General features: G+C 40.8%; 1 protein-coding gene across 2 annotated transcripts; it reads right to left on the bottom strand.

Moving 5' to 3' along the window:
• Positions 1–17495: 17495 nt before the first annotated feature.
• Positions 17496–54121, bottom strand: RAB11FIP2 (RAB11 family interacting protein 2). Of its 2 annotated transcripts, XM_019459579.2 has the most exons (5): positions 53374–54057; positions 47237–47679; positions 46012–46480; positions 24145–24190; positions 17496–18292 (listed from the first exon to the last, which is right to left on the bottom strand). In XM_019459579.2, exons 1-5 carry the CDS (start codon positions 53724–53726, stop codon positions 18065–18067), a joined length of 1539 nt encoding a protein of 512 aa, XP_019315124.2. In that variant the 5' UTR covers positions 53727–54057; the 3' UTR covers positions 17496–18064. The 2 variants fall into 2 exon arrangements, with proteins under 2 accessions (XP_019315124.2, XP_019315125.2); XM_019459580.2 differs by lacking the exons at positions 17496–18292; positions 24145–24190 and adding an exon at positions 44702–45302 and having other exon boundaries at positions 53374–54121.
• Positions 54122–72089: the final 17968 nt, after the last annotated feature.

A 72089-nucleotide genomic window follows, 5' to 3' on the forward strand; every position in this document is an offset into this window, starting at 1 on the left:
CAGAGGGGCTCCTCTGGGATTCAGATCAAGGAGGACGATACCTGGGTGTTGATGCACAGCCGTGCCTCCCCCCACGCTCCCGTCTTGGAGCGTCACCCGGTTCCTTTTATATTAGCCTCACCCTGGGTTCTGATCAGGGTTGGCTGTTCAAAACTGAGCTACCAGAATCATGAAAAGCACAAAGGCCCCTCCGTGTTTAAAAGGAGTTTTCTAGAATCTATACAGGGGAAGCACGTAAAACCCCAAAACCACCGTATTGCATCGTCAAGGAGCTTTAGGGCTGGAGGAGGCTGTACAGGTCATGAAACCCACCAGCCCCTCCAACCCCCTTCCTCGGTTTACAGCAAAGGGGAAACAGACTCAAACCAGTTTGGTAACTTGAACAAAATTACAAAGCTCGTCACTGACTAGGTCAGGGCCAGATACTCACGTTTTCAGGTTCTCCAGCTTTACTAGTCTCTGTTTCTCAAACGTTGGAAACTTTAAGGAAGAATACCCAAGAGTCAGGAGAAGAAGTGCCAATGCCAACAGGCTACCTGTATTTTGTGTATGGTGCTAACTTGGGGAAGTACTTAACGAAGGCTGCATCTACGTTGCAGATAGTATGTTCCAGCCTGCGGTGTGACTGTCCCTCGGTACCCACACTTTGCCATTTCTCGTCTCCACAGATTTTACACTCCAGTCGCTGTACTAATAGGTCCAACACATTGGACGGATCGCAGCTCAAACCTGGGAAAGCCAGAAAAGAACTTACCCACGATTTGCTTCCTGACGTAGGTGTATGAAAATCATTAAATTGGCCTCAACTGTTTTAAGATTTATTTGCTTTTGGCGTTATTTGGGAGGTCTTGGGGATTCCAGGAGAATGATAGGAAAGGTTTGGGGCATTAAATTTCAAAGGGCGAGACGGAAAAGGTCAAACGAGGGTGAGGAGGGGCGACAGGGCCCCCAGGAAGGAAGAGACGGACGGCACGTTTCTTGCCACACAGGCTACTGACAAGTGGTAACACACCCCCCAGACATGCCCCGGCTCCAGAAAACAGATGCTGATGATTGAAAACACCTACCGGGGCACCCATGTTTGGAACCTGGGTCTGGAAAGGCATGGGGCCGTCTCCGCCGGGCCTTCCTGGTTTTGGAAAAGGCCAACAGCAATTTACATCGTGACTATGAACTGGGCACCTGGGGAAGCCCCAGCCCCAGCCCTGGGGCAGGGAGGGCAGGAAAGGCCAGTGATGCTGACAAGAAATTCATGACAGCCCCAGAGGGGAAAAAGGAAAGAAAAAAAAAAACCCACCCAAAGAGGCCCAGGAAGGAAGGCTTTGCCAGGTGGCAACACTTCAGTTTAATTAGACAAAGGCTTCAGGGGTGGGGGTGGGGGGGTGAGGTCTGAAAGCAGAGACACCTGGGGAGCGAGAGGAAAAGGGGGGTCGGGGCAAAGGTTGAGAAAAACAAGCCACCTGGGACCCTGATGGAAACACTCCCCGCGGCGGGAGAAGGTGTAAGGAGGCCGGTCAAGGAGGCTGCCCGGGGGTCAGCCTGCTGCTCGTGAAAAGAGGTCAAATGAACCAGGACAAAGTGAAAACACTGATAGGGACCTTTACCAAGCGAACGTCCTCCCCCTCGGGAAATAGCGGTAACTGTCAAATCCGGAGGGATGGCAGAAAGTAAAGAATCTAAGCTAAAAAAAAAATCTTTCTTCTTCTTTTTCATTATTTTATGCTTATGCTATCTGATACTCCTAAAATTAGATACTATTATTACTATTTAATACTGAGCGATATGACTAAACTTTTAATTTTAGTACTCTTTACCATCATGTTATTGGGTTTTGCTGTAGGTATTTCTCTACCAACAGTATGATTTTATGAGTCCAATCAGATTTCCCCCCCCCTCCATTTTTTTCATTTGAACGTTTCAAACTTCCTTAAAAGAGTTACAAGAAAGATACACTCTGCACCCATATAGCTTTTGTCTCAATTTATAAATTGTTGCCATTTTGCTACATTTGCTTTAGTTTTCTGGCTGCGTGCTTTTTCCTGAGCCTGTTTTGAAGTAAATGGCAAACACCAAAATGTTTCCATCCCAAATACTTTAATAGCCCCTTACCTAATAAGAAGGCCATTCTATTACTTAACCATCAACATACCTGAGAAAATTAACATTAATTTTACTTAATAATAGTTCATATTCAATTTTCTCGTATGTTCCCCAAATATATATTTTTTTTGCCTTTTTTTTCCTAATCCAGACCCAATATCTGTGCAATAGATTTGGTCATGTCTCACAAAACTATTTTAACCTGAAGCAACACTTTTTTTGTTTATTGTTTTTCATGACATTTAGGATTTCAAAGATAACTGCTTAGAATGTACTACTCCTGGATTTATCTGATTATTTTCTCATAACTAGATTAAGATTAAATACCTTTGGCAAGAACACTCCATAGGAGATAGCTGTTTTTCCCAGAAGGAAAGCACGTCTGAACTACATCTCACCTATATAACAGCAAACGTTCTCATCAGAGAGGCATTAAGCCTGATCATTTGTTTACAGTTTACTTTGATGTCACGGTTTCTCCCGTAAAAGATTTACAACAAATGTCTTGGTCACAAACCGGATCCTTAAATAGTTATTAAGCACGCAGATATGTACTGAACTCTGAATTTGGTGCTAAGATTCCAGGCAAAAAAAAAAAAAAGCAATCCGGTAAAGAAACTGAATTCTAGAACTTCGCCATCCAACTCCTACAGAAAATTTAAAGAGAAATTCCTAGACTGATATCTGCCGGAAATCTATGGTAAGAAACATGATGGGCAGTGCCTTCCCTGTGGCTCCCCAGCGGAGGCAGCGTCAGCCCTCATGGGGAGCCTGGGTCACAGGGATTCTGTGCTCTAAGGGGAAGGGCCCCATGTGTTGTGGATACCAGATGTGAGAATAGGGAAAGCTGACAGTTTTGGAAATGGAGGAGCCTGACTCTTGTTCTTGGCCAGATGGAGAACCACTCACCTCAGCAGGGCAGTGGTTTCCTTGAGGCTCTCCGCATGATACGTTCCAAATACAGACACCCCAAATTCTACAGAGTGGCTGAAGTCTATAATCAGATAATGGTGAAAGATTCATGAAATTGATCAAAAGATGTATCTTATTTAATTCTGAAGTTGGCACCTGGATATGATGAAAAATTAACACAGACCAAAAGACATTACGAAAAGTTAATCTGTCTCCTTATGCAAATACCCAGTCCTATTCTGCATAAATGACCACCATCTCATATATTCCTTGAGGAATGTTCCTGCAAACACACATACCCGTACATATTTTAATAGGAAAATTACTGGGAGCTCTCTATACTTTTCTGTTGCCTCTCCCTTTACCCCTAACAATGTGCCTTGAATATTTCGGCATATCAGCTTATGTACAGATTTCCTGCTTTTTACTTGCTGCGTAGTACTCCATTAGATACCAAAAATGTTTGGCTGGTGGCCGATTTTCCGGTTTTATGTGATCATCAACAGTGCTGCCAGTCAGCATTCCAGCAAGCGCTTGTTTGTAGATGTTCCAGAACATTTGTAAGATAAATTCCTAGAAAAAAAGTTAACTGGATCAAAAAAGTTATGCATTGAAGATATTAACAGATATGGTGAAACTGTCCTCCGAAGAGCTCGTCTCAAGTTTTGCTGCAAATGACCTCTCCTGGAAAGCTTGTGCATTAACACCGCCAAGTAATCTGCTAGGTGAAATACGGCACCTTCTTTGTTTTTTCTAATTTGCAGATGTTTATAAGGATATTTGGGTTTCTTCTTCTGCCTGTTTGTCTTCTGAATATTTTCCTAATGGTTTACCTTTATCTTACAGGTATGCGGTGGCTCTTTATATAATAGAAAAGTTAGACCTTTTTGTCATGTGTGAGGCAATCTTTCCCCATTTTACCATTTGCCCTTTGACTTTACTTACGGTATTTTGTTGTTGTTCAAATGTTTTAAAAGGCTCATGTAGTCAAATATATCTATCTTTTCCTTTATAGGATTCAGGCTTTGTGATTTGAAAGAAAGACCTTCTCTGCTCTGACATTGTTAAGAAACAAAACAAAAACAGAACAAAAGCTTCCACACTTTTTTGGTACTTTTCACTATCTATGTTTAAATATTTAAACCATAGAGAATTTATTTTGGTATAAAAAGTGAGGTTTGGATTTGAATTTGTATTTTTTCCAGATGGCGTTCAGTTGCCGTAAGTCTATTTATTGATCGGCTCATCTTTTTCCCATTGCTTTGATGCTTGGTTTTCATCTTTTGAAAAAGGTAATTACTCTCAATAAAAAGGCTAAATCAGACATCATTAGATCCTGAGTATGAAAATTTTTCAGTTAGTTTATTCAGTCTAGAAGCTACTGAAAAGAATGTCTGTTATATACAACTCTTAATCCATTGGGCAGTTTGGTACTTATTTTTTCTGCAAAGCAAAGAAATCATGTGTCATAAATGTTGGTGAAGTTTTCCTAAATAAAACAGACTTTCTTCATCTTTCGTTTCTAAATGATATGTTTGCAGTTCTGAGTGGAGAATGATAATGAGTTTTCTGCAACGCAGAAAAGGATAACAATAGTCCATTTACATCATTACTTCTAATTATTTGAGAATTGTCTGTATACTGGAGACAATTTAGTCTTTCTTTCTTTCTTTCTTTCTTTCTTTCTTTCTTTCTTTCTTTCTTTCTTTCTAATCTGGTTTGGAAACATCTCCCAGGTTTCGACTACATTTTTTCAAAATTAAACTTCATGAATTAACTAAGAGACTCATGGAAGCATTGCATATGAGCTCATCATTACTTCTTTGTGATACTGGATACATCTATCATTAACTATTGTCTCGTCTTGGTATCATCAGATGACATAAATTTCTACCGTCATAAAAAGATAACACCTAACTGGTTATGGAGTAGACCCTAAAAGACTCAAAAATGCCCTTTAAAAATGGGGTGGGGGGCGCCTGTGTGGCTCAGTCAGTTGAGTGTCCGACTTCGGCTCAGGTCATGATCTCACAGTTCATGAGTTCGAGCCCTATGTCGGGCTCTCTGCTGACAGCTCGGAGCCTGGCGCCCGCTTCAGATTCTGTGTCTCCCTCTCTTTCTGCCCCTCCCAGCTTACACTCTGTCTCTCTCTTTCAAAAATAAACGTTAAAAAAAAATTTTTTTTAAATGGGATGGGATGAGGGAGCAGGGACTTCCTGAACCCTTGGTAGACATCACTGATTGATTACAGCACTATTTGTCTATCATGTTCAACTCTGTATCATTTGTGTTTAGAACAGTGCTTTGCACAGAGCAGGTGTTTAATTTGTTGAGTGGAAGGAAGGAGGATAGGTGGACATAGGTTCCGATCAATGGATGATGGGAGAGCCCAGATGAGGCTTTACCAATGTCCATGACATAGCAGTAACTGTTCATTGATCAATTAACACTCGAGGGGAAACCTATTTACCATGCTGCACTGAGGTTTTCTTCTGGACTCATTTTTCCTGACTCTTCAATGAAAGACATGTACATTCAATAAAACACTTGAGTCAGAAAAGCCTATCTTGCTTAGTGTCCTCAGCAAGATGCTTTATTTATTTTTTGCATCATGATACAATTACGTAAACTGTTTTTATATCTAGAATTTCCATAAGACTCCTGAACAAAAGTGGACCCATGTACTCTCTGTTTCAATTAGGGACCACTCCAGGTTTCTTTCTTTCTCATTAATTACAAATACAAGCCATATTAGGATGGGAGCTCCTCCCTTCATCAAGGACAATGGAAAGTGTTTTTATAATAACCATGGTTGCAATATTTTAAAGTGCAGATAATTAAAATCTCAGCATGCTACCACATACAACAAAAAAAGTAAAACCTTACATCCTATTTCAAAGAACCAGCTACTGAGCCCCACCCTCCCCTCCCTTCTCTAACAGGCATCCGGGAAGGACCTGGAACGTGATGTGTGGTGGGAAAGCAAAGGTGAGCAGCTATTTTGTTCCGTTCAGCTTGCATACAGATGAGCAGGGCACGTAGACAAGGAAACAAGAATCCACAAAAAGTTATGGCAAACCCTCACTAAAGTAGTGAATGAAGGAGTTGATTAAGCACGCTTATTAAATTTTGACGGGCTGCCTATAATTCGAGATGAATTTATTTCTGCGTCCTGCCCGTTTCCCCAGGCAATGCGTTGCTACCTGTTGTTTCTCCTCTAGACCCAACTCCCACTGCCTGTAAAAAACCCTTATGTTCATCCATTTCAAAGCGTGTGTGTGTGGGGGGGTGGGCTCCCTTATAAGATAAAATCACTATTTATAATAGATATTCGTAACGACTGTATGAATCTTGGTTAAAAAACCTTGCTCACTCATTCAGCAATCATTTATCGAGTCCCAACTATATAGCGGGCATGGTGCTAGTTATCCATCCATGCTACGGTGTCATCCGAGACTCAGCTCTTTGCCAGGAATTCTTTGTGTCTTTTGGGGATATTAAAAAAAATATATAACTACTAGACTCAAAAGAAGGACAAATGAATGTGTAGGGTGGGGGTTTGCTGGAGGTTGGCAGAGACCAGACGGGGCAATTTGTATGGAGGGAAGTCAGTGCGATCGGAAGAAATGTATTCCTACGATGGAAATGTATTCATGGTAACTCATTTCACAAAACAGGTGGTTTACAAACATCCACACGATTCAAATGATGAAAGTAAACGAGTCAGGAGAAAGAAATAGCGTCTACAAATCATAAAAGTAGGAGTAAATTTATCATTGAGAAAGGCAGACCAAGGGGCACCTGAGCGGCTCTGAGAGTAGGTTAAGCATCTGACTCGATCTCAGCTCGGATCTTGATCTCAGGGTCATGAGTTCGGGCCCTGCACTGGAGGTGAAGCCTACTTAAAAAAACAAAACACAAAAATGCATACTAAGATTTGTTTAGTTACTAGGGAATGCCAAACACTAGTGATTGCCAGACTGAAAAATAACTTAGGTGGAATCTGTTCAACTCGATGATTCACTACGCAAATAGGAAGAACTCAGTGCAGAGAGAATTAAAAGGCATTTATGAAGTGATTGGCCAGTTTGTGGGAATCCGCAGATAAGAAAGTCCCAAACTACTTTAGGTGGATAATAATATATGCCTAGGGAGTCTGTAATAATGTTGAAAGAGTAAGGATCAGACAAAAGGTTGAAATAATATGTTAATGTCCCATAATAGTGAGATATTTGCAATAGTGAAATCAGAAATTAAGGTGTGGTCCATTGCTGTGGTTTTAGTCTGGCTTTTTTTTTTAAGGTGTATTTATTTATTTTTGAGAGAGAGAGTAGGGGACGTAACTAGGGGAGGGGCCGAGAGGGAGGGAGACACAGAATCCGAAGCAGGTTCCAGGCTCTGAGCTGTCAGCACAGAGCCCGACATGGGGCTCGAACTCACCAACTGTGAGATCATGACCTGAGCTGAAGTCGGATGCTTAACCGACTGAGCCACCCAGGTGCCCCTTAATCTGGCTTCTGACAGGAGATACGCTTTGGGAGTTTGCAGGACACCCACGAGTGAGGTCACTCCTGTCGCTGTGAGACCAGCAAATAACAGACACTAAAAAATAGGTTGAATTCCAAGGGAGCCTGGTTTAGGCATCAAAACACAAGAGTTGAAAGCCGTCGGAGAAGGCCCCACTGGAGAATGAATACCAGGATTAAGATTTATAATCAGTGAAACATTCCCTAAGTCTGGTGGGAACTAAGTTTTGTCCCATGGATACAGCATTCTGGCACATTCTTAGAGGAGGCATCATGATAGGTGTCTAGGCCACAGCTCCTCAAGTGGTGCGACCCCGAAGTAACAACAAGCCTCCCAGGAATGCACAAGTCTCCCTGGAATCTCTCGTGACTAAAATAACATGTGGGTCGTGGAAGAATCCGGGTGCCTCCACGCAGCTGAGTGACTTAGGAAACCTCCGTTTTCAGTCCTTCACACGAGGTCCCTTGCTCTGGGGGACCCACCCATGGTACCAACCTGCCCCAGTCCTCCATCAATTCGGAGAAAAGAAATAAACAAATGGCCTCAACTCCGAAGAGATTAAAGACCTAGGATTCCATAATGGAGTCACCGCAGCCAGCTCAGTGTTTCTAAGACTGCCAAATTAAACCCGATGCTCCCCCCAAGCCCTTCCTCCAAGGATGACCCTGAGACACCCAAGCCGTCCCTGTCACAGCCTCCCGACCTGGCCCGCTGCCCAACACGGTCCGCTGTCCATGGATCCCGTGCGGCTGTTACCATCTCTCTGCGAGCCCTCCTCTCACTTAACGGAGAGCTCATATAAGCACAGTTCCAATTAGTATGAATTCCAGTGTTTTCATTTAAAATCTATTCGCTTAAAGTCAAAATGACATCTTAATGCCACTCAGCAGAGCAATTTGCCCAGAATAAGAAGTGAGCTGCTTTTTTGGAAAGACTTACTGCTAGATTTCAGTCCACTTTTTTTTTTTTTTTAATTAAAATACATGGATTGTCTTCACCAACTCTTCCTGAATATTTCATGTGTTTTGTGCTTTACTTGCTGTACATATCTTCACAGCATGCATATTATTCAAATATTCCGAACAGATGGTCTCAAGTGCTACATATTATATAGCATTAAGTGAATAGCTTGGTAAACAAATGAGTCAAGGATTAAAATATTTTACAGCTTATAAATCATGAAAGATGTTCAATAACAGTACATTAATAAAAAAAAAATCTTTAAATGTAAACATAAAAACATTTAATGCCGCTATTGGATCAGTCAACTGTTTATGACAAATGAATTACTTTTTTTTTTATTTAAAAAAATTTTTTTAAATGTTTTATTTATTTTTGAGACAGAGAGAGAGCATGAGCAGGGGAGGGGCAGAGAGAGAGCGAGACACAGAATCCGAAGCAGGCTCCAGGCTCCAAGCTGTCAGCACAGAGCCCGCCGCGGGGCTCGAACCCACGAACCACGAGATCGCGACCTGAGCCGAAGTCGGACGCTTAACCGACTGAGCCACCCAGGCACCCTGACAAATGAATTACTTCTTAAAAGAGGTGGTCGTCCCGTAGGGTCTCAGATTGTAACCTAAACTAATCTGAGGCTGGCAACCAGTTTACCTGCGGGCCTGGCTCACTCTGGCCTGCACCCAACTTTGGTGGCTTCCTCTGCCATTTTCCTCTCATTAACCCCTCCTTCACAGCGAGGAAAGGAAAGGAGATAGGTAAGCCGATTTTGGTACTCTGTAGACTAACTTGAGCAGAATTTTGCTGAAAGAGGTTCAAGCTACAGGGTCACGGTGAGGATTCTGAACTGGCCGTGACTTTATGCCCTTGTGCTCTTAGTTCTCCTTCCACAACTCGCCAAGTTTGGCACCGATGTCTCCACGGGGGGAGCTTGCAAAAACTAAACCCCAACCCCAACAACTTTTGCCAGTGTTCAGATGTCTCTGAATCCATTTTCCACTGTTAATGTTCTAGCCATTTTTCCACCAAGGGATAAAAACCCATAGACTCTCCCTACATTAGATGCTCTCTCTCCTACCACCCTTATTTTAAATCATGTTGCTTAAATTTAATGCATGATGGCCTTTTCCTAATCACTTGGTGTTTCTAATAATTGATGCAGGATCCTACAAGACTTTTTAAACTTCATTCTACATTTCCCTGGAAATGAGAGAAGTCAACCCAGTTTTAATTGTGAAAATAATATACGCTTTCACAACTATTTGACAAAATGGTTCTAACCAGCAAAGTAATGAGGTGGCTGTGAAATAAAGCCTCTGAGCTACAGTCATAAGCTGGCTTCATTTGTTCTGTTAAGGTTCGCTACCCAATTTCACACATAGAGTCACAACTTTATTCTACCACATTCCATATCCAGCAGAGAAAGATACTGCCTTCCTTAACCAAACGTAGAATAATCACCAAGTCAGAACAAAGGGAAGACATTCTGGCATTTTTACACGGAGGCCCATGGCCTCAATTGCAATCCAAAATCTCACCGCGCGAACCAAAACATCGTATCGATGAATCCATAGTATTCATTATGTGTCTCCTTTGCATAATGCACTGTGTTTATCTTAGGAGGATTCTACTCTATTAAGTTTCATCAATCTTGACGACTAAGTTTTTTTAATGTGAAGTAGTCACCAAGGAACTAAAGAAACAAAAAATAGGTTCATAAATTCAGGACTGGTGAGGAAAGTTACATTAAGTAAAAAAAAAAAAAAAAAAAAAAAAAAAGATTATAATAAGCTACAAAAAGAGGGTGGGGTCTCTATCTCAGTGGTTCTCAAATTTGAATGTGGCTGGAGGGCTTATTCTAAGAACATTCTGAGTCCTACCCCCAGAGTTTCTGATTCAGTAGTTCTGGAAAAGGGCCTGAGAAAGTGCATTCTAACAAGTTCCCAGGTGATACTGACATTGCGTTAGGGACCACATTTTAAGAACCAGTGATCTAAACGATTCACCTTTCCTGATCTGGCTGGAGTCAAGCAGCGTGGTAGAATTTTAAATGGCTGATGTACAAAAATCAGACAAATTATGGAATCAACAGCCGTTATATTTTCATTGAAATACGTATTTCATATCCTAACAAAGGCAACATGAGAACACAGAGTCAATATAAAGTCAGTATTACTGGAAACTCACATACCACATGACCTTAACAGAGCACAATATTATGTGCATCACTGATCTCTGAGACACTAAGGAATTTTAACACAATTTTTGCCAAAAGGCAAGGACATCATAGATAAGATATCGAAAAATCATAATTACCACAAAAAAGGTATACAAGAGATCCTGAGAAAACATTCTAAAAAGCTCTAAACACTAGAGCAGGGGCCTTCAGAATGCAGTTGGACTTACCTGGACTGTTATCCTTCTTAAAAGCAACTCGGGTTCGGGGACAGGCTAATCAGGCAAGGCTCTGTTCTTTGTTGTAGGAAGAAAATTTAATGAGACACCCCCCCCCCCTGACAAATTTTGCAAGTGCACAAAACAGTGTTGTTAACTGTAGGCACAAGGTCGTGAGCAGAGCTCTAGAATCTATTCGTGTAGCATAACCGAAACTTTATACCCATCGAATACTCTTTCTCACCCCCTGCGAGCCTTGAACAGGGTTGTTACGTCACCCACACAGCTCGCAGGGCCCTTGGCCAGCCCAGGTTTTGATGAAACACAGAACCATTTGGGGGAGGGGGGGGTAGTAAAACATACTCTGAATTGCTCCGACAATGACTCGATGGTACCTCAGAACCAGTGACTAAGGACGAGATAGTACACTGGTGACCGCTTGTAAAAAAAAAACCCAACGAACTAGATGCTAACATCTGGAAATCATACTCCACGTAGAAATCTGTATCTTCATTTTCTCTAGGCAGATCGGATTTGGCGGCCCTGGCCCCACGTTCATTTCCATATGGCCGCATGAGCTAGAAAACGGGCTGTCCGGACTGCCGTTACTGTCCCCGGGAATCCCTGCTCTGCTACCCCGGGCCTGCCTTACTCGCCACCATACCCACCGGACCCTGTCAACCCTGGAGCTTGCAATCCGTGCACTGAGGCTACTGTACAAATGAGCAAGTTCGCTGGGAACCGAACACGACCTGTGGACTCGGTCTCCTACACTCTCTGGTCATTTGCCGGAGCCTAACAGAGTGCACGTAACGTTACAATGGTGACACCTTCGCTCCGTTCTAGTTCGTCAACAAAGAAAAAAAAATCACGTGCAAACTTGGGCACTAATATCAGTGACCAGCTGGGCACACCTTACGTTTGACCACAACGCACTACAATGGAAAACCCGCTGGAGAAATCTGATCGCTGGCTTCCCAGCATAAATGCTGGTATGCCCAACAAATGATGAAACCATTGAACGTTTGACAGATTTTAGGATGTGAGGAGTAAAAGAAGGGAGTCAGGCATTCCTAGTGCATGTAATTACAGGTTTATTAAAAAATGTCGCTTGTAAGTAGGATCTCTGTACAATCATAAAAACGTGAAAGCGTGCCACTTGTGTTACCGTGTAAAACTATTCGGTGGGGGGAGGAAATGTAGAATGTTAGACACCCAGGTCACAAGCCCCTTACCTTGAAAAACTGAACAGGGACATTTCTGAGACAGGCATCGCGTTACAACAAACGCTAGGGGGAGAATGGCCCCGTTAAGAGGATGTCCCTGTTCCTGGGGCACCCGGTTGGCTCAGTCAGCGAAGCGTCCAACTCTTGACTTCAGCTCGGGTCATGATCTCATGGTTCCTGGGTTTGAGCCCCGCGACAGCACGGAGCTTGTTTGGCGTTCTCTTTCCCTCTCTCTGCCCCTCCCTTGCTCTCACTCTGTCTCCAAATAAATAAACACTTGGGGCTCCTGGGTGGCTCATCATGCATCTGCCTTCAGCTCAAGTCACGATCTCGCGGTTTGTGAGTTCGAGCCCCGCATCGGGCTCTCTGCTGTCCTCGCAGAGCCCACTCCAGATCCTCTGTCTCCCTCTCTCTCTCACAAAAACAATAAAAATTAAACACTAAAAAAAAAAAAAAATATGTGCCTCTTCCCAAATGACCCCAAATATCTTTGTCTCAGTAGACTAAGGGAACATACGTGTGGGGATAGGCAGAAAGGGGAGCAATGTGGGGGGAGCGCAGGGATACGTTAAACGGACCCTCCCAGCAGTTAGAGAACAGGAAGGTGTTCTGGTCTGCAGAGAAATCCCTGGCTCCAAACGTGTGCAACTTGTGGCCCAAACTACTACACACGGATCCCATCTCACCGTCTGGAGTAACACAACTGCCTCGTAGGCTGCCATATACACAACCGCACCCAAGCCATCCTCCTTCCGTTCCTGCCTCCTGCAGCCAGCACCTGGACGGGCAGGTGTGCCCTGGGACTGCTGGGCCGAGAGGGCGGAAGCGGTGACGGGTGAGTGATTTCTGCTGGACGGTAAGGGGGGAGAAGTGCTATGGGTCTGCCAACTTACTCTCGAGTTTCACGCGTAGATTTTTCCTTAGTCGTCTTCCCTTTCCTCTGCGAGCCTGTACGGTTCTAACCGTACAGGGCTGTTGTGAGGAGTAAAGAAAATAACGTCTAACGAGGGGCGCCAGGGTGGCTCAGTCGGTTGAGCGTCTGACTCTTGACGTCAGCTCGGGTCATGATCCCAGGGTTGTGGGATCGAGCCCCGTGTCAGGCTCCGTGCTGAGCACGAAGCCTGCTTAGGATTCTCTTTCTCTCTCCCTCTGCCCCTCTCCCCCACGCGCACTCTCCCTCTCTCCCTCTCAAATTAACATTTTTAAAAATGCAGAAATAGAAAGCCTTCAAGAGGGGCCTTAGCCTCCATCTAAATACTAAAATGTCATTCACTACCAAACCGTAAGTTCCAGTTTTGTGAGGGGATGCCTCACACACAGAGGGCACTCACACATCTGTTGAAGAACGTCCACTCTAAGGTGCTGGAAAACCACTCTGAGTCACTTTGCAGAACAACTTCCGCAGTGAAGTGAGCTTAGGCCTTAAAATACACTTGCTATTGTAATACATCAAGAGGCATCCTAAGTACTTTTCAAAGGCAAGAGGGACTCACGTACAAATGCGTACATCCTACAGTCCAGTCTTCTCTGCAGTAAGAAATTATGACAACCAGTGGTGCCCGGGGGGCTCAGTGGTTTGAGCGGCCGACTTCGGCTCAGGTCACCATCTCATGGCTCGTGAGTTCGAGCCCCGCGTCAGGCTCTGTGCTGACAGCTCGGAGCCTGGAGCCTGCTTCGGATTCGGTGTCTCCCTCTCTCTCTCTGCCCCCTCCCCACTCTTGTGCTCTGTGTGTGTCTCTCCCTCTCTCTCTCAAAAATAAACAAACATTAAAAAAAAAATTTTTAATAAAAAAAATAAAGGAAATTATGACAACTGAATTAAGATTAGACACTTTAATCAACTATAATAAATCAATACTTATATATTATATAAAATTCTGATTCATGCATCAGATTACATAAATTATACAGCTGTCACATATGCAATGCTTACACACTTTTGAGTTTGTACCTGCAAAAAAATGTATACAAGTTTCCAGAGCTTTTTACTTAAGTGTAATACTCATCAGTTATAAATAATGCTTTTATCTTTCAAATACCTGCTAAATATATACACTTACAGATCTGCAGCATTTTTTTTTTTTGTACCTCGAAAAACGAACCACCTGGGAGCTTCAAGGATTAATGAGTCCAATGTATCGTTTTTTTTACAGACTTCCATTCCATCGTAAGAGTGGAAAATGTCAATGTCGACATAGGAAATAAATGAAATAAAACGTCAACTCTAGCTTAATGCTCGAAAGCTTCTACACTTCCTATTAAATACATCAGAAAACCCTTCATATGCAGATTAATTAGTTAAGGTGCTACCTATTGCATATTAAATACTTCCAATGATTGCATCTGGATTATTCAGGTTATAAAGCTGTGGAAATGGGGGCTTGCGATGTGTGCCGACAGACCCCTACATCTCCATAAACCGGCGGCACCGTGGTCCTTTACCTCCTACTTCAAAGACGTCAAGTGAATGAGCATGCTTTATGCGCACGCACACACACGACACCTAGCATATCTAGAAGACACGTGAACACATGGACAGCAAAAAGTTTCGGCTGGATTTACAAATCCAAGGTAGGGTGCTTCTCCTAAAAAGGCTACAGAGGGAAAATAACAAGCTCCAGCGTAACAATGACTAGATACATTGAAGACAGCAGTTTTTTAGTTTCTGTTTTAAGATTCTCCTTGCTAAACAATAAGCACTCTGATGGGGGTGGGAGGCAGGAGGGAGGCGAGGCTGGAGGAAAAGGTGATGGAAGGATGTGAGGAAAGCAAGTCTGTCACTAATGCGCTGAGTTTTACTTAGGTGTCCATTCATGAAATCCTTTTCAATACGAGGCAACGTCTTCACAGCTGGAAAATTACAAGTAAATCTTCATTTACTGCCAAAAGCAATAGACGTAGCTGTGCATAATCTATGGATAATATGACGTTCCCGGGAGGACGGCAAACTAGGCTCAATGTAGAATACAGCGGCACAAAGAAATACCTAAACGTTTTCATGAATGGGTGACGTGTCACTTTATATACGTTTCCCAGGTCTGACCCTGGTATTCAGAAAACGAAACCCGATGCATGGGATGGCAGGACAGACAGCGTGTTCAACTTTCAAAGCCAAATTGTGGAACTGGAAGGGAACCAACTGTAAAACGCTGTTATGAAAATAATAGCAGAAATACTTTTATCGGTAACAGAAGTACGTTCGCCGAAGATAGGTTTAGGATAGATACCCATTCTGGGATTTCAGGAAATTCTCTCACAGTGGGAATGCCCTACCGCATGCAGTTTTCAGCATAAAAGCAAAAGTAAAATCTGTTTATAAAGTCTATTGTGCTGTGCATTATTTAATGAGCACACGTATTTTATTTCTATTTCTACGCTACTAACAAAATACACCATTGGAATGCTTCAAAGTCACATTTTGGAGAAATTAACTAAAGGTGATCTTGATGGCCTTTTTCCTACGACATTAGAAACTAAAACTACTCTGTTTGCACTTCTGTCCAAACACGGAAACACTGATGTGTTTACTTGGGAACTCATTTTTACTTTTTGACTTTAGCATATGGTAGTGACCAATTACGAAAACATACAAGAAGTTGTACTCTGGGTCATGAGTGGAAGTTCATAAACACTGGAACGACACTTGGACCCAAATGCCGACAATCAGCCATGACAAGTGCTGATTCAGTTTTCAATACAAGTCTTGTCTTAGATTTAAAAACAAAAGTATCGATTCAGTTATAACCAAATCATTCACATCTGATTGGTCTAATTCTTAACAGTTTCATACTGGCAAAGAATCTCTCCTCAAAAGTAAACTTCCTCATAAAAAGAGCAGTATTTGAGTAATGCTTTTTAATGAACTCGATTTACATAAAACATATCCCCGATACGAAACTGACATCTTTTGGCCAAAGCATATTGAAATATCGGCAGATAATCTATCACAATACTGCAAACACATGGACTTTAGTATTTTAAAAAGTGTAAGAAGAGCTTCGGTTGGACTAACATCAGAAAAAAAAAATGCTGAAAGTTTTGTAATATTTAATAAAATGTTAACTAAAAGTGGTACCGTGTTAAAAAAAATGACTCAGACCTCAAATGGGAAAATAAAATACTAATAAACCAAATTCTGAGGGTCATTACAGAAATTTATAAGTGGGGAAAAAAAGGTTGGTGGAAGTTATTTTTCCTTCTCCATTTCTTCATTTAAAAAGTTATTTAATTTTTGAAAAGAGAAAAAAAAATCCTTATTTTTTGTACGTAGAAGTTCTCAGAATTTCCAAATGTATGCTCTCATAGGAAAACTAAAGAGTCAGCTAACACAAATAAGCAATTTTAGCTTATGAATCTAAACTTGGCCAAGCATTATCTGATTCAGAATATTAAAATGAGCCAAACTCTTCTCTCTGCTTTGCATTGAACTTTCAATGGAGTCTTCATAGAGATAAATATTAGACAAAAATGAGGTTCATTAAAAGACTGCAGAATAGATGTCTCCAGAGACAAGCAAATTTTCCCTTTGAAAACTGGAGACACAGATTCAGTGTTTCATAATTTATCTTAGATTTTTACGGGAAAAAATAAGCAGATGATTAGCGATATTTTTAGACCACTGTTTTCCACTGTAAATTTCAGGCTAATTTCGTACAAATATATCAAGATAATTCTCGGAAGTATTGGCATTTGGGGGGAACTGACTTAAGAAAAGGGCCAACATATAATTCTGTGATAAACCAATTCTTAAGGGCAGATGTAGAACTGTGTCCAGGGCCACGCTAGTGAAGGTCTGTTCCAACGATTCACTCTTCCTTCGGTGACTCTTCTTTTGGTTCAAGACCCAAATGCAACCATCTGTCCTATTATTTACGTAACTTGAAACTAAGCCTAATTCTTCATTCCTCGAATTTGCTCGTTGCTTTGGGTTATCAGGCATCAGACGATCACCTCCTTTTTTCCCTCAGAATGATTTTCAGATCTAACTTCCTAATATCTTTCGGGCTAGTGATCTAAAGGCATTCAGAATGTCAACAAAACAGACTACCTTAGCTTCTCTTGGACTTAAATGAAACTCAAACGTGAAGACAAGTTACTCTCCTGAAGCTAATCAAGTTTCCTAAAATAGGTCATGCTTCAAAACAAAAACAAAAACAAAAACAAAACTCACAAAACTTTGGATCATTCCTTTCAGAAAAAGAGCAACATCTGATACCGGAATAACACAGGGGAGCAGCTCTGTGAAACCAAGGTTCACAAAGTCAAGAGGGACCTGAAGCAGCTTCCCGGTAACAAACCGTACGTGATACGGTAGCGATGACGATTTTGTTTTGCATCGAGAGAGCACACATAGATTTTCACATTGAGAAACTGGTATCTTAATTTTAGAGGCAACCAGTTGTTCTTAACTGTTTTAAAAACACATGTATATATGAGGTATATGCATGTATTTTATACACAAAGATACATGAACATATATTCATGTACACATACGGATGCATATAAAACAGGAACTTTTTTTTGAGTGTTTACAATGAACGGTATTCCTGCAGCTAAATGTGTCTACAAACCGACTTCTGAGAAACCGGCCACGGCGTCGATTCTGCTTGAGGAGAAATCTATTCCTGAGGAATCACAAGTCGTGTACTTCCGAAGCTGCCCCTAGGCCTGTGGCAGGTTCGTGGGCGACACCAGCACCTAAGTGAAGCCGAAGGAACTGCTTATTCATGGAGAATCTGGCCCCTTTTCACTTTCAAAGTGTAAATAATTTAGCTCACTTCACAGGTCACTCTTGAGAGTCCCTGCTAGTATTTACACGGAACGTAGTTTTTCGCAATGAAGGCGAGTATGTAACGAAGCCTGATCATGTGGTTTCTCGCAGTACCGAGATTTCCTTCTTCCTTTGTCTCTTTTCTTCCTGCCCCGAACGCAAGCACAGTACGACTGGCTTATTAACTGTTGGCGAACTTGCCAGCTTTCCGGGACGGTTCGTATGGCACTCTGAGGATACTGGGCGTCTCCTCCATGACCCTTACGAGGAGGTTGTCGATGTAGTCCTCGAGTTCCCGGATGTGCGTGTCTTTCCTCCTGAGGAGCTCTTTGTGCTTCACCAGCTCCTGTAGGACCTCCTCGTAGGTCAGACCACGATACCCTGCGGTGGCATCAAAAGGGTTGCTGTCCTGGAACAGGAGAAAGGTGGTCATTTCAGTAGACAGAGCATGGCCAGGGGGAGGGGACGGCAAGGTAAGAATTATTTGGAACTTCAACTTTTGGTTTTTCAAACCCCGATCAAGTTTCTTCTGTGTCCTTGGCTAGAACCAATGTGACGTTCAGAGTGGCTAGCCAGTCCTGAGGCAAGAACTAGGGTGGACACACCAAAGCCTCGATTGTAATTCTAAATCTTTCTAGAACGGTTCCTTACGTTGTGGACAGTGTCCTAATAGACGAAATTGACCACACAATTTAGGATTAAGAGATAAAATGCTCTACCACAAACATAATTAAAATAGACAAAGACTAAAGATCTCTAAGATTTGACTTGGAAAAACTCGACGTAGCTATGGAAAATTATACATTTGCACAATAGCTTAGCCCTCATGAACTGCTTCTACTGAACTGTGGTTTAATGCTGTGACTTTGGCTTTTTACTGAAGATGGTTTCAAAAAGCAGCCGTGTCAAATCTGCTTCTCTAATTTGCTGTAAAATGTTCAAGTCATTCAGAATTAAACCAATGAGCAGCCTTGTAAGAAGCCCCGTGGGAGTAATTCCTGTTTTAATTTAGAGGCAAACAAAGCTTTTTCTCCCCTCAGTAACTGGTCTATTTCCTCCTCCTAGGACTACTACGCACATAACTCATTTCCCCTTTTGCCCTGGTTATTAGGAAACTCAGAGTTCAACTACAATCATGTTAACTAACACTTAGGATTAGTGGGTCTGTGTTCTCTCATTCACTCATTTACTTATTTTGCTAACTTTATCCTATTGATGAACGTTCCTTTTTACACAAAAATAATAAAACAGAAAAAGACATGGATTTGACCTTTATTACAAAGCATTCTAATATTAAAAGAAAAACATCTGTCATAAATTTAATCAAAACAGCACTGGAACGTCACCTATGGTGTGTAGTATTTAGATTTTTCATTATAGTATATGTGTATATATGCTATATATATATATATATATATATATATATATATATATATATATGTCCAAATATAAAGTAACAACTTTTATGCCTTTTTTACACAGTTCTGTCCTTAATCAACAACTTAAAAAAGGTTTTTATCACTTTCTTTCAAAACATTTCCATTTGGCTTTAAGGAAAAAAAAACCCCTGTAATACTGAGGAAATGGGTCTAGCTCTTAAGGACTAACTGATCTAATCTATCCAGTGGAGGGTAGAGAACGGGGACTGCTGGGTAAATGCAGAAAGGCCTTTGACTCTTTTTTTCTCTCCACTGGGTTAAATTTGTCTTTAGTCCTTTTTCAGGATCTACTTTAATTTGACATGTGTCTGGTGCTCACGAGGAAAGTCAAAGTGTAACTTTGTATCCCCTCCTCCCCCCCCCCCCCGGCACCTTGACTTTGCTGTCCGGAGAAACACCTGAAGTACAGATACCCATTCGATGCTTAGGTTATCAAAGTCACTCCCTTCTCAAGGATAAAGGAAAAATTCAGGACCCAAAACTGGTCCAACGCCACGGGCATCTGAAGCAGTGAGCTCTGCTCGTTTAAAGGAGGAAACGTGATTCAAGGCATAAGGGTCAACAGTAGGTAATCCGTGGAGAACAGCTGGAAAATAAGGTTCAGGACAGAGGGCCGAGAGGCTGAAATGGTAGGTTCCGACAGACTGTCAAGGATGCCGGATGCTCTTGTTAAGGACTTTTGAGACTTACTGCAATGGTGAGGAAGCCATGGAAGGTTTCTACACAGAGGCAGAGTATGATTAAAGCGAAGTGCTAGGAAAATTAAAATGGGAGCAGTGGGTAGGATCATTTGGAGGAGCTTAGTTGTAAAGCTACTGAGTGAAACATTAAAGACAAGTAATAAAAGCCTCCAACAGATTAGCAGAAAGGACAGAGCGGATGCTAACGGAAAAGTGAGCTTCAATTCCATAAGATTATATTTAAAACAACTTATTTGAGCGCTAGAAACTGGGAGCAGATACAACTTTATGAGTCATATTACCTTTGTCCCTAAAAACATTTAAGAATATTACTTCACAACAACTCTGGAGAGAAGTGTTGGTTTACTTTTTATTCTCTTCTCTCTCAATCTTTTGTAACAAGACGACTACACACACACACACACACACACACACACACACAGACTCACATGTTTACTAACTTACATAACTGGTCACGAGCAGTTTAGAGATATAAAACTTGTAATTTCCTAACCACATTCTTGTTAAACATTTATTACATTAAGCAGATTTCTAAAGAAAAGATAAGCTACAGTAGTACTCAATACTGAGGTAAGTATATTTTTAAAATGTCTTAAAAATAAGCTAAACTTTCTTACTGTAACCTCAGTAATTCTGCATAGATTTGAGACAGATACCGGCCTAGGCCTCACTTCCCTTATCTGATAAATGAGATGTTCGCCACGGTTCCTTTCAATTCTAAGATTTCCTGGTCTACAAAGCAATTTTTTTCTGAACTCCATTTTGAAAAAAGTAGCGACATCCAACTCATGTGACTTCATTTATCTAATAAAACATTTACCGAAAAACAGAGTTCTTGTGCGAACTGCAGGGGTTCATGAAATTGCACTAAATGGGGTTCATTACTGCCGAGTTGACTGTTTTATGTGTTTTCTTAGTTTAACATAATAACAGCGTCAGCCTGAGTCTCTCTAATCTTAATCAAATTACACATATATGAACTGATTCCTCCAAACTAATTAAGTGACGATACACAGTTAGAAAATCATTCAGATGGTTATATTCAACGCCACACCAGGACTATCAGATAATGTAATGGAAATCGTTTTTAAACATTTCTGTGAAGACAATGAGGGTGAAGAACATGTCAAAGAATCCTTATTTTGACATGTGTAGTTTACATTAAAGCCACGATATGAATCGATCTAACAATTTAATCTCTCAAAACAATTACCATAAATACCGCTCAACGCTTTAAAGCCATAATCTGGCGTAGAAAAGCCACTACTTGGCTTATTTTTTTCCCCCCTCCCGACCATCTAATACTTATATATAGACAGATTTCCTGGAAATACATTTCTGGCCTTCTCAATAAATTTTCCATTTGTCCTTTTATGTGAAAATTTCCCCCCAAATTTCTGCATTGAGTTTCTAGGCAGGAAAACATCTTAGAAACACATGTACTATAAACTATATTCTGGAAAAGAATATAAAATAATTAAAAACAGTTTTGTGCTTAGTTCCAGGTTTCATCCCACAGTTGAAAGCCAGTTAACCCTTCTAATTTTGGGCATCAGACGCTCACACTGACCGACCTATTCGGTTAATACATACAGATGTCTCCTCCTGTTCGTCGATACAATTCCCAACAAAATAATACAGACTAATATTAACACCTACAATAGGGAATGGAGTTATTTGCTGGTTACAGAAGTTCTTTTGCTTGAAGAGGAAAACTCTCAGGCAAATATAAAAATTAACTATTTTTCCAAAAGATATTTCTAACACTGTTCTCAGAAGAACTTCTAAAACTGAGAAACCTCCAAACTGGTGGAGACTCAAATAACCCCAGCAGGGCTCCCAGGTACTCAGTATTTATTCCTTCAGCACTCCGTACAGACGGCACATATGTTTTTAAGCTGTCTTCTCGTATTGAAATTTAACGTAAATTTGTCTTCTCTCTTCCCCTCTCACGACCCATCCTTTGTCATCCCCACGGAACTTCGGTTCAAAATTTCCATACGCGGATATCAGACAGTGGGGATTGGGTGAAGGACAGCAGAACCCTTACGTGAAGTTTTCCAATCGGAATTTTAAGTAGCACAGTTGTACGAAAGGCTTTTGAGAATTACCAGGGAGCTATTTTTACTTCACACGTAGCCTAGCCTTTTACACCGGGAAATGTATATTTTTTGCAATATTGAAATTTAAACAAAAGCAAATTATCAGGACTCAAAATAACTGGAGATTTAAAGAGAGGTTGTCCTGGCAACCAAATATTGGTGGGGCACTAACTGCCATCCAAGGCGGCCAGGGGAAAGAGACAGAAAGATGAAGGCTTGGCATTCTCTGATCTTCTCATTATTGTTCTAATGAGGAACTTTGCTCTGGGAATATCATCTCAGCTACTTTCACATCTTTTGTCCGACTGCCTTCACCTCCCTTTCAGTTCTTAATTAGGCCTTAAAGAGCTCGCGCTGCCCTTTCAACTGGCTACTGCTCCTGTTTAAACACTGCGCTTTCACAGACAGGTGTTGGCACCAGCATGGAAGACGTACAAACTTAATTACAAAATACTAGGCCCAGAAGGGGAAAAAATAACTTGGGGGATGGCTCTTATTGGCGAACTTAATGTAAATTACTTCAAACATCTTATAATCTTCAACAGAAGAATTGTTCAGATGCTTTCCCTCAATAACGATCCGGAGAAGGATGAGCTTTCTCCTCTTAATTGCATCCTGCGGTAAATTAACAACACCTAGTAATCCTTCAACTGTCATTTAGAAGAGTTAGTATTCCAGAGAAAAAGAATCGCACATCAAGGATTCTTTTATCACCTTTAAATCCTTTAACTAAAACAATTTTCACATTTATATTTCTTTAAAGAATTCTAAGGATGCTTCTACGGCAATAAATCGCAAGATTGGGAAAAGTACATTTACAAGCACACAGAAATTGTAATTAAGGTTACTTAATAAACAATAGCTGCACATTAAATCGATTTTTTGATGTTGCATTTTGTTTGAGATTAAGTAACCGCCTGATAGAATTCATTTTACTATCTGATCAAAGGCTGACTTCATATATTCTGACATTTCTCGCCAGACTGCCATATTATAAAGACTCGAGTATTTATGAAACATCAAAACTTATAAATCATTTACATAAAACAGCAAAAATGCAGTACAGAGTCCTCTGCTTCTATAATGTTTTCTATAATTTTAAATACAAATAACTACATTTAGAACGGTTTATACACCACACCAGTTTCTTCTAGGCATATCACATCATAGAAAATTGCGATATGTTATTGCTTTAAAAAATTCTTATTATACATCTGGATCACACACATTAAGGACAGATGGTTCAAACAGCAACCACCAGCCTCTTGGAATAAAGGCTCTATTTCTGTTATTCAGTGGGAATCCAGTTTTCTACCGAGAACATGTGCCCATATTTTTGTACAGTAACTTACTCTCTAGATTTTAATGCTTTTAGAATCGACCGAAGATGCAGTGAACTCTGAACAGAGATCCAAACCTGGACTTCAAACACAATAAAATGAAGTTAAGATATCTGAATGATCCTTGCAAAATGTGAGTTACATTTAGACGGTCGCTTCCAAGCCTGTTAATATATTTGGTTTTGTTCTAAGAAGGTAAGTGTCCTAAAGGTTCTTTCAAAGACTCCCCCGGTTACCTCGATCTCTTGCCAAGATGCTTTTCCTATTGTTGGAAGTTAACAGGCAGTTTTATTCTTTCTTCGATCTTTGTCACAACAACAAAAATCGTCCACTTTCTCCCCACGCTCTCATTTCAGAACCGTGATGTTGACCTTGACCTACAGCTTTCCCATTAATTTTAAAAGTCTGTAAACAAAATGTGTAGATTCTAAATTGGCTTCAGTTATATCTCTAATACTGCTTGAATCTCTACACACCATAAAGTCACGCCCTATCGTACGTTAAAGACTGAGTTTGAATTTTGCTTTTCTTCTTTCTCCCCAGATGACCACATTAAGCTATAATCCAAAGGTAACTGAGGGGTTCAGGATGAAGGTTTTTTTCAAAAATGTATGCCAGGCAGAAGGTCAGTTTGTGGTTTCTTTTCTGATGATGCACTAACCCCCCCTCGGCAACTTACCGGGATTTTCCTGAGGTCCTCATTGCTTGTTGGATTCATATGAAAACTAAGTAACAAAAGACAAACATCCATGTTAAAAGCGTATCACACAGTCCACAGTGGTTGAGGAAACAAAAACATAACGTTTTTAACCCACACTGCAAGAACAATTTCTAAAGTCCTAATTTACTTGGACGAATGAAACCTAATCCAGGATGCAGAAGAAAAACAGTATTTACTCAACATCCTAAAGTATCTATAATTTTAAACTTTAAAGGAAAACCCTCCAGTTATTATCAGAACTGAAGAACTATATATAAATAGATACAGTTTCTAAACATCTTTAAACATAAGCGATTTTACCTAGCAGGAGAGTTTATAAAACTGAATTTTATAACTTACTCATTTTACATACATGCACTCACCTCAAGCCTTGTACTATAAACTACGGAGAATTCAATAAATGTAGGTTGGAAAGACTGGAGAATACATGAGTTAAAGCAATCTTTTAAAAACATTATACAGGTATTAGAAAAATTAACTTTTATACACTATCCTCTCAATGAGAACGGAGTCAGAGTTGTATGAACGATTTCCGTCATTAATGTGATTTCCAAGCAACTGGCCTTCAAAATTTAAATACCCAAATGGACCCAAACAAAATGTTTTTCTTCCATGCGGAGAGTAAGAGAACGTCACAGCTGAATGCTATAATGATTTTCTTCTTTGAAACATGTCCATTAGGAAGGGGCTGTGACCAAAAAGAGGCTGAACTTCAAAGCCATCTGATGAGTAAATATTTCATCATTGCCATTCAAGTTTAACTCTGACCCGGCACTTAAGAGTATTGGACATTAGAGCCTCGACAAAGCATTACTGTCCTCGGAACCTTTTTATCCCCCCTCACCCCAACAAAAAGACTTAACTGTAAAGTATAACATTTTTTTTTTCATTATCTGTGCTTTATCAGCCAAATAATTGGAATCCTTTGAAGAAATTCACTTTTAAAACTTTTGGCGGTGTGCACGAAAAGTCTCAGCTGGATGCGGTGTCTGGAAAATCCCTATCGCTGCAGGTGCACGGCCCAAGCGGTCAATCTGCAGGGCCTCTGTGCACATACCTGCACGGGAGAATAACTCACAAACCCGACGTTTCATCGGCTAGGACTGAGATCTGGAGTGCAAGCTTCCAGAACTGATTGCTGACCTTCTCTATAGAATCCCTGTGGATAAATGTGGTATTTCAGTAGAGCCGGGTGCCACGGCAGAGCACATTAACACACGTTTTAAATACCTACAAACGAACACGCCGTCAGCAGGCTGACGCGGCTGAGCCACTCTCTCCTTCCCTGTCTTTGTGGTGTTCTGTATGGTTCCAGACTAGAGTCAGTGGTGCCAGCAAAGCCGCAAGAGCCTGACAAAAGAGTGGCTTAAGAGAAAATACCAAAAATAAAATCCGTTATCGTACGGCACGGCTAGGCCGGGGGTGCCGTGGGAGCAGCTAACACGTGCGGTTCCCGTCCTGCCCATTTTTCAGTCCAAGGCGGCCCACGGCAGACCAGTGGGATGACTCCCTTCCGGCCGTCGCCTCACAGCACACCGCTGTCCCGAAGAGGACAAGAGACACATCCAGCTTGCGGTTTCCCTCCGTCCCACTGAGTCTCAAGGACAACACGATTTACAGTCGGGGCTGCAGCACGCCTCGGTGGTTAAAGGAGAGGAGTGACCGAGGGCCCCGGAGCCAAGTGGCGTCAACGCAAATCCTGATTCTGCCCTAATCTTGCCGTGTGACCCTGAGCAAGTCACTTAACGGTGCGTCGTCTGTAAAATGGGGGCTGCGGACGCACCTGCACAGAGACTCCCGGAAAGACGAAGAGTTAGCAACATGGACAACACCCAGCAGAGTGACCCACAGGACGTGTTCGGCAAATTACTGAGTAAACATCTACCCAGCACTTGGACTGTGCCAGATCCGATTCTAAGCACCTGACCAAAATTAGCCCATTTAATCTTTACAACCCTCAAGGTGGGTATGACTTTCACTTTCAGAATAAGGAAACGAGTCGCAGACAGGTTAGGTAACTTGAGTGTGGTCCCACGGCTGGTAAGAGAGGCGGGGCGGGGTGGGGTATCTGGCCCTCGAACCTGTCCTCTTCACTGTGACACAGAGCCCGAGCCCTGCTCTCTGCTCACTGGGCACCGGCGGCACGGCTGAGGCCCGGAACAGGCAGGACGCGTGGATTACCCAGAAAAGAAACACCACCTCCCTTTGAGTGGGCACACGGCAGAGCTGTGGCTGGGGAGGTGGGGAGCACGCCCTCGAGAGTCCAAGCTTTCGACCACAGGGAGGAAGGAGATGTCCCACCACAGCAATTAGCTGAGCAAGGCCAAAGTCAAGGGAAAAGCAGGATTCCAGATCAAGTGAAGGATGGGTTTGGCAGAGAGAGAGGGCTCTGAAGACAGACACCGTGGGGCCTGGGGCTGGGCGACAGCGGTGCCTTGGCAGGACACTGAAGAGACTGGAACGCAGGGCTGCGCTGGGGGGGGGGGGGGGGGGGGGGGGGGGGGTGGGGGAGGGGGGAGGAGGGGGGGAAGGGTAAGCAGTCCCTGAAGGCTTTGGGTGCAGAAGATGGGGCTCCTAGACCTGATCTGTGGAGCAACAGGCAGGGTTTTGACAATTTAAATCTTCCTTCATAAATGCCACTTAGACAATTCATGTCCCATGGTATAATGACAGCATTACAAGAAATAATTATGACCGTACAAGTATCATAAACATTATTATGCTGATAGATATTTCATTCTGCATCTCAAGAAGAAATTACTGAACTGAGAAATACTGGTGGTGTAATTATTGTAACACAGATTTTTAGGAAGGAGACCTTTAGGACACACGTGTTACCCAAATCACGACACCACCACCACGTAATAACCAATAGCTTTAGCCTATGGAACTAAAGTGAAACCGTGGCAGTCTGAAAAATGCCCGAGAGTTCTTAGGGATGATTACATCACAACGGTCGCAGGCTGGAAGGGAAAAGGGGGTCGTGCGCAACAATGCCGGCCGTCCCCAGGTTCCCCACTCTGGCTGAGGGCTGGGACTGTCCAGCGGCCCACAGCACAGAGCGGAGGGACAGGGCTCTTGCACGGGGCATTGTCCTGAAATCCAAAGGCACAGCCCCTCCCCTGTGGCCGGCTTTATTTTCACACACTGACGTGTCAAACACATGACAAAGTCAGTCATTCACGGCTGCCTTTTTTTGATCTGTCCTTCAGGGGGAAAAAGAGTTAACTGAACTGGATTGAATCAGCTTGGTGAAAAATAAAATGTCTCTATTTATTGAAGTGTGGCACCAATTTGTGTTATCTTTCTCTTTGGACTGCTGTCCTCCTGTCAGACAAGATACCGAATAATACAGTCTGACTGCTCAACTAAGCTGTTGACAGGTTAGGGAAAATGGTGTTTTTAACCAGGTATAGGATAAACTTAGACATGCTCCTACTGAAAATGTCTATACGAATTTCAACTTACGATTAAAACAAACTTAATGTTAGAAATCAAAACGGAAGGAATTTGGGGGTGATAAATAAAGAACTTTAAAGCAAATTTTAAGCTGATGAAAACATTTTGAATTCCCGTTTTCAAAAAGATTTTAAGCCAAGGAAGTATTTTACCTTAACATTCTAGCGTTCTTACGTAAAAGCTCATTTTTCACCTTGTGATATTTCCCCCATTTTAAAGAATTGGTAAACTCTTGACAATTTTGAAATTAGTAGTGCTCGAACAGATTTCAAGGAGCCATTAGTATCTCTTTCATAACATCACTTACTAATTTATTTTGAAGGTAAAATAAATACTGAGTAAGGAAATAAGTAAATTGGTGAGAACTTGAAACTGTCCTAAAATGTCTACTAGAGACTAGCCTGCCATAGACAGGCCAGAGAAGTCTACCAATCTTTACAAAGTGATCAAACCGATCACCACACAAATCACTAAGCATCTGGCAGTGATCATTTTCTTCTCTGTCCTTCATTTTCTCTACCAAATACCAACCTTGGGAGCAAGAGTATCTATGAAAGGGCAGACACTATCAAGAGCAAAAATGTATATACAGGGCTTGTCAAGAAAAAGAAACGACGACAACAACAACAAAAACCCAGAGAAGAGCAAAGATCTATGAAAACTGATTAACTGTCTTGTTAGCATAAGACAATGCAAACTGTGTAAATTCCTGGTTCTAGGATTTTAAATCTTTCAGTGAAAAGTCATGTAACAATGCTTGAAGCACTTTTGAAGGCGTTTAAAAACAGGTATTATTACGTCTTCCATAATATCTCTTTCCAACCCCCATTACTGCTGAAATTATAAAGCTAAATCCATTTTGGCCTACCACCTGACTCACTGTGTATCTAGTAAGTGAATTCAAGTCACCTGCAAAATCCAGGAGGTAGGTGACCCACCTGGCTGGAAGGGGGGGGGGGCAAAGAAGGAAAGGAGGGGGGTAATAATGGAGTCACTTTTCTCAAACACCATTCAATTCCTTACTGAGTGAGGATGGGAAAGAAGAAGAACTTTAAACCATCACAGAAGAACTTCTGACAGCATTTTCAAAGGACACTATCCTGTCGATCTTCTTGATTAACTGTAAGAGTAGGGACTAGACCCCCAGGGCTCCTCCTCGGTGGCAAATGTAGTTGGGAGAGGAGTATATCCTAAGAACTACACGTGACGTGTTAACACTTTTAATGAATCTGAAAAGAGGAAAAGAAAAAATGCCCCATTTACAGTGAAGCAAGGGCAAAGGATAAGGTGAGCCTTACGACAACGGATACTTAAAAAAAAATTTTTTTTAACGTCTATTTGTTTTGAGAGAGAGAGCAAGCACGCATGGGGTAGGGGCAGAGAGAGAGGGAGAGAAGAGAGAATCCCAAGCAGGCTCCACACTGTCAGCACCGAGTCCGACTCACGACCTGTGAGATCGTGACCTGAGCCGAAATCAAGAGTCGGACGCTTAACCGACCGAGCCCCCCAGGCGCCCCAACAACTGGTATTTTATTGACCTTAACTGTGGTACCGGGCAACTTGCAGAGCCCTTGACATGTTGACTCACTTAATCCTTGTGATGTGCTGTGTTGTTTCCGTTTACAGAAGAGGAAAGCGGCACAGAGAAGCTAAGAAGTTGACTCAAGGGAACAGAGTTACTAAGTCGAAGAGTCAGGATTCAAAGAAAAGCAGCCAAGCTCCGCCGCCCGACCTCTGGGGCCATGAACCCCGCTTCTCCCGCACAGGTGTTCTGAACTGTGAGCTCACAGAGGGCTGGTTTCAAATATAAGGTATGTCAACCTAGACACGGATCTTACAACCTTCATAAAAATTAACTCAACATTGATCACAGGCCTAAATGTAAAACACAAAGCTATAAAACTCCTAGAAGATAACCCAGGAGGAAATCCAGATGACCTTGGGTATGGTAATAACTTTTCAGATACAACACCGAAGGCATGATCCATGAAAGAAAGAACAGATAAGCTGAACTTCATTAAAAATTTCTGCTCCGTGAAAGGCATTAAAGAGGATGACAAGCCAAGCCACAGGCTGGGAGACGATGTTGGCAAAAGACATCTGATAAAGGACTGTTATCCAAAATATGCAAAGGACTCTCCAAACCCAACAGTAAGAAAACAAACAAACCCATCGGAAAATGGGCCCCACATCTCAACAGACAACTTCACCAAAGAAGGGATGCAGAGGACATTAACATATGAAACGATGCTCTACATCCTGTGTCATCAGGGAAATGCAAATTAGAACAACGAGACACCATGCCACACCTGTAAGAACGGCCAAAGTCTAGAATACTGACAACACCAAAGGCCCATGAAGACGGGGAGCACCAGGAACTCTCGTTTATTGCTGGTGGGAATGCAAAATGGTACAGCCGCTTTGGAAGATAGTTGGTGGTTTCTTACAACACTAAACATACTCTTACAATACGACCCAGCAAGAGCACTCCATGGCATTTACCCAAAGGCGTCAAAAATTAGGTCCACACAAAACCCTGCACACAGAAGCTTGATTCATAACTGCCAAAGCTTGGAAGCAAAACGTTCTTCGGTAGGTGAATGGATAAACTGTGGTACCACAGACAGTGGAATACTATCCAGTGCCAAAAAAGAAATGCCCTATCAAGCCATGAAAAAAAGACATGACGTGCATATTACTAAGTGAAAGAAGCCAATCTGAAAAGGCTAAACTATAAGACATTCGGGAAAAGGTAAAAAACGACAGAGGCGGTAAAAAGATCAGTGGTTTTCAGGGTCTGGGGGGAGGAAGAGATCAACAGGCAGAGCCCAGGGACTTTCAGAGCTGTGAAAACACTCTGTATCATACTATAAAGGTGGACACGTGTCATCATATATTTGCCCAAACCCACAGAATGTACATCACCGCAAGTGAACCCTAAACTATGGACTCTGTAGAGTTACGATGTGTCATTGTAAGCCCATCGATGTTAACAACGGTACCACCTTAGTGGGTGATGTTGATAATGGCAGAGGCTACACATGTGTGGGGGTAGGACACATATGGGAAATCTCTGTACCTTCTGCTCAATTTTGCTGTGACCTAAAACTGCTCTAAAAAAATAAACAATTTGTATTTTAAGTTTGCCTTTTGGGAATCGATCTAATTCCTGGATTCCCCGCCCCTTCTGCTAGAACTTACTTGAAGAAAGAAATGACACTCTGTTAATCTTTTCAGTCCTGGCATCTGACCCAGTGCCTAGAGCATGGCAGATGCTTAACAAATAGATGTTGACAACAGCCAGTGCTTAATAACAATGTCTAGGAACTGGGCTAATACTTGACCAAGGAAATCAATGGTAGGCCAATACAAATTTTAACAACAAGATTTCAAGTCCCCAAAGAGCAGAGGAAATCATTTGTCTGAGTAACAAAGATTAATTAATTATACCTAGACCTGACGGCATATTAATGGAATGTCTTTCAGTTCTTTTTAAGATAGGAAGAATTATCCTGAGGCTTATACACTGCTAATATGAATTGACCTAAGTTTCAAATCGGTGGCCTATAATAAAATCAGTTCAACTAGCGAATCTATCCAGTTTACCAATCAGGTCTACCAGTTTGAGTATTTGGCCACAATACAGATTAATTTGAGATTTTTCTGGCAAATCCAGAAAACACTGATTCCGTAGAGGTTCAATGTTAAAGGAGTTTAAAGAAACGTTAATGATCCTCTTTACAAAAGTCCTAAAAAATAAAGTATCCAAAGAGAGATTCCACTAGTAAACACAACCTTTAGCATATTTCGAGAGGGCTTCAGAGGCAAGGTGGAACGCAATATTTTTTTTTTCCTTCTTTTTAGGAAAGAAAAAGTTAGCTCCAAATCAAATTAATGATATTTTAGATTAAAATACTACATTATCTCTCCTGGGACTGGGCACACACACTGAATACCTGAATGGCAAAACAAAACCTAATACGTAAATGTCTACGGGGATTAACTGTAATTTACTTATTAATATTCTCACAGGATGTCTTTCATGAGATCTCACAGGCAAGACAATTAAAACCTGTGGTCAATGACACCAGGAGATCATGGACAGCAAATTCAGAGCAAGCTGCTTTCCAATCATGAATAGTAATGAATATATTGCTGAAGATGTCCTAAAATTTGAGGACTTAAGAGATCTATGAAATTAAGGTACATTTCATCAAGAATATCATATTCAATCCAATTTAACTTGCCATTTTCTCCTGATGAAGAAATGAAATAATTATTTTAAATACAGTAGGTCAAACCATTCACAAATTTCCAAACCTAAGCCCTATGGCTTGTACGATCAAGGCCAACCCAGCACCCTTGATCAGCCTTTTCTTGTGAGAGGCTGAGGACCTGGGGAAAGGAAACTCCTCCCTGGAGGGAGGGGAAGGGGTGACAAGTTGGCCCTGGGTCCCTTTGGCCTAAGCAAAGAAGGCCAGAGAGCACACAATACTCTGGGCCAAGAGTACCAAGCTGGCTCTGTACCTGGGACAAAGTCAAGTTGCGGAGAGGAAGTCAATGGAGCCCTCTGGTCACCAGGGAGGCCTCAGAGGTTCAAGAACACCCTGCAATTAGGCCCCTGGCCAGAAAGCAGCAGCTTCCCCAACCCCAGTCATCTTTGCTGAGCCTTCAAGGAGGGACGCCCCAGGCAGCCAGACTTACCAGGGCCCTTCCATTAGGTGATCTGCACCCCAGACTCCTGTGCATACTCCCTGGAAGCAGAGCTGCTGGGGCAACTGGGAGATTTCTGGCCACTCTACACCCTCAGCTGAGAAGGCCAGCCCTGAACCTTTCCGGGTGATCAAGAACTGATTTCACAGGGCTACGAAATTATAAAATTTTGCTGGAAAATATATTGTCTTGTGTAAAAATATACTCCCTAGACACTCCAAAAGTCGGTAAATATAATTATTTTTATTGGAAATTATACATTATACTGTATCCCTCAGCCAGCTTTTTCTGAATGGTTCTTCATTATTAAAATGGTTCTTTATTATTAATAGTAAAAAAAACTAAGAACATTTTATTATTTTTTTTGAGAGAGAGAGAATGTGGGCACATAATCGGGGGAGAGGGGCAGAGACGGGGAGAGGGAGAGGGAAAGGGAAAGAGGGGAGGGGGTGAGAGATTGAGAGAGAGAGAGAGAGAGAGAGAGAGAGAGAGAGAAGAGGGAGAGAATCCCAAGCAGTCTCCGTGCTCACTGAGGAGCCCATAGCGGGCTGGGTCTCACGACTGTGATCATGACCTGAGCCGAAATTAAGAGTAGGACACTCAACCAACTGAGCCACCTCAGCACCTCACGACGAACATTTTAAACACAGGAATCCACTGATTTAAAGGGTGTACCTTGTCCCATTTGCAAGCTTCTGACGCCACAGTAACTTCCTCATATTCTTGCTCCTACAAGCGATATAAATAAAATTACTTTTCACTGCCAACGGTTTCTATCCGAATTTAAAAACTGAACTTAGAAACGTGGCTTCACTGGCATCATTCTCTGATTTCCTGAGTGTCTCTTCCTGTTCCGGCCCATATCATACATGCAGTAGCCATGTCGCTGTTCTCTGGTCTTCCCCACAATTGTTTTCCTTTCACATCGCTCATATGCCAAAAAAATCTTTACACTTATTATAGCATTAGGTGCAAATTCTTCATTCTGATATTCTACGTTCCCATTAACAAGGTCCTATCTCCACGGCTACCTCCAACCTTAATAGTTTCAGGTAGGCTAGGTCCCTGATAGCCACTTAAAACACTAACTTTTAACTCATTTACTGGTCTCATTCTAACCTCCATTCAAAACAGCACTTTCCTCTCTCTTCAGAGATCCATCCTTTGAGGCTCTGACAATTCTACCGTTTCCATGATGCCTAGGCTGCCTGACCTCACCCATTTAATCTCCTGTCATTTTTAGCTCTCTGAGCACTTACTAACTGTACCACCAATTAGCACAATTAATTACGTATCTTGTATCTACCTGCCAATGATCCTAAAGACAGAGACACTGCCTTATGCATCCTTGTTTCACAGTATTGACAGAATTGTCATAGGGGCGCCTGGGTGGCTCAGTAGGTGAAGCGTCCGGTTAGTTCTAAAACGAACATCTTTTTTTAGGATATCACCCTAATGCATACTGTCTTATAGTCTAAAGATAAAAGGCACAAAAAGATGGCATTATAAGACCCTACCCATCCCTATTATTGCATAAAATAAACTGATGACAATAGAAAAATACCTTAAATTTTGGTTATATGTATTTTTTCTCTTATGTGAGGAATATTTTTTAAAACCAGAATGATAGAACATTAAACACATCAACTAATATTACTTCAGGCATATTAAAGAACCTTGAGTGGAGAAACCACTCAAGCACAATCTTATCTTCTTGGTGAAAAATAGAATATAGGACGCTTTCCCCAGCAAAGAATGAAAGAGCCCACCTCCAAATCTGGTTAGAAGGGATACACTAGTGCCTGTGTGAATTTCCTAAGGCAGCGACCCTTTTCCCAAAGGGCACTCTGGAATGTTCTGAGGAGTTTTCTGTAGGCAGCATTTATCTTTCTTTTTAAAAAAAATTTTTTTTAATGTTTATTTATTTTTGAAGGAGAGAGAGAGAGACGGAGTGTGAGTGGGGGAGGGGCAGAGAAAGAGGGAGACACAGAATTCCAAGCAGGCTCCAGGCTCCAAGCTGTCAGCACTGAGCCTGACATGAGGCTCGAACTCACAAACCGCGAGATCATGACCTGAGCCCAAGAAGTCGGACGCCCAACCGTCTGAGCCACCTAGGCGCCCCAGCATTTATCCTTCTTATTTTGATAGTCTGAACTGCCTTCTTTAACAATTTAATCCAAGCTCAGCCACATGAGTTTAGAAAATATTCACCATGATTTAAGGTAAAGCCAAAGCTTAGATATTTACCCTATCCTTATTAGAGCTATGCAAGAATTTCTGAACGCAAGGTCTCATAGCAATATTGATTATAATACTTTTGCCTTGCAAAGTAATACATTTTCTACTTAATACGGAGAATATTTTACTTAATGTGATTTAGTTTATCAAAGATTATTATGGAACATACATCTTGAAAGAAACTAGAAAAACTATCAAGTTTCTTGTTTTCTGCCAAAAGTATATCCTCCATCAATGAGAAACATGAGCCCCTAAATTCGACTTTAAGGTTTAAGTTGAGAATACATTATTACTTGGAAATAATGTAACTTATTTAAAGCGATTATTACATATTCTGTGGATGCCGTGGAAGATGCCCCCACTTTCCGGGTCACCCTGTGGCAAACAACCGTAAGCACTTCACGTGCACCTACATTATTCAATCTCTTCTACGACTCCAAGGTTACCAAGCTGGTTATTCCATTTTACAGCTGAAAAACATGAGGCTTAGAAAGGCTTTAAATAAGACCATACAGGTCTCAATCCAGACCTGAGGCCTAAATCTGAACTCTTAGTACCTCTCCTAAATTCTCTTCAGAATATTCTACTATTACCGTATTTATATTTTCATGTTACCCGGCAAGATCTTTGAGTGGAAGAAGGTAATCAAATAATACGTTCCGAAACAAATATTAAATTATGTGCAGTATGATTCCCATTTTTCATTAATGCAGGGCACTTAATTTCTTTGAAAATGGAAAAAAAAATCTATATGAAACAAATATACTGTTTACCTCTAGGCATCAAACACGTGATGAACCTGAACACCCCCCCCCCCCCCCCCCACCGCCTTTCCCCCTCCAGGATCCACAACAAAGAGGTCCTTTTATTTAACGCAGGGCTGCTGCAGGGCCCTGGCTAATTGGCTCCTTGGTCCCCTGAAGTAGCAAACGTACTTCCTCAGGAACCTACCGGGCAGGGAATGACAGACATAGAGTATAGCTCCAAGACTCCAACTAAAAAAAGAAACGGCAGAATTACCAAGTAGTTAGTAAAGAGCTAATGAAGTTAACAGTATACAGTCACTATTTATAAAATATCCTTTCAAAATGTGTCTCGCATTTTTTTTCAATGAGTTTTCTTGCTAGTTACTAAAATAACTGTCTCTCCACTCATTCCCCAACTTACAAAATCATCTTTGATGGCCAAGGTTAAGCTCAAAGGCCTCTTCCTTGAGGAAGCATTTCCCAATTTCTAGCCAAGTGCTCGTCTACCTTTTTTCTATAGTGAACTCCGTGTGCAACAACACACAGTTCATTCTGCCTGGATTATGGGTCACTGCTTACATATCCCTGTCCCTAGTTTGCGTGGCTACTAGGACTTTAGTCCACTCTGACTTCTATCTTCAAGCCACCCACCCTTAGCCCTAGTAGAGCTCATATGCATGTCTGTTAAAACAATTTTTAAAAACTGGTGAATTACGTTTACTCCAGGCCAAGTTGACTCATGTAATTGCTATTTAAGTGGTATTAGCACTTTTGTCAGAAAGGTTTCTAAGATTAAAATAAATACATAAAATACACACATTTTTATCTGATGTATGACATATTATATTTAACATACAATATCTATATATCACCTGTTAATGTTTGTATTATGTTATATAGTAGTATTGTATTATATTTAACACATCAAATCCAAGAACAATAATTTGTTCTTAAAATATAAGTTCAAGGAGACAAATGTCAAATATCTGGATCCTAATATTCTTAGAAAGTAGCTAAATGTATAAAAAGGAAATTGTTTCGTAATCAGAGTAGTTGCTTTATTTTCTATCATCGGCAGCCATTTAAAACAACCTGGCCACAGGTTAACACTCCTACCATATATTAAAATATAAAAACAGTACCTGTATTTCAAAAGTCAGAGCTTTACTGTTATGGCAAGAAGTAGCCACGGGTGAGGTCATTAGTCATAGTGGTGCAAAAGAAAATGTTCTAAACATAGAAGCTGGGGCCTGGACAAGTAGTGTATGCAGAAGTCAGGGCTAAGTATGAAAGAAACAGAAGTTATTCTCTTGAAAGAAACAAACAAAAGGGTTCCAACAAGGACACGATTTGGTAAACTCAAAACCGCTGGAGAGAAGTACATGCAGTCATTACAGTGCTAAGGTGAACACGCTTTAAATGCATTAAATCCATAAGCAATTACAGAAATCTGCATTGTTGTGTTCAAAGAAGCCAAGTGTGTTTCAGTATTCACAAAATCTCAAGAACTGTTATTACTGTGCTGATACTAATTTCCTTGTCTTCAATAACTCAGAACACGTGATTTCAATTTCTAAAATAAAGTTCTAAAATAAACAAAATAGCAACTCATTAAAAAAAAACCCAAAACTTGAACCTCTCCATTAAGACTAAAATGCCAACTTTGATTCAAAAATAGGTCTGACATTGTTGTAATATAGATCTTCCTTGACTTACAATGGTGTCATGGCCCAATAAACTCATCATAAATTGAAAATACCATAAGTTGAAAACGCATTTAATAATCCAAACCTACCAAACATCATTGCTTAGCCTAGCCTATCTTAAATGGGCTCAGAACACTTACATGAGCCTACAGTTGGGCGACATCATCTAACATGAAGCCTATTTTATCATAAAGTGGTGAATATCTCATGTAACTTATTGACTACTATACTGAGAATGAAAACCAGGATGGCTGTATGGGTACAGAGTGGTTGTTAAGTTGTCTGACCTCGTAACCGAGTGGCTGACCGCAAGCTGTGGTGGCTGCCGCTGTCCAGCCTCATGAGGGAGGATCCTACAGCATTTCATAGGCCCAGGAAAAGAGCAAATCTCAAAATTCCGAAGTATGGTTTCTACTGAATGCGTATCGCTTTACCACCATCACAAACCTGAAAATTCGTAAGGTGAACCATTGTAACTTGTGTTTCAACAAATTTAAGACACTGATGAAAGACACACCATTGGAATGATCCTTGTTTCTTCTGCTTTACCAACCCCCCACCATCCAGACCTCTGCATACAAAAGTAACATCTCCAAGATGTTCCTTTCTTTCCCAACCTCACTGCCAAGTAATCTCCACCAACTCTCGCCCCCACAATCGTTCTAACTTTCTAACTAGCTTTTCTCCCCCTTCCCATTCATGTCCCCACCAGAGTCCCCCAAGCTCCAGTCCCCCAAGTCCCTAAGATAATTACTCTGATCCTATCACAACCTAAGTTAAATATCTTTCACGGTTCCCCAGTGCCTATACAATGTCCAGTCCTTAGCATGGAATTGAGACCTAATACGTACATGCCTGCTTCTATGAACTCTAAGAGCAGGATTTATACCTTGATAACCTCTGAGTTTCCTGTATATAGTAAGTATCCAGAAATAACGCAAATGAAAATACCATTTGATTCTCAGATCTGAAATTTAGAGTAAATCATCTGGAAGGCCTGGATTAGTCACCCTGAGGAGGCAATGGAAAGAATCAGGAGACCTGCAAGGGCTTTCTTTTTATTCTTAATCTTCAGAGTATAACATGTTTATAATAAAGGTCTGCTGATTGTGGGAGTCTTCTGAACCAAAAATCGATGCATACCCCAACAATTTCAAATTTATGCAGGAAAAAAAACACACCAAATGTCTGAAATTGGGAATCTCTAGAAAGTACCGTAAGAGCATGACTGGAGGGACCTGTGAATATTATATAAAAGCTACACTGGTGAAAAACAGTTGCCTTTCTGGCCTTGATCCTGAGAGCTTTAAAGGGAATGAGGAAAGCAAGGTCAATTTGGAATAGACAATTTTAGCCGACAGGAGACAGGTAAAGACTAAACAGAACAGCAAATGTCTAAAACAATTAGAATCATATCATTTGTGTCTTTCCAATGTATTGTTCTCATAATGCACAGGTTCATTAATGGCGATTAACAAAGATTATTAATCTATATGTAGCAAGCTTCCCTGCTTGTTGGTCTTACAAAGAAATAATCCTCTCAAATTCTATCTTAAAAATTAAAATTTACATATTGATTTACAAAATTTGGTGCACTGGGGTCACTAGAATATAATCTTAATACTTTCCTATCAGAAATCTCAAGGGGACTTATATACTATAGCTTGTATTTGATCATATCATAACAACTTGTTCTCTTTAACTATTGGACTCGCTGTGTTATCCTGTGTCCAGTGCCTAAGAGCTCGTTAATTACCTAAACTATATCTCCATAGGTCTTGTTAATTACCCGTCTCCTGTCTCAGAGGACCTTGTTAATAACTTGTACAGTCTCTCTAAAGAGGTCCTAACAACACATTAAAATTAAAGATGCTTTTCTTTTAGCACCTGTCAAGTGCTGTAAATTGAGAAATTTTCACATCAGTTTATTAGCCTACAGTAGTTTTTGTGGATTTTTTTGGCTGGTTTGCTTCTCTCACAAAATCTCTCTGTATCTTAATCTCTCAGCTCAAAATAACAACAAAAACAACAACAACAACAACTTAACAAAGTTTCGTCTTTTTTCGTTATGGAGCTTTTTTTGTTTTCAATTTTGAAGTCTATAAATATCAATTTGCATTAGTGAGTTAGCAAAAGGACGGCATGGTTGGTATCTGCAAATTAACCCATCGGGAAATGTACCAATTAATGAGAGCTATTATAATGAGTATTAGGATGACAAAGGGTAAAAAAAGTTTCAAGTGGCATCTGGGGAGTTCGGCAGGAAAGTTCTAGTTAGTGTTAAGGGAACTCATCATACTGCATATTCCGTGTTCCCAGTCACTGTTTCATTGGACACATTTCTGCAAATCCCGGGACACTAATGGATTAATGGCTCTAAAAATCACCTCAAAAGTTTTTGTTTTCCGTCTCATAAATGAGGCTACAAGTTTTCAGCTATGTAAAAGGTGTATAGCCTGTCATGAATAATAGGCAAAATTATCTTTAATATTAGACAAACAAAAAGTAAATTCTGCTATTAAAATAAACCTCATGCACTTTAAGGTTTACCACGCCAAAGACTGAGTTGTAAATTCACACGGGAGGGGGAGAAAAGGTCCATAAGGAGTGTTATAAAAATGAAGATTTTAAAACTATGAATGGGACTATTTCTTTAGGAGCATTTGTTCGCTATAACTTTTTAAAATCAAAATGTAGGCCTATAGTAAACAGTCTTTTTTTCATGAACATGTTCTGCAACTCCATAATAATGATTACACGCTTATAAGCCTATGGTGATTGGTGATTTGTGAAAATAAGAAACACATTTAAATATACATTCTAGGTAACAATTTTTTATACCTTCTAAGAAAGGTATGATACAACCATAGACAGGAATTGACTAGTTAAGGAAAGAAAGAAGGGAGAAAGGGAAGTAGGTCAATGTGATCCCAAAAGTAAAAGGCATTCTGTCATGCAAAATTACAAAATACTAGTGATAGAAAGGAGTTCTTGATCTCAGACACTATTTCTGCACTGTCCTAAAAAATAGCTAAGGGGCACACAGGGTTTTCCACAGCAAATACTGTCAATGGAAATCCATGCATATATGCTCCAATAAAATCAGTAACACCCGGAATGATATTATAAAACATACCATTAAGTGAACATAGAGCAACTGAGACTTTTTGCCACATGGTATTCACAACTACAGTAAGGCGGAAAAATAATGAAGGGAAAGCATGTTCTTTGTGGGAGTCACAAACGGAAGGATATTCCCAAAACGAAATTCTCCAGTAAAAATGCCTCCCGTAAGTTCTTGCTCTCCGACGAGCTTCCTCTCTTAACATCAAACATCAGCTCTCCATACAGGGTACGCTTATATTATCGACTGTGTATTTTTTTTTTTAATTTCAGAATAAGACATACCCAACGAACTTTCTCCTTAACGAATTCCCTTGACTGGGTAGAGAGAGTTCTTCAATCCTACACTTTTTCACGGAGGCTCAGAAGAACACCCATCTCAGAGTTTCTCTTCAAGTTATATATAGTATATATATATATAGTATATATATATATATATATATATACTATATATATATAGTAGCGTATAAACACACGCATGTTTTGTAAGTGTTGTTCATCACTACTGATGCCTAGGTTTTACCTGAACCCTGAGAAAAAATGCACAGAGGCCATAAATATTAAACCGTCAGACATTTCAATGCCTACAATGATTTAGATGTGTCTTAGCTATTCGGCCAAATCTCATAGTCGTCTCCACATCCCTGTTACAGTCAAGCTGATCTCCTTACTATGGCCTCCGCCTCAGCAAAGGCCCTGTCAGCAAAACTGACATGACGATGTCACCTATTCAACTATGAGTTCACCAACAGGACTCCTAATTCCTATTCATCAATGAGTACTTACTGAGCTCTTAGGAAATACATGATATAATTTAGATTAGCGATTGTTAAACCTGAGAATCAGTGGTTAAGTCTTAAAGATGTTGATTTTTATTTCAGGGCCCATTCCACTAAAGATTCTAACTCAGTATGAGATAGGACCCAACAAACTGTAAGTTGAAAAGAAGTCCCCAGGAGCCCCTGATGATCAGCACTAAGGATGTGCACCGATGTAGGTGCTGTGGGGCACCCACAAAAGAAGAATTCAGCATAGCTGTTACGAAGCTTAGGTAGCTTAGGAAGTCTGGATCTGGTGTTACAAATCAGTGGTTCTTCAACTTTTTCAACTAGGCTTTTTAAGCACACCTGTTACCATGGCCCCTGTGCCCTAACGATTAATAATAGTGCTAAGGGTTGTGAGAAGTAAATGCAAACACTGCAGTTCACTTAATATTCTGAGGATGGATCATTCAGACAAGGTTTAACCAGTTATGCTTCGTTAGGTGGCCTTCCACACGCGTTCAGGGACACAGGCTGCCCCTCTCTTATGGCTCTGCCCTTCTCAAAGATCTCCACTCAGCCTGGGGCTCCGCCAACTAGTTCAGTAACCTGCCAAATAATAAATACCTTTGGCTTTGGCCTTCCTGGCCATACAGCCTCTGTTACAACTACTTGACTCTACCACTGTAGCACAAAAGTACCCATAAACCAACGGGTAGGCTGTGCTCCACTGAAACATTCCTTACAAAAATAGGCAGCGAGCCAGACTTGGCCCCCGAGCCTTGTTTGCCAACGCCCTGGTCTAAGGTAGTGAGGAAGAGAGGCAACAGTACGTGGACGACTATCCGGTACGTTTTCACGAACAGACCTGAAGATGGTCGACATCTCTTCGGCTAACTCTTCATTAAGCCAGAACTTCGTCACATGTCCCCACCTAACTAAGGGTCTGTGTCCGTCTGAAAAGAAAGGGCATCACGTGTGCTGAACACACCCACCCCTTCCACGTTCCACTGGAAGACCGGCCCCGTGTTATAGAAGAAATGGCTGTGAACAGATTATTTAAAAATGGTGCAACAAACACGCAGGGGTTTTCTGTTTTCGGAAAATTATATACTGCTGATGCAAACAGGCACGACTTTACGAATTGTGGAGTTAACCACACATTAGTTGATGCTGATGATGCCAAAGCACCTGTGATTTGTAATTACAAAAAGCAAGTGTAGCAATTTTAAATCACAGATAACTCGATACCCATCATAAAGCGATGAAACATCTTCCTGAAAATGGCAAGAATTCCAACTGCACCTCCCAGTCCACGTGCAGTAGGCGCTTTGCAGCATGCCGAGTGTTCAACGGCATCCGGGCTTTTCAGAAGCGGCACAGACCACAAAGTCAATGCGGTGTACTCACCGCACCCCATTCAGCTTCTTCCGGGTCCATCGCTGAGCCCGATTTCTTCACTGGCTGCACTGAGGCTGGGACGTGACTGCGCTCTGGCCAAGGGGACATCTGCAGAAGTGACGTACGGCACGGCCAGGCCTGGCACATAAAAGCGAGCTGCGTGGGGTCCTCCGCTAGCTTTGCCTGCCGCCCGACCTTGGAGACAAGGTGGTAAATGGTGGCACAAGAAAGGAGGAGCCTGGTTCCAGAATACTAGGGTGGCGCTGAACGGCTGCAGGGAGCAAAACACTGGCTTCCCTCGTCCCCGGCATCGTGAGTCAGGAGGCAACGACACGGAGCTGTATGCTTGTACCGTGAGAGGTGATAAGCCACTGAGATCTGGGGTTATTACGTTACAGCTGGTAACTTGCCTAACACTGGGTTCTTAAGGAACTCCAGAAAATGTGCTATTTAGGGTATGAATATTACATTTCAGGAGTCCTTTAAACACACTCAGATTCTGAATAATGCTTAGTTGTACACAAAAAATGCACGTATCTGCCTTTGTGGCTCTGTCTTCCACATCCCAGAAGATCTTGATCTCTGCAGCCCACCCTGGGCTGGAAGAGGAGACTGAAGGAATAAAAGCACATTTTAGGAAACTGGTCTGCCAAGCTTTGTATTCATTCATTCAGAAATGTTTTTTTCTAACACCTGCTACCTGCCAAGCATCAGGCTGGAGACTCGGGGCAGAAACACGAATGCCATGGGGGCACTGCCCTCAAGTTCTCCACGGCGGCGGGAGGGAAAACAGTGACCAGCCTGTATCAGCGAACGATGGGAGGCCCGCAGAAAGGAAGACTTACATAAGAAAATGCTGCAGCACACGGATCAATTACCCTCTCCACCTCCCTAGAAAGAGCAGGCCGGGCTTCCAAGAAGAGGGGCAGGGACATGAAAGGGACTGCAAGTCAGTGACTGCGAGGACAAGTGAACCCCCGTTCTCTGTTGGAGTAATCCCACAAAAAGCCTGATTCATTTCTCCTATCAGTTTGATGCAAGACTGTAGGACCTATTCCAAGGACAGAAGCAAAATACCGTATTTGTTTGTGGTTTACAAGGTGCTTTCTTCAGGTGGATTTCACTTTTTACTAAGAAAAACTGTGATGTCTAAGAAAGTGCTCCTTGGCCCCTTCCAGTTTTAATCCTACGCTACGCACACGCAGGGCAATACCACGGCCTCCCTGCACCTGCCATCACAGGTGAGCCAGAGACATCACAAAGAACACGATCCAGTTCCACAGCTACCCAGTTTACCCTCAACTTTGCTCAGCATTCTCGCGGACACTAGTCCCAAGAGTCCAGGAGACTCTAAACAGATCGATTTAGCACAACTGGAAAAAAATAACCTGCAGCACACGTCCTAGTGACAGGAGTCCATAGCTTCAAAAGTGCCTTCGGTGGAGATATTAATATGAGCAATCTAAAATGTCTCCAATCACTGAGGGCTGATGTCGGGACGAGAAACAGGAACATACTGTTACGTAACGACATAACTACCTTGACCGTATTCTCCAAATTCCACTCAAGATAAAGCTGCTTTCTGGAAGTTTGAACTGCTTTCTTTTCCAAGATCTATTTATAGTCGATCCTCCTTCTTTACACTATAAATTAGAGCAACCCGCAACCCTTTTATTCCAAATGTGTTACATTTACCACAAACATGGTTTGTACACAGATGAAAGGTTAACTTCCCAGGAACCTGGATGGTTGTTATCCTCATACCTGACATCCCAAATAGGGAGAAGAGAAATAAAATGTTTAAATCTTGTTTTTTTGGTTTTTTTTTTTAAATGCTTGCGAGCGTTTTATGCATATATCAAGAAACAACTCTAATTCTGATAGAAATAGCGCTCGTACTGAAATCGCCCAAACAAAGCCTGAATCGGGCAAAATGCCACACTCACTTTTCAAATCTGTGGCAGTCCATGTGAACAGCCCAAGTAAAGGGCAATTAAAGAGCTGAGGACACTTACTTTTTCCATATGCTGCCATAATTTAAAAACATTATTTTCCTATCATTTCCCATTTCTCTTGCTTTTCTTTGACTCTAAAATTATATAAATTATCCAATCTCTAAGTTATCTCAGACAGTTGTTTTTAATTATCTTCTTCATAAAAAGAAGTTCAGTGAAAGTGGGGAGAAGCAAATATATTCCTATTTACCCCTGTAATTTAGGACTTAATATATGCAATATACTATGTAAAATCCCAAAATGAAATATTTGAGAGCGGCATAACAAAACTACGGACTCAATAAAACATTAATACCACATGATAAAAATCTATTTCTTTGGAGTGTAGTTTATAAAGAAAACCGAACAGTACCTTTTAAAGCCATGGCAAATATTTATTGCTAAACAAAAACGAAAGAAACACGTTTCCCGTGAAAATGTTAAATGCCTACTCGAACGCGTCATTAGGAGATCGGAAGACAGGTGGGAGAGTACCGTCTAAACGGGTGCTTGTTAGCACTGTATTTTTCGCTTACAGTGGGACAAAACAAAGCACTGCTTTTGAATAAAGTATGATATGACAGTATATAAAACATAATAACAGCTACCGTTCACGGGTTCCCTAGCTGGGCCCTGGCTTTATACCATGTACTTGATTTGTAACTTATCATCACCCAGTCCTACCAGGTAGGTATTCTTTTCCTTGTTTCAAAGATGGAGATGATGAGGTTTATAGAGGTCACAGAGGTAGCGAGCCAGGGTTCCCGCTCCGGTCTGCATTCTAGACATTACTGCCTTGAGGAAAAACTTCTATTTCCCACGGCAGACACTCTACGATACTATTCTATAATTGCTTAGGATTCCAATACATTCATCTTAGCCTTTGCTTAAGGTTTCTTTAATCAGCTGTTCCACGGTGTACTTCTGCAAAATCCATAATCTCATTTAAAGGTATATTCGCAGTTCCAACTTGTACTAAGGAATAAGAAAAGTACCGTTATATGCGTAACTGAGAACTCAGATTTTGAAAACCTAACCTTTATCGTTACCATGAGAGTGATCATTCCCATGACTACAAATCATCATATAGATACACTTTGATATATTTACAGTACCCACAAGGGTCACAAAGTTCCAGTAAACATTCACAAAGAAAAGCTACTTCTAAAGAGCCACTTGCTAAAGGCAGGTGACACCTACTATGAAAACCAGTAAGACCTAACATGAGCCAGCTATTCTTAGAGAATAGCCCACTGGTTGCTATGGTCCACTAATCCTCTCCAGAGAGCCCATGAACTAATCCCTGGAAAATAATATCTAGAAACACAACATTATCACCTAAATTTCTGGCTTAAATGAACACCCACTGGTGATTCACTCTCACCATGTCTCATCAAAAGCTACACTGCTCTCTTCACAAGTTTCAGTTGAGTTTCTGGCTCACATAAGTAGAAACAGACTAGGGTAGGGATTAAGAATCTTTTCTCCTTCTAAGATAAAAAGTTCAATTCCAAAGATGTATGCAATGATTCCTGGCTCCATAATTAATTATAAAAAGAAGATAAGAATTTTGTTCAAGTCAAATAAAAGGAATTTAAAACATTCAAGTATTTTTAAAGGGATATTTGATACTTTAAGGATGCTATTTTTCAAAATAGCCCAACTTCCCCCATGTTAGGCTTACCTTGAAGATGGCATTATATTTGAAGCCCTGAATTTTGTTGTAAACGGATTAGTTGACTCATAATCGAAATAGTCCTGACGATTTTCACTAAATGCATTGGGTGATTTCAAGTCACAAGGGCTATCAGATCCCCCATTGTTAAGTTTATCAGATCTTCTGCTATCTTTTTTTCCAGTCACTCTTTCAAACAGGCTAACTTTCTCCCTTTTCTCCCTTTTATTTTCTTTCCTTACTTCAACTGGTTTTGAAAATAAATTCATGCTGCTGTCCCAGGATTCACTGCTGTCTTCAAATGGATTTTTCTTCCTTGGCAGTGTTGCGAATTTTTGGGGTAATGAAGCAGTCACATTTGTAAATGGGTCATTTTGTCTTCCGAAAGACGAGTCACCTTCATCCACACTGCTGTCAGGTTGGTTCATTTTAGAAGTATCAAAGCTTAATGTTCTTCTGTGTGGAGATTTGAGACTTCCTGCAAACAATTTTGTAGTTAGTACATAATCAGTGACACATCGCATCATGCAACTTGACAGATTCTGTGTGCACACTGCTGCTTTTAGAATGAGAGCAATTAGCTATTTAAAGATATTAACCTTTAAAATAATCAAGGAAAACAATCTTAAAATGCTAAAGTATAGCAGTCTGAAGTAGGCAGGCTATTAATAATTAGCATATTGCTAGACAGTCAGTAATTTACTCAGCTCAGAAAGAAACAATAATATAAACACACTATAATGTCAAAACCAGAGGTTCTGGTGGGCATGATGGTGCTATAAATTCTCAAAGACGTTTTTCATCATTAGCATTAAATATACTTTCCTACTCCTGCACACGCAAGGTTTTTCTTCTAGGAACTTTCTGATTAAATGGAATATCCATTTACGTCTCAGGCTTCCGAGACTGAAGAAACAGCAATTAAGAAAAAAAAAAAAAAAGAGAGAGAGAGAGAGAGAGAGAGAGAGAGAGAGAGAGAGAATCCAGGCTATGAAAAGCAACTGGGACTTATTTTTGTTATCACTTAACATAACCACAATGCTGAATGCAGACAAGTTCTGCCTTTAATAAACATCAATTTTGAGGATAGTCAGCACTCAACAAAGATTTGATAACTAAACTTGAAAACTATCAAGACGTTGCAATTTTTAATTTTCTAATTTCCTAAGTGAAACTCTGAAAATGAAAAGGGTAGTTCAGATCACTGAGGCTACGATTAGAAAGTGTCACTTACCACTTTCCGGAACCGCTCCGAAGGAATCTACCTGGCGTCCAAGAAGATGTGTCTGACCGGCGGTGCCAGACTTCAGCTTCTCAGAAGATATGTGGGTCCCAGTCAGATCAGACATCGAATGTGCTGAAGAGAGTCGCTGAGGACCCAAAAGGAAAGGCTTTTTTGGTTTGGATTTCATCTGCATTTCACCACTTGAAAATTCAGTACTGGCATCGGGCACGTGAGAACTTGGAATGATGGCAGAAGACGTATCAGAAAATGTCCCATCGTTTTTTCTACCTTTCATCTTATCTTTTAATTTTGCAAAAGGAGACCTTGTTTTGTCCTTCATTGATAAGTCAAACATACTTGCTGTCATATTGTTCCTCATGAATTGAATATTGACCTTTATCTCACCCCTGTTTTTGGCTCTTTTTCCTTGTTTGGATTCTAATCTAAACCACCTTAAAGAGAAGGAAAAAAAAAAAAACTGGGTTGTAACATGTAACAAAGAGAGGATATGTGCTTGTTACGTACAAATAGCTTTTCAGGCTAAGCTATTCTTACAAATCAAGGCACTCTAAGCATGACAGTGATTATGTGTCCATCTGACGTAAATGTTGCTAGTGGCCCAAGAACACTGTTTAAGGTTAAAAGACACTGAGGTAAAGACTACTGAAAGAATTCATCAATACAAACTACTTTTGAGCACTGTAAAATGATAAAGGATCCCATTTTTTAACAAATACACATTTAGCCCCAACCCCCAAATATTTCTTCTCTAAAAACTACTAAAAGAATGTTGTTGATACTGGAGACCACTGCACTGGAGTTTGCTAATCATGAAAATTACATGTGATGTGAATTTAGATTCACATGAAGTGGGTCAAAGCCTTCTCCTGAATAAAATCTGAAAAATGTGTAAAACGTAGGAAGTGACAATTAGTAATAACTCTTGTAAGGGTTTTGAAGAAAAGAGAAAGCCTAAATGCTTCTTGTTAGAATGGACTTGCTTCATTTGCTATTGCCACCGTAACAATAGCAAATAAAAATTCTCTTAATTGGGGCCAAATCTTCTGCTTTTAGTCAGTTCGCCGAATTGCACTGCCCGCTGTCAAATGACGTTACAGGAGTCCCCCTTATCCGCGGTTTCACTTTCCACGGCTTGTCACCAGTGGTCAACCGCGTTCTGGAAGAAGATGATCCTTCTGGTACTTCCTCAGAAGGTCGGCGGTAGCCTCATGCTAGGTCACGAAGCCTACATCACTCACCCCACTTCGTCTCAATCCGGAGGCATTTTATCATCTCACATGATCACAAGAAGGATGATTACAGGACAGTAAGAGATGTGAAGAGAGAGACCCCATTCGCGTTACTCTTATTACAGCATATGTTACGACTGTTCTGTTGTATTATGAATTTCTTACTGTGCCTAATTTATAAGTTAAACTTTATGACAGGCACGCATATATAGGGACAAACATAGTGTATCTAGGGTGGGGTACTAGCCACACTTTTAGGCAACCACTGGGGTCTTGGAACGGATGCCCCGTGGATAAGAGGGGGCTACTGGATAAGAGGCAAAGTTTATTTTGGTTTTGTTCACAGTACTTTTATCCATGAGAAAGTCTTCAGTTGTCAGTGTGACAAGTGGTCATTCTATAGGGAAAACAGCCAAAAGAAAAAGAAAAAAATTTGCAAAATCGAGCCTAGAAGAAAGTTTCTACAGTGTTTTCCCATTACTTAACAACGAAGCATAAACCGCACACAGGTTAGTACTTAAATACAGCTCTAATAAAGTGTAACAGATTTTCTTAGCTACAAAGGAACTCTGATCGAAGTTTACATTAGTACTTTCTCTCCTTGTTACTAAGAAGATACCCAAGAAGCAGCTTATGTTTACCACACACCAAGTGAAGACTGGTTCACGGGTCTTTCCAGGCAGGAGAGGAAATTAGCACATAGCATATATACCAGCCACATCTTAGCAAGCGGCACACAAGAGAAATATTTTCGTCATTAATTTGAGGCATTTCAATCAATTAAGATTTAGTTGCATCAAAGCAAGCAATTTATTAAAATAAAATATTTTATAGTAGAAAGCCTTAATCAGAGACCCTAAACTGAGAAAAGCCCTTGAGGCCAATGGTGAAATCTGAAGACACAGGGACTAGAAATAAGAAATGACAGCAATAAACTCTGTGGAATAGAAAACCCTGAACAATACAGAACTTAGCACTTGAAGAGCTTGGTAATGAAACAAGGTTCTATACCCAGTTATTAATTCCCAGTTTGGGATAATAAAGCCATTTTAAATAGGGGAGAAATGCTTCCGATGGAGGGAAATATTCTGTACCATCTTGGGATATATACAAAATAAGCGAAACACACTTTGCAAGAAACATACCAGAAACAAAACAAAAAACCTAAGCATGTAGGACTTTCATGTATATAACAAATCAAAGCAAATCTGAGAAAAAAAATAAACCAGTAAACCAATAACCCAATAAATGGAAGAGGGTAAAAGTAATCGGAACTCACTGAATTTCAGAGATAAGGCCAAACCCATCATCTAATTTAACATCCACTTTTCACATTTGAGGAAATTGAGGCACAAACGGTAAGTAACTTCCCAATGTTAGATTAAAGTTCAATAAGGAAAACATCCAAGTGGATGAACAACATGTGCATGAAAACAGTTGCTCTTTCTTATGTGATGAACCACATATGTTAGTAACATTAAAGGCAGGGCTGGTCACATGTTATAGAACACTCTATTTAATCAAGAGACAGTGACAGCCAAAGAGGAAGGCAGCACAGGTTTTCTACTGCTAAAGGGTAAGCTACTTGAAGAGTTTGCCTTGCACTCAATAAATGTTTACTGAACGCTTTTTCTAAAACTCTATTTTTAACACAACCAAGCTATAATTCCGTGTGTGTGTTGCATTGTTTTATTTTATGGTAGGGAACACTAAAGACTTAGGTAAGCTTTGAAGGATCAAGCAAGTCGGTATCTGAATACAAACTGTAAATACAGTATATTTTCCATCCTCCCCCCACCCCGCCCCAAGGAGAAAACTGCAAAGCACTTTTAACAAATATATAAACTTAAAATTTAGGCATGACAAATAACTTCGGCTGCTTTGTTTTGAAAGTGATATAATGGGGAAGTCTTAATGAGACCTTCAAGAATCATTCCAGAGATACTACTTATTTTCCCAGGCTTCAGAAAGATAAAATGAAGACACATCATTTGGGGCTTAGTGGATTAATGCTGATTTTTTTCACCTCTGGAGTACCGGGTTTCAACTGCGTCTGGCCTCTGTTCAATTTTTAGCGGGCACAGGCCCATGTTCAAAAGCCACCACACATGTGGGAACTATTCCCAAGCAATCGGTGCTGTGTGGTCAGAAACGGGACAAGATTGGCAGGAAGGGTGCCAGAGGCCAGGACACAGGTGCACTGCAGACTCACACAAAAGTCCTAAAATCTGCATGTGTTTGAGTCATACCTAACTCGAGGGACTCTGATTGTTAATACTTTTCATGAGCATTTAAAAAAAAAAAAAAAAAAAAAATCAACATCACCCAGTTCTGCTGTAAAAAAAAAAAAAAATCAATAGATATTACATAACAGCATGAACGATTTTACCATTCTATTATTAAACATTGTATTATTTCCTTAAATCTTGTGCCAGAACCAACCCAGACACTCATAAAAGTGGGAGATACAGAAGTTCTCTTTCCGTGCCCCACTCAAAGTGTTCTGGCTCAGGCCCTTTCCCTCTCCTTACAGGAGAAGAGAAGAAAAGAAAAGGAAAAAAAAAAAAAAAAAAAGGCATTTAATTTCAAATCATAAAAATAAGTAAAATAAGAGTTTTAGCCTTCATACTTCTCTCCCTATCATGACACAATTGGAAGGCAAGCTGTAAATACTTAGTCTTCAGCGTCAAGAGTAAAAAGTGTCACACCCAGCAGCTTCATGGGACTTCTAAATCAGCTGGTGGCCTTCATCACTCATACCGGTTTTCTAAAAAGCACTTGGGGATAGGCCGACAAGGCTCAGCCCTGTGCAGAATATTAAATATCTTTCTTGCAATACACCGGTGGCTCAAGTTCATCGCTCACTGTGCCACGTGCACAGCTGTGCTGCAAAAGGAAGCTATTAAGTATATTAAAAACCCAGAAATATTACCAATAAAGATATCTCATCAAATACGTGGTCCTCATTTATCCACAAAGAAAATGGGATTTAATAACATATGAAAATCGCTTCACATGCAATAAACATCACAAGCCCTGTTGATAACATTTAAAAGCGTTTTCCCCCTAAAAGTTCTTATCAGTTTTATGTAGTGGCCAATAGAGAATTCCCGTAGGGAGACTACGATAAGAGAGTGTTGCTTATGATCAAATTTATTGTCATTCGGATGCTGACAAAGATAAAGAGTACAACAAGAAGGAACTTTAAAAGCTTAGTTCATCCTCTGAGTTTCCAAATTCACAGTTGGGCCTACTTTCGCTCAGAAAACTTATATTGGAGAGAAGGCCTGAAATACATCATTCAATAACCTAAAAAGTGGCAAAAGTGCAGCATAGTATTTCAAGTTATAACATACTTAAAAGTTTACATTCAAAGCACTTTAAATATTATAGAGTGAGTGTCATCCAAAGTTGGTGATTTGAAACAAATTATTTGCTAATTATCCACTTTTTTTTCAGTTTAAATTTGATGAAGAACTCCTCAGGGGAAACTGAATACCACTTTGTAGGTATCAAACAGTTATATCAACATCACTGATATATATTCAACTTTACAGTTTTTAAGCCCTTTCTCTTTTTCTTAAAATACTGTTATCTTTCGGTGAGCTTAAATGTTTACCATTTTCCCTCATGCACTCCCAGTACTTATCCCTCTACCCTTTTACCCTGCGTATATTAAATCTTACATACAGTTCCGATTTAAAAGACATTTTTTAATAAAAATAAAAATTGCAACCAGGAGAAGCCTGCAGGAAGATATGTACAGAAAATAGTAAGACACGGTTGTTCTAAAAATATAAGAAATTAACATGAACCTCAAGAAAGTTATGCTTATAAAAAGTTTTTAAAAGGGCAAATAAATTTCAGTTATGACTGAAACACCAAAGCTGCTTCGGAAACTTGAAGTCCTGTTATAAAGTCAACCTATATTTTTCTCTCATTAATTCCATTAATCTTAAGGGTCTCTCAGACCAGAATAATTATAGGCTTAAGAAAGGGTGAGTACACCTATCTCTGGAAATTTACTATTTTTCGACTTGAGACATAACACCCAGTGTTAAATTATATTATCCTTTTTTTAAACGAGAACGTATCTACTCTAAGCTTGAAAGTCACAGGTAAAAGGTCATGTTTGTATTGAAAGGTCATCAAATCACTTCATCAGAACTGAACCCTTGTCTCCAATCTGAGAACATTCCACGTAGTCTAAACATGCCGACTTTACAGAACTAATTCCGAAGTAATACACTCCCTCCAATACGTTGTAAATTCAAAGAAAAATGTTAGTGTCTATTGAAGGTTGAGAATATTTGTACATAGTTTTCATTTTTTTTTTTCTTGTAACGGCTTTAGACTCCATCAAGCTGTACTGACCCTGAAAGATGGTTGAGCTAAAATAAAGGCCAAGTTTATAAAGCTGCAATGAAATACTGAGCTCTAAATTTGGTAATTTATCTTCCGACAGAGTTCAATATGTGACCTGATATTGGAAGACTTAATTTTCTGATGTTCCAATTCCTGGAAAATTGTAATGTTTAATGATTATAACAATTTACACATACATGAAGTTTTAGTTGGTCAACACTGGGATCCAGTCCTCCTAGGAGTAGTGAAACAATGTCAATTTACTTACAATTCAATGCAAAATATTCAATTATTTAAGATGTTTCCCTTAAACGCAAAATGAGAGTAATGGATCCTTAACGACTCCATTTAAAAAATATTTCTTCACAAGGGCTACTTCGACTTCAGATGTGTGCAAATGTGGTGCCCAAAACTAGGTCATATTTCAGTCCAAAAACCAACGCCCCAGTTACACAAATAATTTCCAAGAACAGAAAATCCATAAATAAGATATCATCTCCCCCCAAATTCAAAATAAATTATATAACTTACTCTGTTTTCCTTCTTTGTTTGTCCTCAAAGATGTCATTGAGATTGATTGCCACCTGCCCTAAAAATTTATCCAGACCCACCAGGGACCTGTGCATAACTATGAGGAAAAGAATGTATTTCTCTGGATTCCCCTGCATTAGCAACCCAGGTAGCTCAAAAGAGGCCTCTTCCTTCCAGACTGGCTCAAGGGTTTTCTCGGCTACAGAGGTGGAGTACTTTTCCTTGCCCAGCTGAATTATAGTGTATGTGTCATTGGTGCCACTTTTGCCTTTGGGCTTCAGATCTTTGGCTTGGAGCACTGTGACCTGCACGTGGGTAGGAAACCACTTTTGGGCTTGCTCGGACAGCATCATTCTGTCCTTTTTCTCTGCACCGGGTTCTCAAGCGCAGGCGGTGCCCCTCCCGGAGGGAGCGCCTAATTCCTTAATCGCTGCATCCTAAGGGCACTTAACGGCGACGGGCAGCCTCACAGCTGCCCAACTTCGCCAGGGCTCCCTGTCAAGCGCCTTGCTGGGGCAGCCCCGGGGCACGGCTGCTCTGGGGGTGCCCTCGCCGCCGCAGAAGCGCAGGGGCCCACCATCCCCAGGCCGCGCCGCCCAGGCCTCCGCGAGGACCCCGCACCTTCACGCGCCGCCGGCCGCGGGGACGGGCCCTGGGCGGCGGCGGCGGAGGCGGGGGCGGGCGGCTCCCGGGCCTGCGGGCAGGTGAGGCCTGGCCGCCGGGGCCCCGCGGAGGGCTGCGGGGGTGGGAGGGCGCCCCCGGCCCGGCCGACTAGAGCTCGCCCGCCCCAACTCGCAGCCCCCGGCCCCCCCCCCCCCCCACCCCGCCTGCCTGCTCGCGGCCGGGCCGCCCCCGCCTCCTCCGCACCCCCCGCCCGCCCGCGCAGGCCGGCGGGCCCGACCCGGCTCCTCCTTCCGACCCCGGTAATACGAACCGCCGGCGGCTCGCGCGGCCTGGCTCCCTCTCGCAAACCTCTCCCTCTCCCTCTCCCTCCTCCTCCTCCTCCTCCCTCCTCCTCCCCCTCGCCTCGGCTCCTCCTCTCGGGCGGGGGCGGGGGCGGGTCGCCTGGCTGTGGAGCGGGACGGGGGACGGGGCACGCGGCCGCCCCGGCGCCGGCGGGCCGAGGGCTGCAGGGCGGCGGGCACGGGGCTCGGCCTCGCCGGGCCGGCTGCTGCTAACACCCCGCGGGCGGCGACGGCGGCGGTGGCGGCGGCGGCACTTCCGGGTTGGCCTTCTCCATGTTGATCTCGGGAACGCGACGGGGCGGGACCGGGCGGGGCCGCGGGGTCAAGGGTCAGCGCCTCCCTGGTTGCCGTGGCGACCGGGGGCGCGCGGCGCGAGCTCCTCTCCCAGTGCTGAGTGCTCCTCCTGGGTTTCGCGCCCGCTGCTGCGGCCTGGCATGGCGTTGGGCTCTGGGGACGCGGGCACCTGCACGGGGCGGCTGGGGAAGCCAGGGAACGTTCCTGAAAGGTGGCAACCAAGGCCCGGGCAAGCCCGATCTAGGAAGAGACCCAGTTTTAATCTTTGGGAACCGTCTTGGGGGTAGCCTGATGCCTGGCGCTCGGCACCGAGCGGACCTTAGATAAATGGTGGTGGGATGCATGGGCTCTCTTCCTTGACCGAAAACACACTTTTCCCCAACCCCTTATCCACTCTTCTCAAATTCACTGGAAACGCATCCCCCACCCTCCACCTCAGTGGAAGAAGAGAGGGCAGCCGATAAAAGATTCCAAAACCGGCACAGGAATTTAATAAAGATCGCGAGAGACACTGGGCTGCAGTCAAAAGACCTGGTTTTACACCCATGTCTGCTACCATCAGCCTGTGTGACCTTGGACAAGTCATTTCCCCGCCCTGAGCCCCAGTTTCTTCAAGGGTGAGAAGACCGTGTCTAAGACCGCTGGCCACTGTATGGGTTCAACGTCAAAAGGACACCTCGTGGGCACAGTCTGCTAGACTATCCTACTTCGGAAGCCAAACCCAGAGAGGATTCTCCTTCACCAAGGGCTACAGACTATGGCCTTACCTGCGTCTTAGGGCAAAACCGAATGGACACCAGTGCTGCTGGAATGGAAGGGGTTTTTTTAAGAGAAGAAAATGGGGATCTGTTAATGCTGAGCTTTTTCTGGACTAGCCTGATCTGGTGGGGAAAGTATGGATGATGGCTGACCAGCCGGGAGCCTTCCTTGACGCTCTGCCTCTGCCAGAAATTCAGTATAGTGCTCGTGATGGGCACTTAGCCTCCTGAGGCAAGGAACTGAGATTCTGGGAGCCTCCGACTCATTGCCCGTAACTTGTAGATAAAGTGGCTGTTGGATTGTAGATAGGTTTTGATTTGATTTGATTGTGAATAAAATAGTTTGGAGGAGTATTCTGAGATAATGTACGTTTCCTAGCATAGTGTGGCACCGAGTCTCCTTTGCCCCTCAATTTCTCAATGACAAGAGACCTGCATATACTACCTTTATGGTATTTCTTTCTGTTCCTGTTTTACCTTCCCAAGGAAAGTCTAAATTCTTTGAACTGCCTTGTGTGTATCATGGATCATCCCTCCACAGTGGCTGACATTCAGTATGTACTTGCCCTGTTGAATGACTTACTGCCTTTTCTCCCTTTATAGGACTACTTTTGAGACCCAAACAATGTGATAGATGTGCATATACTTTTCCGACTTAAAATGGCTGTAAAATGGGGCGCCTGGTTGGCTCAGTCGGTTAAGCTTCTGACTCTTGATTTTGGCTCAGGTCATGATCTCGTGGTTTGTGAGATCAAGCCCCCGGCACGGACAGCAAGGAGCCTGCTTGCGATTCTCTCTCCCCCTCTCTCTGCCCCTCCCCTGCTCACTCACACATGCTGGCTCTCTCTCTCTCAAAGTGAATACACGTAAAAATAAAATAAAATAAAATGGCTGTAAAAGTAAGGTATTGTGTTTATTATTTTTAGGCAAGGTTTACAACTTTTCCATTTGAGGACATGATGTTGTCCATATTCCTCAGTGCCCCATATTTACAGGATACTAGCTGCAGCACTTAAAACTAACAAACAAGGTCTTTTCATTAAACGTTTTTTGAATGGAGGCGTGTGAAGGCCTAATATATTTGTACCACCAGAGCAGCCAATGAAAAACTTTAGTTAGGGAGGGGATGACCTTATACATTATTTTAATCTTGAAGAAAGAAGATATCGTCCTAATTCTAAAGGACGACCCCGCAAATCTCAAAGACTACCCAGATTCTAGCACATTCTTTCAGGGACCCACTGGCACTTGCTAGTGTCTATAGATTTCCTCTCATCTATTGGAAACTCCCAGTTTTTTAGTTCTGCTTACACACAGTGACCGGTGTGAGTTCTGCATGAAGTAGGCACTCCAAAAAGAGACACTGGATGGATTTGCCACCAAAATCTTCGGGGGAATAAACTATAGATGAATCTTGAATAATCTTGAGCTGGACACCATCTAGAAAGAAAAGACCTGGTTTTAGGGCATTCTAAAGAAAGCATGCTATAAAAGTGGGGTTTCTTTTTTTTAAAGAGAATTTTCCATCTCTGAGACACAGTGTATGAAAAGGCCATGTGTGGAAAATAAAACAAAATCACCATCATACTGTGAATATAGCAGCTGGATCCCAGAGTGGGCCATTGTCAACGTTAAAGAAAAATATTCTTAATGATTTTTAAAGAGTGCACTGAATAGTCAATGGTGGAATTTCAACCAGGATCTCCAGGGAGAAATCATTTGACACCTGAAACTCACGGAAACAAAATACGCATCGTGAAAACAAATGTGAGTTCCGATTTTGTGTAAGTTGCATTTTTAGATGCCTTCATGCCTCTATTAAAGGCTGTAATTAAATAAACAATGGGCAATTAATTATAATAGTGGATGTGTGTTTCTAAAGAGCTTAAATTGTTTGGTAAGCTTTATTAACGATTATCAACTTGTTTACAAGTATCAATTCACTCATCTCTGAAATACAGCCATCTCCAGGGTAGGAGTTAGCAGCCATAGTTCCCAACGACACAACCACAGACTCCAACACAATTCAAGGAATACTCTAAAGGCAAGAGCGAAACAACTGGAATTACTAACGTCTCTTCCTGTGGCACCGAAATTTCTTTTGAGTTTTCCCCAAACCTAGCTAGGGCCAAAATTGTTTAGATTTACTATCTGGCAAGATCAGAAGTTACGACCTAATGATCGTAAGCCAGAATAAGAAAGTAGCATATTTTTGCCCCAGGGAAAGCAAATAAACAACAGCAACAAAAATGAGCTAAAAAGAAGCCAGAATTACATTGTAAAAGTGAAGTGATTGCCTGTAAGACATTTCTCAATTGTTTACTAAGAGAGTAAAAACTTGTCCGTTGGATCGAATGTGTGGTTGGCTCACAGTGAAAAATAACGGCAATTATATAAGATCCGGGATCAAAGTGGTTCTGCAAAATGTTTATTGTCTGACAGTTTTAAACATCTCTTACTAATTTTAAGATACACATGGAAGGTAATTTAAGAGGGGAAGAAGGAGCGGTGCCTAGGTGGCTCAGTCGTTGAGCTTCGGAGTTTTGCTCAGGTCACGATTGCATGGTTCATGGGTTAGAGCCCTGCATCAGGCTCTGTGCTGACAGCTCGGAGCCTGGAGCCTGCTTCAGATTCTGTGTCTCCCCCTCTCTCTCTGCCCCTCCCCCACTTGTGCTCACTCTCTCTCTCAAAAATAAATAAAAATATTAATTTTTTTTAAAAAAGGAAGAAGGATTACATACATAAAGACAACATACCAGAGTTGAACAGAGTCACTTGTTTTTATTATCCTATGACTAATGATATGTGCAGAAATATTTAGTATTGGGAAACCAAACACCAGGGCTTGGGAAAATAACACAGCTTAAAGGAGTAAAATGCTGAAATTTCTCATTTTAAACTGTTACAAAGCCAGTTGCAATGATTAGGAAAAATTTGACCAGAAAGTAAAGTCAATATTTATTCTCCAATAGTGGAAGATTCCAGTTTAAAATATTTACTAAGTGCTGCACCTTTAAGTAACGCCCCATAGGGAGACTTGTTCCAAGCACTGTGAAAGACTCTTCCCTTTGGGCAGCAGCATCTCTAAACTTGCAACTTGCAAATCTATTGTAGGACAATTACAATGCTCTTAGTGTTTAAATAACCCACTAGGTCATTCCCATATACATAATGTAACAGATGTTAATTATTTTTCAGTTGGAGGTTCAGAGACATAAGGGCAGCAAGAAGCTTTTCCAAAGTATCATTACAATCTTCAGACTTCGGATACACACACACACACACACACACACACACACACAACCCACGCACGCACGTGCACTTCAAATATATAGATAACTTGTACATATATACATATGGCAAAATTCCAGAATCACGTTGAAGATATATACATAGATTAATTTTCACATAATCAGTCAAAAAATAAAAGAGTATTTGGCAAGTTGATTTACAATCATAATCACAATAAACTACTATTGGGAGGTGTTGATGATTGTTTTCATCGCTGGATTGGTGGATTTGTCTTCTGGGATTGGGCAGTATATGGATTCAGCATATAGTGCACGAGAAGCAGTGGGGTGTATAACATAAAGAGCTCTAGTCAGCAACTTGGGTCTTAATCCCCAGTCTGCCTATTACTAGCTACATATCTTTAGGGAAGTAATTTTCCTTCCTTGGACCTCTGTTTCTTCATCTGTAAAATAAGAGTCTATAATAGGAATCACTAAAGCATTCTATAATATTTAATAATTCTAAGTAGTACGTCCACAACACAAAGAAGCAAATTGCATTTTAATTTTCTAATTGAATTCAGTCAACACACTAAAGCAGATTCCCTTTCTATGTAACTTATTCATAAAGGATCCTCTAATTCAAAAGAAAAAAAAATCTTCAAAATGTCTGGAGAGTCTGTCTCCCAAATGAAAATGATCATCACAGAAAGGAAGTAAATACAACTTTTATTAACAGACTCTACATGAGGAAATTGACACTAACAGCCCAGGATTTGGAAGAAATTACATATAAGTGGTTTTGGAAAGACTTAAACTTTTCACTTGTAGTAATAAACATAAGTTCTATTGATATTCTTTGCAACTTTTTCAAGCTACAAAGACATGCAGACTGAGGAGGACAAGAATTTATGGACCAGAATAGATATTTACACGTCAGAAAATTTTGTGTGGATGTCTTTTAATTTCCTCCTCATGCTATCATACTATTAATGTTGTGTGATTTTTGTTCCCTCAACAAATTTTACCCATGTTGGGGCAGCTGGGTGGCTCAGTCAGTTGGGCGTCCGACTTCAGCTCAGGTCATGCTCTCACACTCTGTGAGTTCGAGCCCCGCTTCGGGCTCTGTGCTGACAGCTCAGAGCCTGGAGCCTGCTTTGGATTCTGTGTCTCCCTCTCTCACTCTCTCTTCCTCTGCTCATGCTCTCTCTCTGTCTCAAAAATAAATAAACATTAAAAAATTTTTAAAAAATTTACCCATGTTAATGCACGGAGTGTGAATTCATGTACTTTAACTGTTATATGGTGTTGGGCAAGATGAATAAGTCTCATTTGCTCTTTTCTTTCTGAACAATGTTTCAATTGTTTACAATTTTTTACTATCATAAACAATGCTGCAGAGATATCCCTGTAGGTCTCCTGTATACACGTGCAGAGAACTTTTTTTCATAATTGTGCCTCTTTCTGACAGCTGACATTGAAATTATTACGAGTTTGTGAATAGTAGTGTGGAAAATCTAGGGGTCTGAGCATCAGATCTGTGTTCTAATCCTGGATCTACAACTAAGGAGTTGTCATCCTGACAAGTCATAATCTTTCTGTGCCACTGAGCTTCTTTCCATCATCAGAGTTCTCAAAGCCCTTAATAAGTATATTACTATATATATATATATATATATATATATATATATATATATATAAAACACACATATGTTATATATTTTATATTATGTATAATATATGTTATATATATTTATATTATATGTTATGTATTATAACTGTTATATACATTTATATTATATAATGTATATTATTGTATATATAAATATATACTATATATAATATTATGTATTATATATTATATGTTACATAATAAATTTAACATATAATATATATTATGAATGATACATATATGTGTGCTATGCTATATAATATCTATTAACTCATTAATTTATATATACTATTTACTTTCTCATTATACTATATATGCTATTAATATATATAATACATACTATGTGCAATTTATAACATATTCTTTTAAGTTATATCATGTAGCATATATATATATATATAGCATACTAATTTGTATATGATTTATTTCTCTCTACATATTTACATACAAAATAAAATAAATTTACATATATATAAAATTACTGAAGAGCAAAGATTACAGTTCTGGGAAGAAGTTTTGTGAAACTTAGATATTTATCTTCAAGTTTCAATTGTGTCATCATGAGCCTTTCTGAAATCTCCTAGAACATTGCAACTTATATGGATTTATGTAGAGGTTAACACACACTGGATAACTCTGAATATTATTGGAAGTAAGATTTATCATAGTTACGTAAACTTAGTGTCTTTGTACTTTGTCAACATGCTAACATTTTTTCATGTTCAGTTAAAATCCAAGATGGAGAATTTCTTAACAAATAATAAGGAATTAGAATTATAATATTTCTGGAACTGATATATACGTTCATTTGGAGGACATTAAACTGGTGGGCAGCTGGCAAAAACATTTAGTGGTTGTGTTTTTTTCCCATACAAAGGATCTAGTAGTCTCTCCCTGTATACTTATTTAATGTATGCTAACCAAAGCAAAGGGCTTTAAAAGTATTTGATGTGCATGTGTGTGTGTGTGTGTGTGCGTGTGTGTGTGTGTAACAGAAGGGCTGACTAGGTGGAACAATTTGAGGGATGAATCCAACTCTCTTGTTCCAGGGTCAGATTTTATACCGTTTCTGCTAAGCAGTTTTCCACCATCCAGAACAATGTTTTAGTCCATCTGAATATCTCATAGGTTTGACTTGGAACTGGGTGCTTATCTTTTATCCAGTCTGGATTAGGTCACCTTCAGGACATTTATAGGTTATAATATAGAGCAGGACTGTTACTGAGACTGTATCATAATCACTTTGTAGCTATTGGAATCATCACTGATGATGCAGAATTAAGCATAGGACTTAGCTTGAAATGTAGACCGAGAAGAAATACCTGCTTCCAGGAAGTTAAGTGGTATAACGAAAGGAACATCGAACTGAAGAAGTCATCTGGTTCAAACCACTAATGGCTTGTACGACCTTGAGCAACTTAAATTCGTCCTCAGTAAAATAGCAACTTGTAAATTTCTTCTACCTCCAAACTTGGATCTCAGATTAGCTAGAATGTCTTCCCAGTAGACTCACCCCAATGAGCCATTTTGTTTTACTGTAGTTGTTTATCAGGCTTACGCAGGAGGATAAGGTGTTTACACTGTGTAATCTGTGTCTATAACCGTGCTCTTGTAAACCGAGGTCTTAAAAAAAATGATGACATTTAAAAAAAAAATTAGTCCCATCCAAGTATGAAGTGCATCATATGAAGGTGCAAACTGGCTTTATACAAATGAAGTCTGGTGCATTAGACACACCAGGAGTCAAGGGCCGGCAATGTTTTCAAAGACAAGATTTTCTCCAAAGTTCCCAGGATACAGACACTCCCTCAGCTTCCCTTGAGTGGCTGTCCCGGGATAGGTTTTGTCCCTTGACTACTCACTACCAGTGTGACTTTGGGCAAATCGTGTAAACTCTCTAAATTTAGATTTGCTTGTCTGCAACCCTAAATTGGCTGTTGGGAGGGTTAAATGAAGGGTTGGACACAGCTCGGGGAGGGCCTGGTGCGTAGGAAGTACTCACAAGATGTTTGCTGCTGGGAGGTTGGTGATCAACCCCACTTCTCTTTGCAACTGCTTTCCTCATTCTGAAGGTAAGACTGGACGGCACACTTGTCCTGGGCTGCTCTTCACCAAGTAACTAAGGATCTGGGGCTGTGGCAGGTGCCCTTCTAGCCCAGCAGGCAGGAACCAGTGAATGGAGACCCTGAGTTACTCTTGTCTTAAGCCAAACCTAACATTATCAGACACTGTTCCCAAACAAAAATAGAAATGAAAGTTTCTATTCTCCCAGTAATGTTTCAAACCTTCATTTGGAATTTAAGGATGATGTTTTAAACAATCATTTTAACATCTTCCTAAGAATTAATTTGATTTCCAAGTCGCAGAAAAATAGGGACTCGCTAAATAATATAAGCTTCCATCGCTGTAAGTGGATGAATTAGAAACTCGAGTGTGACAGATCAGATACCAGATAATATTTTAATACACTAGATTTTCACATCGAAATGTTACGAATTTAAAAACACCAGTGTGACATCCTTTGGTACACCTAGCTACAAACATTGCGCGACTAATCGGTGTTTTCTGACTCCCACGGACTGCTCTAATTTTAAGCATGTTATCTCTTTTGATAAAAACAATAGCTAACATATGCTGACTGCTAACCTTATGCCGAAGCTGGTATGACATCACAATCTCATTCGATTTCAAAGAGGTAGCCCTATAGTCAACGCAAATACAACGATTGTTGTTTCCTATCTCATCGCAAAGAATGAAGGACGTCGGTGTGGTGGATTCTCGTCTTCAGGCATTGTTCACACGGGGATGAGGCAGGAAACTTGGAAACCAGATCCTTCATACCCTTTGACCAATGCTTGTTCTTCAATTGGCTTTAAGCATTATCAAAATACACTTGACAGATCTCAGAGCCTAGCGCTGCTTTAGTGAAAAGCACAAGGCAATTGATCGATTTTGCAACTCATAGCATCTTCTGTGAAGCAGCAGGCCTGGGCTGTGGTGTTCAGCATCCATAAACTGCAGAGGGATTGAAATGTATTACTGAACACATTGAGAAAAAAAAAAAAAAAACACTTTTTACATCACCCCATTCTTCCACTTCCGTAATCAGAAGGCAAAATTCCAATACATAGTCTCTTGTGGAAAAATCCTGGGTACATAGGGCACCTGGCTGGCTCAGTCGGTTAAGCGTCTGACTCTTGATTTTGGCTCAGGTCATGATCTCACGGTTTGTGGGATTGAGGCCCATGGGAGCACGGAGCCTGCTTGGGATTCGCTCTCTCTGCTTCTCTCTCTCTCTAAAAATAAACATCAAAAAAAAAAAAAAAAAAGGAAAAGAAAAGAAGAGAAAAGAAAAGAAAGGAAAAGAGAAGAAAAACACTGGATTTTCATTCATTCAGGAGAACAAAACTCACACACCACCTCAACCTACCCATTATGTTTTATTGGACATTTGCTGGAGAACAAAACACAACAATGTATGGAAAAGCAGTTTGTTAAACTGTGAAAAATTTTACAAATATAAGATTTTATCGTAATTTTTAGGCACGTATCTATTAAACATACACCTCGTAGCATCCCCACATTCTTCTGGCATCCACAGTTGCTTAAAATGATTGAGAGTTGAACAGATTTAAAAGCAAGAGAATTCTGTGTTGAATACAATCAACTTTGTAAGGGCAACGGATAAAGAACTTGATAGCTAAGTGGATAAATATATGTGATGGACCAAACCTGGTTGACCATTGTGGGACAGATAGATTACGTTGTATTGACAGATTGAATTTAAACTTTACTGTGGAATGAAAAGCCCAGTGCCTTCTCGGAAAAACACACTCTCACAAGCTCATGTGGCTGTAAGGTTGATAATATGTTGATAATAACTGGTGTGTTTTTCATTCCCAATAGTACCCAGTCCCCCTTGTGACCTTTCTCCCAGTTTCAGGCAGCATTAGGCAGAGCCAGACTTTACTATTGCTGCAGCCACCATTTTCACTTTTCCCATTTCATAGTAGCCAGTAGGGGAAGAGGTATAAAAAGCAAAGCTTACACAGTAAATGAAGAATTTTGGAGGAATCCAGTTGAAGAAAGAGCCTGAACTGACAAAGATGTCACTGGTCAGGGGGAAGGAAAAAAAGACTGGGGGAGAAGATCAAGTTTGCTGCACATTTTTAAATGTCTCCAAGACCTTTTCCTTTCCCCCTTGTTGGCAATGGGAACTGAGCAAATTGTTGATAGAGCCTCCAGCCCAATTTGAGCACCAAAGGCAGTCATCAGTTGAATCTCGTTTCCTAGGAGGGTCCTTGAAAGTGAGGAAGATCCGAGAGCCACCCCCCCCCCAACCCCAGTGCCTTGCACCATGCTGACTTGAAGGAACATCAGTGGCAGCAGATTAGCAGGGCAGAGACGCCCTAGACAGAGAAGCTTGGAGGAAAGCTTTCCATGAGCTCCCTGTCATCAGAAGCACCAGATAAACTCTGAGAATCTTATCTTCTCGACAAAGGTGTGAAAATGACTAAGAAAACACTGGTAGATCTAAATGATTGCCCAACTCAAGAGATCTGGAAGATATGGAGTACAAAGATCAAGGACCAGGGCCCCACCATGATGGGGGGGACACATGACAGGCCAGTGGGAATAGACACGACAGCCATGGACTCATCCTGGCTTCTCCCCTGGGGCCTCCGCTTCAGTTTAGCCCTTAGAATTTCAGATCTGTCCTGGGGAGAAGGATAGAGAGACAGAAATTCTTATCTTACTGAGTGTAAAACCTGAAATGACTGAATATCTCCAGTTAGGATGTTTTCTGGGTGAATTTTGACAGGAACGGAAATGGGAGAACCCAAATAGAGATGAAGTTGAATGACAGGGAAATGGAGTTACCCATCTTACATATCACCTGAGTACGTGGCCTGAAATGCTACATTTGCTAGAAGGGATAATACATTGCAAGAAAAGTGGGGGAACTGCCAGAACCCATGGATTTGAGAGGCCCCTCCATGATGTTATAAGATAACGTCGGATCTCCTTTTCTATCAGCTTATGGTTGTACATTAGGGCTGCCTGTTAAAATGTATTAACATATGTAAAACATATACAAATGTATTAACCTGAAGTGAAGTCTCTAATGAACGTGGTCTTCCAAATCACCTGCAAGTGAACTGGACAACCTCGCAACAGCATACAGGGAAAAGATGTAGGGCCATGGTTGAACCCAAATGCCACTGAAATTGATATTGTGGTGTAGCTTCTGGAAAAGCTAATGCAAATTTTGGGTGCATTAATGGAAATACAGTCCGTGAAGGTGCCCCAATACTATCCTTCCTTCTCCTCTCCTGTTACAGTGATTGCCTATCTGTGTTTTCATCTGAAGACAGTTCCTCAGCACAGGTAATGGGCCTCATCTTCTCATATGTTCTCATGAACACATGAATATTGCATCTGCCATATCCCTTCTCCCTCTTGCATTCTCAATTGTTTTCTTCTCTGCTGACTCAAATCTCATCCACAGACATATTCTCTAATACTGCTCATATTAAAACAACAACTCATTTGACCCTATATCCCCTCCAGCTACCACACCGCTTCTCTGTTTTCAAAGAAACATTTCCTGAAAGACTCGTCCATACTTGCTCTCTCTTTCTCCCATTTTCTCTTGAACATGCTCCAATCAGATTTTTGTCTTTGGCCACTCTACACCTACATATTGCCTGAGTCAATCTTCAGTCATCTTCCTTGGCCGACTAACAACACTTGACATAGTTAACCACTTACATCTATCATCCTTTAGGGACCATTAATGTTCAAATTTATAAAGCAAAGACATCCTACAAGAACACCAAGGTTCAGAGGGATGACCTACTCTTGTAGCATTTGGTGTGTGACTGTGTAAGGTCACTGTGAGATACAACAGTAAGCAATGAAAACATGAATCAGTTTATTGTACTCATTTAGTGCCTTTGTAAAATTATGTTTAAAATATGTTTTATACTCTGCTCCTACCATAAAGTTTACTAAATAACTCAAACCAGTTGATTCTTTGAAAAGTGCGATCGCTAATTGGAACATACAGTGTTATATAGGTAATATATATTCTCTCTGATTTTATATATACTTATACATAAATATGTATTTTATATAATAACATACAATGTTATACATGTAAATATAGCATATAACATATATGTGGCTACCATATATTTAGTATTATATAAAATATTAAAAAATATAAATATTATATAGTATATATAGTATATATAGTATATATAGTATACTATATATATTATTACTATATATATTATTATATATATTATATATATTATATAGTATATATATTATATAGTAATATATAATATATATAATAATATATATAGTATACTATATATACATATACATATAGTATATACATATATAGTATATATACATATATATACATATACATATAGTATATACATATATAGTATATATACATATATATACATACACATATATACATATATATACATATAGTATATACATATAGTATATACATATAGTATAGTATATAGTATACTATATATACTATATATAGTATATAATACATATTATACTATTATATATAGTATGCTATATATATTATACTATATTATATATATATTATACTATATATATACTATTATATATATTATACTATACCATATTATAAATATAAAATATACAATTATGTCATATTATTTGCCAATTATTTTATTATTTATGAACTGTGTATAAGGTATATAATTAATATGTATATGTGTGTATATATATATATCTATAATTTATAGGTTTTGGGGGTTGCACAAACTGAGACTCCTACCAGTTAATTTGTTTACTACACTGATAATATATGGAGTAAAATTAGAGAGAGGTACTAGAGATATGGGTATTTAAGCCTAGGAGTCGGTTCTGGGCTTGGTGTCCGGGAGATCAGAGCTGGAGTTGGAGACGGTTGGCGTTCTTGGTGGCAGGGGTTTATGTATTGCACCAGTGATCCACCACCGATGTGTGTCTCCTCCGGGCTCAGGCTGCTTTTGGCTTCCCGCTGTGTAGCCTACTACCCACTCCCACCTTGGACTGTGTAGATGATCTCTGCCTCATGCTGCCACCTCTTCCTCATCTGAATGCTCCTTCCCCTTTGCCAGGACTTAAGTTCATGGCTGAGAGGGAGTCTCATCAACCCAGCCCGACTTTTCTTCTGCAAGCCATATCATAGCCCTGCCTATGCCACCTGCACCTGTGCACACGATGGGTGGGAGGAGAGGGCACAGGGCCCTGAGGTCTGCAGCTGATTTCCCCCTTGTATCAGGGACGTGGGCGGGGCCAATTCACTTGGACTGAGCTGTTGATAGGCAGATACGTTGATTGGCATGCAAAACACATTAAAATACAGACATTGAAGATTTTTGGTGTGGCTCAAATTTCAGGATTGAGCTTCATTTAGGAACAAAAACACTCTACTTCTCAGCCTAAATGAAATGAAGTGTTCAACATCACTAAATGTAAGCTCTTGTAACATAGATGTCGTATGATAGAAACACAACATATTACTTCAAGTATTTCTTTCTATATCCTATTAATGTTTGTAGGTTTTTTCTTTCTCAATTGTTGGCCTAATAATGACTGCAAATTATAATTGCTAATATTCTCTAGAGTAGAAGGCTTTCAAATCACCTTCCAGCATTAATACCTATTAAAAAAAAACTGAGTTGCTTTTGGAATTTCCTGGATTCTTCTGTTTGTCATGCAAATATTCAGTTCTGCTCTTTTTATGATAATATGAAATAAAGTAGTTTCTCATAGTAACATTGTAAATCATTTGCTTTCTATTACATGCAGCTGGTTCTGTTACTGTAATGATTTTCTATGAGTGCATATTGCAGAACACATAAAATGCAATGTGATATTTCTTTATTCAGAATTTATATGCAATTATTGTTTGCCCAGCAATAATGAGACAATTTGGAAATATAGTAATTTATCGTAATACATTTCTTTTTAATAGGAATCTACACTGAGGGGGGAAAATCCAAATTTCTAAAAATGTCATCTCTTTTTGTTATATAGACCAGAGTTTTCATCTCACTGAAAATTCAATATCAAAATTAAAAACAGCTGAGGTAGTTACTCGGGTGCCTTACTTCAGCTTATTCAAAAGAATATAGGATGAACGGTAAGAATTAAGTAAACCACAAATTATTTTGGAGTGTCTGGTTTGTATTATAAATAAATTTTTCACTGCTGGTTGTTTTTTCAAAAATATTGACTATATTTTTGATATCCATTCCTGTGATCTAATGTAAACTGTGTCCTACCAATTTAATGTATTGTTTGTTCATGATTACATTTTTTATTACACTCATATGCTATAAGTGTTTCTCACTCTGCTCTTCTGGGTGTCCCCCGAATGGCCGCAGTGTTTAAGACATGTCATGGACGATGTTAGGCAGAGAACTACCCCCCTTTCATGTTGCCACATACTAATTTCACACCTTGAATCGTGTCTAACCACAGCAACAATGAAATATCCATGTTTTTAAAGAAAATTGAAGAGCATTTATTAAGGGGCAACAACAAAGAAGCCAGAACAGAGTGTCACTCCAGCATCAAAGTTTTCCTCCTTCTTGATCTGAACTAGAATTTTAAAATACTTGTTGGCAAATTTGCATTGGTTTCTATTTTGACGAAACCAAAGTCATTTAGTTCTTGCGGTACAAATGTTTATGAGCCTTTCTTTATATTCTTAAAATTGTTAAATTAATACAATATTCTCACATTTCATTCTTAATTACAAAAGTAATATTGCCAACACAGTGTATTGTGTATAACAGGAAAGAAAGATTACTAGTCGCTGCCTATGGGGCACATATTTGAAAAGTGTGTCTAATTCTCAGAACAATATTCTATTTTATTCTCATTTTCTCATTGGTTCCTGTGTCTCCTTACAAAGGGACACAATGTTTATAAGAGGGGGAAGAACAGGGCAAAAATGCATGAAAGGTTATGGCACCAGGAAACTGATGGAGGGGACGATCCTCTTCGGATGGGACACCAGTGAGAGAGGGGCCAGTGTGGTGTGGACTCTGCTCAGAGAAAGCCATGCACACTATGTACACAGGGCCTGCCATATTGGTGGACATGGAAACATATGGAACCAACCAGAACAGCTCTCCACACCACTGACTGGTGACCAGTTACCCACGAAGATCCTTCCTTTTCCCAGAGGTGTTACATCTTCAAACAGGGTAAGGTCATCTCAAACCACATGTCACTCCCCTCTTGTCCCACCCTGATTTAAAGAGAAAGCCAAGTTTCCTCCCCAGCTCAAGTCCCCTGAGCCACCCATCTGGGGTGAGGTAAGGCTTGCTAGGTGCTTTGAAGAGGATATAAATTGAAGTTTGTAAGCCAGACCAGGTAGGTATGTGTTTTAGTTCCAGAATGGCCTATATGAAACCTGCTGGAGATATTATTAAGGAATGTGTCAACCACTGACATCTTCAAAAACGACCAGAAAACACAACTGGTCAAGCCAAGAGAAGCGTATCAGATCTGTTGCAATGAGAATGAATACCACTTGGACAGTCTCAGTGATGCCTCAAAGTGGAGAAATTGGGAAAGGGATGAGAGTCTGAGCTGGTGCTGTGAAGGGAGTGTTGTAAGGTAGGAGCTCACTGGGGGAGATGGGGCAGGTTGTGCCATAATGGCTCCGGGTAAGGGCAAAGCAAGGCTAGGGTTTTGAAGAGAATCTTGCTGAGCAAGTTGCTAGGCTTAATCAGTAAGCTATTTACAGTTATACAGGCTTATCTTCCAGAATGGGTCTATTGTCTTATCTTCTAGAACAACTGCTTTCTGGATCAAACAGACATGTGATTTTGCACGTTACCATTGTAAACAGATTTTTTTGCTGGAAAGCTTTTCTCTTATGTTCAAAATGTTAAACACACACACACACACACACACACTCCCACTCACACACACAAACATGTTGTCTCAAGTGCATCCAAAATAAAGATAGAACTACAGAAACGTTGGTAAAACAAAGATCAACTGGTATTTCGGCTGGACCTAGGGTGGATTTTGTTCTCCTTATGTTAATCAAAGATAGTTGTTTCAGCCCCCTGCCTTGTGGGACTAAGACAGCAGCTCATGGGATGATGGAGGTGGCTTCCCATAGATGCTTTAAAAAAAAAAAAAAAAATGAAAAAGAAGAAAGAAAAGAAACCCATCTCTTACATCATAGGAAATGGAGTGGAAACAGAAAAGGGAGGGGAGGGGGTGTTCGTTTCCCTGAGAACATTCTTCGGAAAATATGGCCTTTCGGTATTTCCTTACCTGCCCCTCCTCACCTCCACCTTCAGGTTGATCTCCTTTCATTCTTTAGGGTTGCCACAAAGACTCATGTAACTTGATTTTTCACCTGGATTAAAATGTTAGTAATTGGAGACCTTATGAAAAGTTATTTCCTGAGGGCCCCATATTCATCCAGAGACAGCCAGAACTACAACCATTTTGATGAAAATTACTTGCTTTCCATAAGATTCTGAATTGTTAAAAGATGGAGGAAACATGCACGAGGTGGCCAGTGGTCATTGAGTGCTTTCCGTGGTTGGTTTTGAAGCTTAGTGAAACAGACAGATTCTATTGTCAGCATTTTGGTGGTGATCATGGACGGCTTTTTCTTTGAGGAGGTAACAAGGTAGTTAGAGGGGGCTCTTAACCACCAGGGAAGGGTGCCTCTGCCCAGTTAAAAACTTCCATACACATGGGCTCTGTGCATTTCGCACTCGAAAAAAATCATTTGGACTTTTTCTAGTGTTCCTCAACCAACAGGTCAGAATGGAAAGCTAGATAATCATTTTAGATACAATTGCTTTGATTTGAAAGTATCTAGATGATGTATGTGTTGCATCTGGGGGGTGTGGTTGAAGCAATTCTTTGAATTATTTAGGAAACAGCTTGAGTCGCCCATTTCACTAGGCGAACGGTCTTGATGTCAAATATCCAGGGAGTTCCGAAAATATCCAACCTTACATGAGGATAATTTTCAGACTTTTGAGGTTCTAGCGGAGCCCGGCTCTTTTGACGTGACGGGGGAAGTGTTCCCCTGCTCCTGAGAGGGAATGTTTTCGTCCGTGGTCTGCCTACCCCTTATGTCTTCTCTCTTCCTTGGCCTTTACTTTCTCCACCTGCCTCTGCTTCCTGTACAAACTCACTGGTTTACTACTCCACGTTCAGAATGCTTTGAGTTGTGTAGACAAAACATTTCAGTGTTTGATAAAGAAATTTCCATTTTCATACGAGGTCACATCCAAGTCACTGCCTACGGGGTTATTATAGTTCCCTCCTTACATATTTACCTCCCCTGGAGCTTCGCTTTTGAAACTATAACCCTTTCACAAAAAAAGACACTAAAATGACTTGTTGGGGGTGGGCTTCGGGTCCGGGCTTTTTATCGCAGGCCCCTCCACCACGCCACCTGAATGTCCCAACTGCTTTTCAGGCTGAGGTTGTCTAGACACAGAAGCTCTGTGGAGAACATTTTCTCTAAGCATTTGGTGGCTGGGAAGGAATGAATGCCTCAATCCTGAAGAATGTCACCTATTTGGTTTTATCTCTGTTTGGTTTTCAGGGAGTTGGCCTCCAGCTTGATAACACTTCTTGCCCTCCCTTGTGACCTAACCTTCTGGTACCGGGGCCTTGTTTTTGCCTTCTCAGTGCCCACTCCTTTCGTCTTCTTCTTTTGACCTCATTGCCACAGACCTCTAGCAGAGGCCGGGAGGCCAGC

Source organism: Panthera pardus, unplaced genomic scaffold, assembly GCF_024362965.1.
Source record: "Panthera pardus isolate Hobbes unplaced genomic scaffold, ASM2436296v1 HiC_scaffold_22, whole genome shotgun sequence".
Classification (NCBI taxonomy): domain Eukaryota; kingdom Metazoa; phylum Chordata; class Mammalia; order Carnivora; family Felidae; genus Panthera; species Panthera pardus.

What these genes read in the sequence shown, in the direction of transcription:
- RAB11FIP2 (XM_019459579.2), bottom strand. Translation starts at nt 53,726, where the DNA reads ATGATGCTGTCCGAGCAAGCCCAAAAGTGGTTTCCTACCCACGTGCAG. An exon ending in AAACAAAGAAGGAAAACAGA is followed by an intron (nt 47,680 to 53,373) that starts GTAAGTTATATA and finishes CTTCTCTTTAAG; the next exon opens with GTGGTTTAGATTAGAATCCA. An exon ending in CGGAGCGGTTCCGGAAAGTG is followed by an intron (nt 46,481 to 47,236) that starts GTAAGTGACACT and finishes AATTGTTTGCAG; the next exon opens with GAAGTCTCAAATCTCCACAC.